This window comes from Hemiscyllium ocellatum (genome assembly GCF_020745735.1).
Source record: "Hemiscyllium ocellatum isolate sHemOce1 chromosome 27 unlocalized genomic scaffold, sHemOce1.pat.X.cur. SUPER_27_unloc_25, whole genome shotgun sequence".
In the NCBI taxonomy this organism is placed as follows: domain Eukaryota; kingdom Metazoa; phylum Chordata; class Chondrichthyes; order Orectolobiformes; family Hemiscylliidae; genus Hemiscyllium; species Hemiscyllium ocellatum.
Genome location: NW_026867493.1, coordinates 381341 through 452658, shown reverse-complemented (window position 1 = coordinate 452658; position 71318 = coordinate 381341). Strand labels below are relative to the sequence as shown.

Sequence of the window (71318 nt, the reverse complement as noted above, 5' to 3'; positions counted from 1 at the left end):
CGCTTGTAGGAAAAACACCTCATCTTCTGCCTTCGGAACCTCCAACCACATGGGATCAATGTAGATTTCATCACTTTCCTCATTTCCTCTCCCGTACCTTGTCTCAGATCCAACCTTCCAATTCGACACCAATCTCTTGACCTGTCAAACCTGTCCACCTTGCTTCTCACCTATTTGCTCCAACCTCATCTCTGACTTATCACCATCAATTGCTGCCTCCATCTATCTATTGCACTCCCAGTTACCTTCCCTCCAGCCCCACTTCCTTCCCATTTATCTCTCAGTCCCCTTGGGCCACCCTTTATTCCTGATCAAGAGCTTATGCTCTAAACCAAGACTGTGATGAAGCAACATCCTCAATAAATAGGAAATAGCTCCCAAGTCAGATTTCATCCCCTCTTCTGTTTCCCAGTTCTTTCAGAAATAAGAAATGTCTTTTTCTTCCACTAGAAAGTAGTCTTCCACTTTGCGCTGTCTGAAGTGTTAAGCCACACCATTACTTCAGCCACCTTTTAAGAATCCTTTCAACCTGTTTTTCTAACAATTGTGGAGGTGACCAAAAGCAAACATTTCACTCCTCCTCAATGTCCCATTTCTCCTCCTATCAGCCATTTTGTCATGCTGTCTATGTTACAAGCAGCCGAGTGCACTTGGTTTCTGAATTGAAATTGGCCATTGAAGTGAACAGGATTAATATTTATCGATGGCTAGCGGTGTTTGCACTAACTGTAATTATCCACCAGTACAATGTCTTTTGTTCCACCAAAACTGGAAACAATGATCTGTGTTTATATTGCAGTCGGGTGTAGAAAATCATTCCAGCGATCTTCCCGTTATTATAGTTTACTGAGGCCATAACAGCATTGCGTGGCAGTTTGATGTGACTAAAACTTGGATGGAAAGAATGTAGATTGATGAGATGTCAAAATGGCCGAGTGTCTGGCCACAATCGATCTGTCTGGCTTGATTATATGAGTGGCGGCTCTTCAAGAGCAACTTCCACTCCATCACTTCAACTAGCAAGAGGAGATAAGTGTGAACACAACATTCCAACTGTGACATAGACGCATTGCTTCGATGTTATTGATCAAAATCCTGGAACTCGATCCAGAACCTTCATTATAGACCACATCATATTTGTGAAGCAATTTAAGAGGCAGCTCATCACCACTTTTTCAAGGACAGTTTGGGAAGACTTGCTGGCAGAGCCAATGATATTCACATGATATTGGAGACAGTCTATTTGTATGGGTAGATGATTGGCTAACCAATGATGCAGCAGGGATAAGAGGCATGTTCAGGATCGCAACTTGTAACTAGCAATGTGGCACAGGGATCAGTGCTGGGGCCAAAATTATTTACAATATGTATATGAATTACTTGGAAAAGTGAAGTGAATGTACTATTGCCAAGACTGCAGTAGAGACAGATGATGGGAATGCAGGTGGTGAGGATGACATGGAGAGGGATATCGACAGGTTAAGCAAAAGGTCTGGGCCTTTTAGCTAAGGGAAGATATACTGGCATTGGAGGCAGACTAGAGAAGGTTGACCAGGACGATATCAGGAATGGAAATAATGTCTTATAAGGAGAAATGAATAGGTTGGGCCTGTGGTTATTAGAAGTTAGAAGATTTCGAGGTAACATTATTGTCACAAACAAGATTCTGAGGAGATGTGACAGGCTAGATGTGGGAACGTTAACCCTTGTGGGTGAGTTTAGAACCTGAGGGAATAACTTGCAAATAAGGGATTGCATGTTTAAGACAGCTGTTGAGCCTGGATTGTTAAGTGCATTCAAAACCAAGATTTTTTTTAATCAGAAAGGGAATTGAGGATTATGGGGAAACAGCAGGAAAGTGAAGTTGATGTTTACCAGAACAATAGTGGGAGACAAAGTGCGACATCCCATGAATAAATAAAGGAAAATATTCAGGAGAACACTTTCATTGAAAGGAAGACTGGGATCCAGTGATAATGATTGAGCAACCCAGAGATCAAGGTCTTCTGAGATCACAAATTGAAATCCTATCATGGCTTCTGGTAGAATTTATGTTCAACTAATTAAAAGATCTGGAAGTGAGAGTTTCTCTCGGTCTTGGCAAACAGGAAACAGTTATTCACTAAAATAATGAATTGCAGATGTTGGAGATCAGCAACAAAAGGCAAAATTGCTGGGGAAACTTAGCAGGTTTGGCAGAATCTTTCGAGAGATGTTTTGAATCCAGTCAAGTTTTGAAGGACCACTGGACTCAAAGCAGTAACACTGTTGTCTCTTCATAGATGCTACCAGAACTGTTGTGTTTCTCGAGAAACTTTCTTTTTTAAGGCAGGAAACCTACCATTCATGAACCCTGCATGCATGTATGCACGTGCGTGCACACACACACACACACACACACACACACACACACACACACACACACACACACACACACACACACACACACACACCTTGTGACTCCAGACCGACTATAATGTGGTTGACTCTCAACTGCCTTCTAGCATGTAGTCACAATTACTCTGTCCAAGGGCCATGAGGGTTAATGAGCAAATGTTGGATGTGGTCACAATTATCACATCCCACAGAATATTTTCTCATAACTGAAGAAAAACATAGATTAATGAAGGACAGCCAAAACAAACTGCTATGTGAAAGTCATGCCCAGCTAACCTGATTTGCTTGTAGGTATATTTTTTTAAATCGTCTTCAGAGAGGACATTGATTACACCACTGTTGGAATACTGCATGCAATTCTGGGCTCTCTGCTACAGGAAGGACGTTGTGAAACTTGAAAGGATTCAGAAAACATTTACAAGGATGCTGACAGGGTTGGAGGGTTTGAGCTACAGGAAGAGGCTGAATCGACTGGGGTCAATTTCCCAGAAGTTTTGAAGGATGAGGGGTGACTTTATAGATGTTTATAAAATCATGAGGGCATGGATAGGGTAAATTGAAAAGGTCTTTTCCCTGGGGAGGGCGAGTCCAGAACTAGATTGCATAAGTTTAAAGATATTGGCAAATGGAGTTTAATATAGCTAAGTATGAGGTCTTACATTTTGTATAGTCAAACCAAGTTCGGATTTACATGGTGAATGGTAGGACCTTGAGTGTCGTTGAACAGAGAGATTTTGAAGTTCAGGTTTTGGCACACTGGACTTCATCAGTGATGGCATTCAGTCTAAGATACCAAATTAGAGGAGAGACATGCACCAAATATTAACGTCTACCAACAAGCAGCAAATCTTTTTCATATGCAACATTTTGAATCAAGAGATCTCGGGTTACGGGTTTTTAGTTCCTAGAAAATGGAGTCGTGGGTAGACAGGGTGGTGTAGAAGGCTTTTGGCATGCTTGTTTTCATTGGTCAGAACATTGAGCACAGGAGTTGGGACGTCTTGTTGCAGCTGTCACACATGCCGCACAACAACGAATCGCATGGCCTTGTCCCCCCTCTGAGTGGTTGTCACTTTGAATATCTGGGGGAAGATTAGACCCACACTCCTGTGTTTGGCTCATATGTACTTATCCAAATAATTTTAAACATTGTAACGTTACCTGCATCCACCACTTCCTCTGACAGTTCATTCCATACACGAACCACCTTCAATGTAAAAAGAGGTTCCCCCGCCCTCGTCCATTTTAAATCTTCTCCCTCTCATCTTAAAAATATACTCCCAAATTTTGAACTCCCTGGTTATTCAATTTATCTTTGTCCCTTATGATTTAACAAACCTCCATAACCTCCACCCATAATCTTCTACACTCCAGTGAAAAAAAAGTCCCAGCCTATGCCGTCAATAAATCATTCTGGCAACATCATAGTTAAAAAAGGTGAGCTTTAAGAATTGACTGAAAGGGCAGTGAAGATTCAACCAGCTGACAGCGGATCTGAAATCACATGTAGATCAGATCAGATCGGGTTTGGACAGCAGGAAACCAGATAAGATTTTTACAATAAACCACAACGGTTTCATCATTAGACTTTTAATTCCAGATTTCTATTGAATTCAGATTCCACCATCTGCCGTGGCAGCTTATGAACCCAGGTCCCCAGAACATTACTTGGGTGAATAGTCTGCTGACAATAAAGTCGGCCATTGCCTCCCCTGAACACATTGGCATATTGTGTTATTGTGTTTAGAGGTAACAGAGGAGCAAGAGATTTCAGCAGCTGCTAAGTTGTTGATATTACACAAGGGAACATCAGCGCTCTCAGTAATGGCACATACTGAAGCCAGGACACTGTATCAGAGTTGAGGGCTCGGGAACCATAAGCAATAGGAATAGGAAAATGCCATTCAACCCCTTGAGCCGACTTCTCCATTCAATAGAATTGTGGCTGATCTGACATTCCCCACATGCACTCTCCTGCCCTTTTCCAGTAACTATTCATCCCCCAACTGATCATGAATCTATCGATCCTAGTTTTAAATGTAACATGAAGGCTGTCAACAGAGTTACTGGGATGGAGGAAGGGTGGCCTCAGGTCGAACTTGGGGACGAACACAATGCCTTCACACTTCACAATATATAACTAAGGGAATTTTTATAGTTTATAGTTAAAAATTCCTGAAGAAGGGCTCATGCCCGAAACGTCGATTCTCCTGCTCCTTGGATGCTGCCTGACCTGCTGCGTTTTTCCAGCAACACATTTTCAGCTCTGATCTCCAGCACCTGCAGTCCTCACTTTCTCCTCGTAAATTACAAAAGAAACCTAGCACAAAATACCAAAATGTGTAGCAAAAGCTTCCATCAACACCCTCTGTCTTCTACCTTCTAGCAAGTTCTGTATCCAAATGGATGGTTGTCCCTGCATTCCATGCGATTAAACCTTGCTCACCAATCTCCCATGAGGACCCTTGATGAACGCCTTCCTGAAGTCCATATAGATCACGTCCATCGCTCTGCCCTCATCAGTCCACATTGTACTTCTTCAAAAACTCAATCATGTTCGTGAGACATGATTTCCCAAGCATAAAGCCATGCTGGCTATCCCTAATCAATTTTTGCCTTTCCAAATACATGTAAATCCTATCTCTCAGGATTCTCTCCAAAACCTTGCCCTTCACGGATGTCTGGTTCACTGGTCTATAGTTCCCTGGCTTTTCCTTACCACCTTTCTTAAATAGTGGCACCATGTTAGCCACCCTCTAGCCTTCCGGCACCTCACCTGTGACTATTGATGATACAAATGTCTCAGTGAGAGGCCCAGCAATCACTTCCCCAGTTTCCCACCGAGTTTTAGTGTACTCCTGATCAGGTCCTTAGGATTTATCCACTTCTATGCTTTTCAAGATATGCAGCAATTTCTCATCTGTAATATGGACATTTTTTCAACATGTCACCATCTACTTTCTCACATTCTATATCTTCCATGCCCTTGTCCATAGCAAACACTGATGCACAATATCCGTTCAGCATCCACCGCACCGCCGCCCCCCCCATCTCCTGCAGCTCCACACAAAGGCCGTGTGTGGAGGGGCCCTATTCTCTCTCTTGTTATCCTTTTGCCCTCAACGTATATATATAAAAAAACCCTTTGGGTTACCCTTAACTCTATTTTCCAAAGCTATCTCATGTCTCCTTTTTGCCCTCATGATTTCCCTCGTATGTACGCTCGTACTGCCTTCATACTCTAAGGATTCACTCGATCGCTCTGTCGATACCTGACGTATGCATCCTTCTTTATCTTAACCAAAATATCATTTTCTCTAGTCATCCAGCATTCCCCACACCTACCAGCCTTTCCTTTCACCCTAACAGGAACATACTGTGTCTGGACTCTTGTTATCTCATATTTGAAGGCTTCCCATTTTCCAGCAGTCCTTTAACCTGCGAACAACTGCCCCCAATCAGCTTTTGAAAGATCTTGTCTAATACCTGAGTCTTCATCCAATTTAGAACTTCAACTTTGAGATCGGATATATTATTTTCAATCACGAATCTAACGTTAATAGAATTATGGTTGCTGACACTTAGGTTTTGCACCCTCGCCAGTCTGTACATCCACATTTAGAATTAGAAAATTTCCTTGTACAGACTCAACAAATTCCTCTATTTGGCGGATAATTAAATGGGCAGGAGTTATACCTGGGGTCAACTCTTCCTTCATTCCCATCAACCCAACCCCATTCCCACCCCAATAGTCCAACAGCACTTTCCCCTGCAACCGCCGAATGTGTGACACCAGCCCATTCACCTGCACCCTCCTCACTCTCCAAAGGCCCAAACTTACCTTCCAGGTGAAGTGGCACTTTACCTGCACTTCCCACAACCCAGTCTACTGCATTTGCTGCTCACCTTGTGGTCTCATCTACAATGGGGAAAACGAAGCATAAACTGGGTGACTGCTGCACAGAACATCTACGTTCTGCCCGCAAAAAAGACCCTGAGATTCCAGTTGCCTGCCAATTCCACACCCCACCCTATTCCCTGTCCGACATCTCTGTCTCAGGTTTTCTGTAGTGTCCCAGCGAAGCTCAGCACCAGCAGAACGAAGAGCACCGAATATTACACTTGGAGACAATCCATCCCTCCGGTCCCAATATCGAATTCAGTAATTCTAGGGCCTGAACTCCATAGTGTCTCGTCCCTTCCATACAAACCAAGCCTTGTTATCACATAGTCTGTCATTACACACTACATATTCTTAGCCACGAACAGTCTCCATTCACCCTCCCACGCGGATCGTTATCAACTCCCTTTCCTGTTCAACAGTTCTTCCCTCGCTTTAGGGTCTGTCCTAATTTATGATTTACTGCATCCGCCTTCCTCCCACAATATCTCCTGCATATAAACTAACGTTTTCCCAATCACCATCAATTCTATGGAAGGGTCACCGGCAACTACTGTTTTTTTTTGTTTCTGATCTACAGCATCCACAGTTCTTTCAGCTTTTTATTGAGGTGGAGTTGGAAATTGTTTCGAGAGACAGAATGAGAGGGAGGAGAGACAGAACAGACATGAACTGTTGATCTCCGTTGTTACTCATAACATAAAATCATTGTAGTGCGATCAATTCCCTTAAGCATGAATAGAGTTCCTGAGCTGTCTGTGAGCTTGTGGCACAATGGTAGCGCGTCTAACTCCAGACCAGAAAATTGCGTGTTCAAATCGCATCAAGCTGATTGAAGCTGAAAATGTGTTGCTGGTTAAAGCACAGCAGGTTAGGCAGCATCCAAGAAACAGGAAATTCGACGTTTCGGGCCAGAGCCCTTCATCAGGAATGAGGAGAGTGTGCCAGGCAGGCTAAGATAAAAGGTAGGGAGGAGGGACTTGGGGGAGGGGCGATGGAGATGTGATAGGTGGAAGGAGGTCAAGGTGAGGGTGATAGGCCGGAGTGGGGTGGGGGCGGAGAGGTCAGGAAGAAGATTGCAGGTTAGGAGGGCGGTGCTGAGTTGAGGGAACCGACTGAGACAATGTTGGGCGAGGGGAAATGAGGAAACTGAAGAAATCTGAGTTCATTTCTTGTGGTTGGAGGGTTCCCAGGCGGAAGATGAGGCGCTCTTCCTCCAACCGTCGTGTTGTTATGTTCTGGCGATGGAGGAGTCCAAGGACCTGCATGTCCTCGGTGGAGTGGGAGGGAGAGTTAAAGTGTTGAGCCACGGGGTGGTTGAGTTGGTTGGTCCGGGCGTCCCAGAGGTGTTCCCTGAAGCCTTCCACAAGTAGGCGGAATATCGAGGAGGCCACATCGGGTGCAGCGGACGCAATAGATGATGTGTGTGGAGGTACAGGTGAACTTGTGGAGGATATGGAAGGATCCCTTGGGGCCTTGGAGAGAGGTAAGGGAGGAGGTGTGGGCGCAAGTTTTGCATTTCCTGCGGTTGCAGGGGAAGGTGCCGGAAGTGGAGGTTGGGTTGGTGGGGGATGTGGACCTGACGAGGGAGTCGCGAAGGGAGTGGTCTTTGTGGAACGCTGATAGGGGAGGTGAGGGAAATATATCCCTGGTGGTGGGGGCCGTTTGGAGGTGGCGGAAATGACAGCGGATGCTATACTGTATACGGAGGTTGGTGAGGTGGTAGGTGAGAAACAGTGGGGTTCTGTCTTGGTGGCGGTTGAAGGGGGGCGCTCAAGGGCGGAGGAGCGGGAAGTGGAGGAGATGCGGTGGAGGGCATCGTCGATCAGGTCTGTGGGGAATCTGCGGTCCTTGAAGAAGGAGGCCATCTGGGCTGTACGGTATTGGAACTTGTCCTCCTGGGAGCAGATGCGGTGGAGATGAAAGAATTGGGAATATGGGATGGCGTTTTTACAGGGGGCAGGGTGGGAGGAGGTGTAGTCCAGGTAGCTGTGGGAGTCAGTCGGTTTATAGTAGATATCTGTGTTGAGTCGGTCGCCCGAGATAGAAATGGAAAGGTCTAGGAAGGGGAGGGAGGAGTCTGAGACAGTCCAGGTGAATTTGAGGTCGGGATGGAAGGTGTTGGTAAAGTTGATGAACTGTTCAGCCTCCTCGTGGGAGCACGAGGCAGCGCCGATACAGTCATCGATATAACGGAGGAAAAGGTGGGGGGTGGTGCCAGTGTAGTTGCAGAAGATGGGTGACTGTCTGTGAGGAGTTTGCACATTCTCCCAGTGTCTGCGTGGGCTTTCTCTGGGTGGTCCTGTCCAAAGATATGCAGGTCTGAGGTTTGATGAAGGCCTTCCTGCACTTAGAGCAACTGAACAACCTCTCCCCCATGTGGACCCACCAGTGGGCCAGCAGGTCAGAAGAAAGAGCAAAGCCCTTCCTGCGCTCGGGGCAGAAGAACGGCCTCTCCTCGGTGTGGATCCACTGGTGTCTCAGCAGGTGGGAAGAACTGCTGAAAGCCATCTCACACTCAGGGCATGAGAACAGCCGTCCCGGGTGTGGACCAACTGGTGTGTCCGCATGGCAGAGGAATCACGAAAGGCCTTCCCGCACTCAGGGCAGCAGAAGGGCCTCTCCTCTCTGTGGACTCATTGGAGCTTCAGAACCCTTTCAAATTTCACAATATCCTTCTGATAGGAGGGAATCCAGAATTGCACACAATATTCCAAAAGTACTCCACAATATTCCAGTGTCCTGTCCAGCCACAACGTAACTTCCCAACTCCAATACTCAAGTCAGAAGATTGCGAAAGTTTTTAAAACTCACAAAATCAAACGTGAAATAATGGAAGGACAAACCGAATTTTTGAAGTCAACTTGGAAGCATCATTGAGAAATCGGCGGACTGGGTTTATTAGGTACCTGTTCTCCTTAAATACACTATATACATCTTTCTCATCGGCTCTTCGTTGTTCACAAAACCAAGCTGAGTATCCTTGATCACATTATTCCTATCCAGATGTTCATAAATCCTATCCCTTACAATTCTCTCTGAGACTTTGCCCACAACAGAAGTGAGCCTCACCGGCCTATTGTTACTAGGGTTATCCCTACTTCTGTTCTTGAACAAGGGAACCACATTTGCTATCCTCCAGTTTTCTGGCACTATTCCTGTAGAAAACGACGTCATAAAAATCAAGGCCAGTGGCTCTGCAATCTCCTCCCTTGCTTCCCAGAGAATCCTAGCACATATGCCATCGGGCCCAGGGGACTTTACTATTTTCACCCTTTCCAGAATTTCCAATACCTCTTCCCTACGTACCTCAAAGCCATCCATTTTAATTAGTTGTGACTCAATATTCACATCGGCAACAATGTCCTGTTCCTGAGTGAATACTGATGAAAAGTATTCATTCAGTGTCTCCCCAATCTCTTCGGCCTCCATGCGCAACTTCCTACTACTATCCTTGACTGGACCTATTCCTACCCGAGTCATTCTTTTATTCCTGACATACCTATAGAAAACCTTTGGGTTTTCCCTAATCCTACGAAGGACTTTTCATGTCCCCTCCTTGCTGCTCTTAGCTCTCCCTTTAGATCCTCTCTGGCTACCTTATAACTCTCAATCGCCCCAATTGAAACTTTCACGCCTCATCTTTACATAGGCCGCCCTCTACGCTTTAACAAGGGATTCCAATTCATTATTAAACCACGGCTCCCTCACACGACCCTTTCCTCCCCGCCTGACAGGTACATACTTATCAAGGACACTCAATAGTTGATCCTTGAACAAGCTCCACATATCGATTGTGCCCTTCCCTTGAAGCCTACTTTTCCAAGCCACGCATCCTAAGTCATGCCTCACCGCATCATAATTTCCCTGCCCCCCGCTATGACTCTTGCCCTACAGTGCACACGTAACCTTCTTCATCACCAGAGTAAAAGTCACCGAATTGTGGTCACTGTCCCCAAATTGCTCACCTACCTCCAATTCAAACACCTGGCCTGATTCGTTACCCAGAACCAAATCCAGTATGGTGTCACCTCTTGTTGGCCTGTCAACATATTGTATCAGGAAACCCTCCTGCACACATTAGACAAACACCGACCCATCTAAAGTACTCGAGCTATAGCTTTCCTAGTCAATATCTGGAAAGTTAAAGTCCACCATAACAACCACCCTATTACTTTCACTCTTCTCCTGAATCACCCTTGCAATCCTTTCTTCTACGTCTCTAGGACTATTAGGCCTGTAGAAAACACCTAACAGGGTGACCTCACCTTTCCTATTTCTAACCTCAGCCCAAACTACCTCAGATGGCGAGTTTTCATCCATCGTCTTTCCACCGCTGCAATACTATCCTTGACAAGCAGTGCCACACCTCCCCCTCTTTTACCCCCACCTCTGACTCTACTAAAACATTTAAACACCGGAACCTGCAACAGGCAATTCTGTCCCTGTTCTATCCATGTCTCCGTAATAGCCACAACATCGAAATCCCAGGTCCCAACCCGCGCTGCAAGTTCACCTATCTTATTTTGTACACTTCTCGCATTGAAGCACTGTCAAATGTATTTCACTCTGAGCAAGACTCAGCTGGTGAAAGAGGTGGAGCGGGGGTGCTTGTGTGCTCTCTGTGTGGCTCGTTGGTCTCGGGTATGATTCTCGCTTTGGGTCTTCTACTATGTAGACTTGCGCGAAATCCCGGACGAGCCCGCGTTTCCTGACTTGTGCAAGAGTGCCCGGTTAACTTTCTCAAAAAGTACCTTCGCTAAAGTGTGGACTTTTGCCCGAAACGTCGATTTTACTGCTCCTCGGATGCTGCCTGAACGGCTGTGCTTTTCCAGCACCACTAATCCAGAATCTGGTTTCCAGCATCTGCAGTCATTGATTTTCCCGCTTGGAGTACAAATTGGGCAGAAGGCAAGGAAGTGAAATGATGGAATATTGCGTTGACGTCAGTGGTGCCGTGTTTAAGGAATGTCAGCACTGAAGCAAGATTGGAAATTTGGGACAGCTCTCCTCGGAGAAGAGAAGTTTGAAATCTGGCCTGGTTGAAGCTTTCCAAGTCATGCAAAGTTTAGACAGAGAAAGTGATGTAGTCAAAATGCTCCCACGCCTGAAAGGATCGGCAACAAGTCATGAGGAAAAGAACTAAAAGTGACGTTGGGAAGAACGCTTTCGTACAGGGAGTGGTTGCGTTCAGTAAATCCCTAACTGACACTGACAAAGAGACAGATTGAATAGACGCAAACGGGAATTCGGTGGTCATGTTTAAAGTAACACTGTGCAGAATTACATGGAGAAGGAAAGAGAATGATACGAATAGAGACCCACGTTTACTTACTGTGTCGAACCACCAGAGCGAAGGTGGGCCGCATGGCCTCCGTCTGTGCTGTGACACATGCTGTGATTCAGAATGGAATCACAATTCGACCAACAGAATGTGGGAAGTTAGGAAAAAGTTTATATTTACAGAGCTTCCATACATCTGCGCAACAGCACATGATACGATAGCAGAGGAGATCTTTGACATCAGTCTCGAAGGGACCTGTGGAAAACTCTCGGCGTGTAGGAGCAGAGTGGCGTAGTGGTTGTGTGCTGGGCTCATAGTCCCGAGGTCGATGGATTGAAGTCATCCTCCGCTGTAGTGCAATGTCTCCTTGAGCGGCTTCCTTTTGAACGGGGGCTGTGCTATATTCTATATCTTGCCTTTGCACCTACTGCCTGAGTGTCTGAATACCCTGTATCATACCGATACTCTCGGGGAACTCACACGATTCAAGTAACATGCTTTATGGAGGTCTGAGTGGTCTTCTCCTGTTCTTCGTCGGTTTCCTATGAACTGATTCGCAAAACCACTTCTTCTCAATGCCAATGAGCTAATTAAGTTGAAACGCATGCCTTGTACTTCCATCCATTCCCTGCATTAATCGCCACGCCGGGTCGGACGTGAATGACAAGACGATAAGTATGTCAGAAACCGTATCACCACTCAGATACAGTTCCTTCCTATGAGGACAGATATCACTGATTGTGAATCACCTCAGAGAGAGGCAAGTGGCAGAGAGTCGCCGTGGACTCGATGGGCTGAACGGCTTCTGTCTGCGCGAGAATGGTGCAACGTGTTTATGCCGTCCCACTGCCTGTCTCTGGGACAGGGAGGCTGAAGGAGCAAAACTGGTTCATTTTTAACCGTCCCTTCCGTGTTGGACTGCCTGCAGTCCCTCAGCTCAGGGCCATGGGGATGACTCTCAGTGAGTGAAGGTTTCACTCGGATTCTCTTCATCTGGGACACTTGGGACTCAGATGTTAACTGCTGCGCAGTCGCAGCAAAGAAAGCGATGTCCACTTTGCAATCGACTTTCTGTAAGATTGCTGCGTGAAGACGATTTCTGAACACCAAGCAGGCTGTACAACAATGTGAATTTACTTGAGGGAAGAGTGCTTGGTGTCCATTTCTCTCTGTCTCGCCAGCACAGCATCTTTCTATCTCTCCGATAATAGACCTTTGGAGGAAATTCATATTCAAAGTTACTCACTTCCCACGCATTAGTGTAACAGATACTTCTCTCACCTCAAGTGATTGAGAGAGACAGCAGAAGAGCGAATGGACTCTTCCCTCACCCCCAGAACAGCTTGCGAGTAGAAACAAAATGGTTTAATTATCTGCCAGTACAGAGAGTCCAATTCCTGGGGATGAGACAAACATCAGCGCCCCGGGGACAGAATGACAAGCAGATGTTCTGGAAACGCTTTGCTGCTTGCAATTCTTGGAGCAATGTATTTCACGCTGAGCAAGTTTCAACTGGCTCAGAGTTGTGGTTCTGTTCGCCGAGCTGGAAGTTTTTGTTGCAAACGTTTCATCCCCTGGCTAGGAGACATCATCAGTGCTCTGGAGCCTCCTGCGAAGCGCTTCTTTGATGTTTCTTCCGGTATTTATAGCGGTTTGTTCTTGCCGCTTCCAGGTGTCAGTTTCAGCTGTCCGTTGTAGTGGTTTGTATATGGGGTCCAGGTCGATGTGTCTGTTGATGGAGTTTGGGGATGAATGCCATGCTTCTAGGAATTCTCTGGCTGTTCTCTGTCTGGCTTGCCCTATGATAGTAGTGCTTTCCCAGTCGAATTCATGTTGCTTGTTGTCTGAGTGTATGGCTACTAAGGATAGCTGGTCGTGTCGTTTTGTAGCTAGCTGATGTTCATGGATGCGGATTGTTAGCTGTCTTCCTGTTTGTCCTATATAGTGTTTTGTGCAGTCCTTGCATGGTATTTTGTAAACTACGTTAGTTTGGCTCATGCTGGGTATTGGGTCCTTTGTTCTAGTAAGTTGTTCTCTGAGCGTGGCTGTTGGTTTGTGTGCCGTTATGAGTCCTAAGGGTCGCAGTAGTCTGGCTGTCAGTTCTGAGACGCTCCTGACATATGGTAGTGTGGCTAGTCCTTTTGGTTGTGGCATATCCTCGTTCCGTGGTCTATCTCTTAGGCATCTGGTGATAAAGTTGCGTGGGTATCCGTTTTTGCGAATACCTTGTATAGGTGTTCCTCTTCCTCTTTTCGCAGTTCTGGTGTACTGCAGTGTGTTGTGGCTCTTTTGAATAGTGTCCTGATGCAGCTTCGTTTGTGTGTGTTGGGGTGGTTACTTTCATAGTTTAGGACTTGGTCTGTGTGTGTTAGTTTCCTGTGTACCCTTGTGGTGAATTCTCCGTTAGGTGTTCTCTCTACTAACACGTCTAGGAATGGGAGTTGGCTATCGTTTTCCTCTTTTCTCGTGAATCGGATTCCTGTGAGTGTGGCGTTGATGATTCTGTGTGTTTTTTCTATTTCTGTGTTTTTGATGATTACAAAGGTGTCATCGACATATCTGATCCAGAGTTTGGGTTGGATTTGTGGTAGGGCTGTTTGTTCTAACCTTTGCATAACTGCCTCTGCTATGAGTCCCGAGATTGGTGATCCCATGGGTGTTCCGTTGATTTGTTCGCATATCTGATTGTTGAATGTAAAGTGTGTAGTGAGGCACAGGTCCAGTAGTTTAAGTATGCCGTCCTTGTTGATAGGTTCGGCCTCCTGTGTTCTGTTATGTATGTCCAGTAGGTTGGCTATTGTTTCTCTGGCTAGGGTTTTGTCAATTGAAGTGAACAGTGCTGTCACGTCGAATGAGATCATGGTTTCTTCTTTGTCTCCAGAGTCTCCAGTGTACATTACCCCCTGAGTTTATATTTGCACATCGGCGATATGTCTGCACAACAGCACATGACACTACAGCAGTGAAGATCTTTTGATTTCATTCTCGAACGTGCAAGACACACGCCAACTGAAAAGCTGAATACTTTTCACTGAGTACTCGGGAAAGCTGCCGTGCAATGCAGGAGAATGGCACAGCGGGTGCATGTTAGGATCACAACCCAGAAGGGAAACCATTTTCACTTATTTACTCAATGTCGTCTTCAGCAGCTCTTCCCTATAACGGCGCTCTGCTCTCTCCTTTACCTTGTCATCTGCTTCCCAAAACTTCGTGTATCTGAGCTCAATGTGTCACATCGATACACAATTCAAATTTACACAGTTATTCTGGCACGCTTGTGGAGCTCTGAGTCGTGTTGTCCAGTTTTCTGTCGGTGTGTTCTGATCTCAAGTGTTAAACCTCTTCTCTCAGATGGCAATGAACCGGTGAAGTTGAAACACATGCTGTTTTTGTCCATTTCCTGCGGTAAAGAAACCGACGCCCGTGTAATAAAAGACTCTCTGTAGGATTGCTGTGTCAAGACAAATTCTGAACACCAAGCAGGCTGCACAAAAATGCACTCATATCAATTTACCTGAGGGAAGGGTCTCCATTTCTCTCGGTCCCGACAACATAGCATCTTTCGGTCTCTCCGTTAACAGGACCTTTGGAACAAGCTCAAAGTTCCCCATTTCCTACGCATTTCTGTAACTGACTTATCCTGCCTCAACAACTAGTGAGAGAGAGCAGAAGAGCGTGTGGGCTCCTTCTTCCACCAGGACAGCTTGCAAGGAGAAATAAAATGGTTCAATTATCCACCAGTGGAGAGAGTCCGGTCCCTGGGGACGGGACAAACAGCAGCGTCCTGGGAGCAGAGACAGATTGAGAAGCAGATGTTCTTGAAACTCTTCCTTGCTTGCAATTCTGGGAGCAATGCACAATGTATTTCGTACTGAGCAAGTCACAGGTGCTTCAGGAGGTGGCTGCACCCATGGCTGGTGGCTCGTTAGTCTGGCATATGATTCTAGCTTTGGGTCTTCTCGCGAATGCAGACGTGTGAGAGTTCCCGGGTTCCAATCCCAGGCGAACCATCTTTTCTTAAATTGACCAGAGCAAAAATACCCGATCAATTTTCTCAAAAAGACGCTTCGTTAAATGAGATCGGACTGCCTGAATTAGGGACGGCGCAAAAGCTGCCATTGCAGTGAACACAGCGAAGGGAAACGCATGTTCAAAGTGAAAACAAGTACTGCAGATTTTTCGCCGGCGCAATCCGAGTCTGAATGAATCTTCCACCTGTATTACGCTCAATTCTGAGTGTGATACTTCAGGAAGCGGGGAAGTGAAGTGTTTGCAGACGGCGCTGAACATGTTAACGTGAATGGTATCGTTCTGAGGAATGTCAGCAATGAAGGGAGATTGGAAAGTTTGGGCCAACTCACTTTGGAGAACAGACGGCTGAAAGCTGGCCTCATTGAAGTTTTCCACGTCATGAGGGTTTTAGACAGAGGCAATAATGCAGTGAAAATGCTCCCAGGCCAGAAAGGATCGAGAACGATTTGGCAGAGATTGAAAGTCATCAGGAAAATAAGTAAAAGTGACATTAGGAAGACCGTTTTCGCACAGGGAGTGGGGTCAGTAAGTTGCTGTCTGACAGTGACAAAGAGGCAGATTCAATGGACTCAAAAGGGAATTCGGTGGGCATGTTCAATGTAACAATGTGCAGATTTACAGGGAGAAGGCGACAGAATGAGACACTTATTTACATATTGTGTTGAACCAGCAGAGCTAAGGTGGGCTGCAGGCCTCAGTCTGCGCTGTCACACATTTTGTGATTCTGAGTGAAACCGGAGTGGGACCAACAGAACGTAGGAAATTTGACAACGGATATATTCTGCCCAACAGGATACTCCATCACAGCAATGAAGGTGTTTTGACATAATTCTCGAAGGTCCATGCCACAATACAGATTCAAAACCGAGTATTCATTTGAATCACTGAGTAAGTTGTTTACAGTTATTCAGTTGAGGTGAGCGGAGTTGCGCATTGGGAGCCACTCCAGTTGATCTGTCGAAGCCGTTTCCTCCTGTGTGATAGTCCCACCAGCACTCCAATTTGCTGTGCTTCCAGTCAGTAGATGCAGATTACTGTCCCATACTGATACACGGGCCACGATGACCCAACTGTGGTGACAAGCTTGTGAAGGTCTGAGTGCTCTTCTCCTGCTCTCTGTCGGCCTCCTATGATCCGAAACATCAAACCTCTCTTCCCCGAGATGGGAATAAACTGGTGAAGGTGAAACACATCAGTTGCGGTGTGTTCCATGTGCAGGAGGCCCTGCAGTAACTCCCCACACTGTTTCACACAGCAGCATCCTCTCGGTGAATTACGCTTGGCAAAAAAAACCTATTAAACCAAATCAGTGTCGTCCATTGGATTTTACTGACACCGTTTATACAATTCAGGCTCACCGTTAATGTGGAGAGGGGCCGTCAGACTGTAGTTTCCGCTCCTTCTGTTGAATAAAGATAATTTTAACAGTGTCCAGTGAGAGGAAAGAATTTGTTGTTGGTGGTAAACATTTCTATCTGAACTCGCTGTCACTCTGCTATGACAGGATGAGCTGGGACCTCCTGATAGATTGAAACACACAACTGGTAATCTCTAGATTATGTTGTAAAAACATCGGTATAATGTTATTCACACCGCGCTGTCACCAACTGAACGAAGTGGCTGTGTTTTCATTCTCACAGTGGGGGGAGCTGAGCATTTACCGAAACACTGGGCACACCACCTCCCTGACACAGTGTTCACAAATCAAACTGACAGCAAAGCCTCACGTGTGATCGAAAGTTTCCGCAACGAACATTTGACTCAACAGATATCGGGAGTGAACGTAATCATTCCTGGATTTGAAATGTAAGAAGCAGACTTTTAGTGAGCCTGACGCGATTTGAACACGCAACCGATTGATCTGGAGTCAGACGCGCTACAGTTGCGCCACAAGCTGATGGGGAACGAGCGCCTTCTTTTCATGCTTAAGGGAAGTGATCGCACTACAAGGATTTTACGTTATGAGTAACAACGGAGATCAACAGTTCATGTCTGTTCTGTTTCTTCCCCCTCTCTTTCTGCAGAGGGTGGCATCAGACTGTCCCCGGTGTCTCCACAATGAATGTCCCAGGCATTATTAAGGAAAAGTAAAAGTGATAGACGACAATTGTAATTCTAGGTGGGGCAGGCTGAATTATGAATTCACTAATAGCCTCCCCTAAGCGATGGCGCAGCTTCCGACATCGCCTGTCTCTGTGGCGCAATTGGTCAGGGCGTTCGGCTGTTAACCGAAAGGTTGGTGGTTCGAGCCCACCCAGGGACGCTTAGTTCGCTGCTCACCCTTCGCTTCGCGGCTGTGTGAACTGTAATGGGATAAGGCGAATGATATCCAAACGGAAACCTCCTCTACAAAGGGGTTTCTGAGTTGTATTATTGTCTAACGTTAGGGACTGCGGATGCTGAGAACCCGAGACAAAAAACGAGAAACTCGGCAGGTTTGACAGCACCTGTCGGAGAAAACGGAATTCTGAAATGCTGCGTCTGATTCTCTTTCCATAGATGTTGCCTGACCTTCTCCGTTCCTCCTGCAATTTCTAGATTTGGTTTTAACTGAAAGTTCATTACATCTTTTGCGATGAAACACCTAGACTCGCAGTGTCCAGATATTTAACCCTTTCGAATCACTGAAGTGAATAGATTCAAACAAACTCTGCGATGATTCACTCTTTCTCAGCTCCGCAGGCAGACAGACCTGGGAAGTGAAGCTGTCAGTGTGGTTCTGTATTCGTGGGCTGAGTGGTTTATGCGATGGACTTGAAACCCATTGCGGTTTCCCCACGCAGGTGTGACCCCTGCCGACTACAAAATGAGAAATGTCGTCGACAAGAAACGGAGCTTGCTCCCCGGCTTCTTCTTTAAGATTCAAGTCAGTGGAGGGGGAAAAATATTTCACTCACATTGGGAGTGGTGGGAATCTGCAACCCACTGCCTGTTCGGGTGGAACAAGCAGATATCCGCAGAGCTTCTTTTGATACAAGTGTCTGCAAATGAGACGAGAACAGTGAGGGACATGAAATCGTGATCGAAATGAAGCAGGCACCTGAGGACAAGGGTGTTTCCTTTGCCAGTGAAAGATACTGCTTCACAAAGTTGGGACTGTGGAAGGGAAGCAGTGACGCTGATTATCTTTGGTTGTTGACCTTGTGAATGTTCCCATTGCTGCGCATGTCCGTGTTAGTCAGTTACCAGAGGACAGGAATTCTGCAGCATGGTGGCGTTAGATACGCACAGGGCCAGGGGCGCAATGTCTCCACCTACCTGTTTGAAATGCAGCTCACAGCTTCTTCACACACCCCAATTAATCTTTCTCATTGTCCTGAAGCCGGCATACGGTTTGAATTCCCGATCTGCGGGAATGAGAATCTTTTCACTGTCTCGCGTCAATAAATGTCCCTCAGAACATCGGAGTCAAGTCACAGCGGAAGCTGAAATAGCCTCACACGCTGCTCACGGGCACATTTTACTTTCCCCAACTCAACGCCTCAACCACTGTGGCTCCTGGGAGTGGAAAGGAAACAGTCCCCAAAACCAGTCTTAGTTTTGCGAATCTTCAGAAAATAAGCAAACCTTCATCCCTTCGGATTTTCTATCCTGGGCTGACAGGGATGGGTTTTGTCACTCTTTTGTCGGATATTGCAAGTGGATGTTTTGCAGAAAAGCACCACAATGCAATCTGATTAATCAGGACCTGGATGTTTTCGGTCTTTGGATGTAAGTGTTGTGCTCCAGAACTTTGTTGTTCACAGTTTATAATACTTTTCTTCCCAGTCCCCTGTACCACTTGTCGAAAATGCTTAATTTGCGTCTTGTAATCCTTTCACTGTCTGCTAATGAGGATAGCGTTTCCGTATTTTACCTAAATTATCTTGACCTTGCATACCTCAAGCCTCAAGCTAATTTCACGAGAAACCTTCTCCAGTTCAAAAGCCAACTGTCAATAATGGCTCTGTTTCTTGTCACGTGTCCAATTTCAGATCGATATTGTTAATGTCCCTTTTATTCCATCAGATCCAGGTTTCACTCACAGGGCTAGAACAGAACTGTCACCAAATACATTTACCAATCTACCTTCATCCTTTCGATTGTATTAGCATCATGAACACTTCTCATCGAAATAACTCGAGAGACTTTCATCACCATTTTCTGTGAACAGTTCTACATTAGCTTTGCTGACTTAACACCAATTTTCTTGAAGTGGCTCCTTAGTTTCGAACCTGATTATTCATCTCTCTGCGCACGGAAATGGATCCTTCCCACCCGCTCTGTCCCTCATCAGTGTGTGTAGTTCAAATCGATCTCCCATCAGCCTCCTCTGTCCTGATCAAATCCAGGGGAACAGGATACGTTGGGTCTATGGCGCGGACAGGACAAGTCCAGTACTCACCTTTCCTGTTAGAGCAATTCCATGAGAAATTTTAGATCATAACTTTGGGCGTGTAGTTGTGGCCGAATATTTAAGGTGCTGGCGTAGAGATCCTTTGGGGCTCCCCCACCCAGGGTGGTAACCTGCTGGCTATGCTTTCTTCGCCGGCGATTTTAAATGACTTCCTGTTGGTTGCATTATCGCTCAAACTTCACAAAACCCGTCTCAATAAAGTCCCGTTTTCTCGTGTCTGGGAATTGATTGCCATGCAGGAAATTCGAGTTCGGAACAAACAGCGTACCAGACTCAAAACGTCAGCTCTGTTTACCTTTCCACAGATGATGCACGACCTGTCGGTTTTCTGCAGTATTCTCTGCGTTTATTAGGCGCAAGTGCTGCTTTTCATTCAAGAACTTCAATTCCTGTCCTCTGGTAACTGACTCTGGTCAGTGGCAATTGGTTCTTCTGATCATTAATCTGCCCATTCCCACCGCGTCTTCTCCCATCATTACCAACAGCCCCAGGAAATCTCCAGTTAACCTTCTTTGCTCCAAAGCGAACATTCCCAACCTTGGGAATGTCTCCCCACAATGGAAATTCTTCATCCCTGTAAATTAGGCATGGCGTACACTTGGGAAGAGATTTTGGCAAAATATTGTCAGTTAGGAAATGGAAAAATGTTCATGAAACAAAACAGAAATCCCAGTCTCCAGCTTTGTGAACCTTTAGAAACTCTTTGGGAAGCGGATTTAGATGAGAATGAAAGATGAACCGTCCGACTGAGCAGAGACAGTCCAGACACCGTCCCCTTGTTGAAGAGGCCGGGAGATTGACTCTGATGTTCTCGGGACATGAACTGATCTGAGACATTGAAATAATTGTCGTTCGTGCACATCGGGAATTCAAACCCCTTCTCGCCTCCGAGCCAATGAGGGAACTCGGGAACAGGCAAAACACTGAAAGGCTCGAAGGGCGACGGTCCCGGAGTCAGAAAACTAATTCCTCGTGACATGGATGTGTCTGCAGAGGGTGGGATCAGACTGTCCCCGGTGTCTCCACAATGAATGTCCCAGGCATTATTCAGGAAAAGTAAAAGTGGTCGACGACAATTGTAATTCTAGGCGGGGTGGCTGAATTATGAATTTACTAATAGCCTCCCCTAAGCGATGGCGCTGCCCCAAACGTTGCTTGTCTCTGTGGCGCAATTGGTCCGCGCGTTCGGCTATTAATTGAAAGGTTGGTGGTTCGAGCCCACCCAGGGCCGTTTAGTTCGCTGCTCCACCTTTTCTTCGCGGCTGTGTGCGGTTTAATGGGGTCAGGGAAATGATATCCAAACGGAACCCTTCTCCACAAAGGAGCTGCTGAATTGTATTATTGTCTAACGTAAAGGACTGCGGATGCTGAAAACCCGAGCCAAAAAAGAGAAGCTCGGCAGGTTTGACAGCACCTGTCGGAGAAAACGGAATTCTGAAATCCTGTGTCTGATTCTCTTTCCATAGATGTTGCCTGACCTTCTCCGTTCCTCCAGAAATTTCTTGATTTGTTTTTAACTGAAAGTTCATTTCATCTTTTGCGATGAAACACCTAGACTCGCCATGTGCAGATATTTTACCCTTTCGAATCACTGAAGTCAATGTACAACTCTTTCATGCAGAGCATGTTGCGGGCATGGAATTAGCTGCTTGAGGAAGTCGTGGAGGCTAGTATAATTACGACACTTAAAAGGCATCTGGACGGGTTCATGAATAGGAAGGGTATAGCGGGATATGGGCCAAGTGCTACCAAATGGGACTAGACTGTTTAGGATAACTGGTCAACATGGATGAGTTGGACTGAAGGGTCTCTTTCCATGCTGTAATTCGTGTGACACTGTGGAATTCTCTGCCCAAGGGAGCAGATGAGGCAGCTTCATTAATTATATTCAAGACACAGTTGGATAGGATATTGCATGGAGGGGAATTAAGGGTAGATGGAATGATACAGGTAGGAGGAGCCCAGATGATGGATAGATCAGCCTTCATCTGAATGAATGGTGGAGCAGGCTCGACACGCCAAATAGCCGACTCCTGCTTCTATTACTATGAACCGATAACTCTGCATTTCCCATGGCTAACCTATCTAACCTGCACATCCCTGGACATTAAGGGCAATCCAAATCAAGGCAGGTGAGCAATGAAGTAATGTGAAAAGTGAATGTCAGAGAACAAAGGGACAAGGGGAATAAATGTACTACCAATCAAAGCTGGATTGAAAAGATCACAAAAATTGAAACTAAAGACTGTGTCTGAATATTTGCTGCACTGTAAGAAAAGTGAACGAATTGACTGAAGAAAATAAGTGTGTACAGAGGGTCAGTACAGAGACGTGGTTTTAGGATGACAAGGATTAGACCCTGAATATTGAGGGTACGTGACATTCAAATCAAATCAAACCTTTGGTAAAGGTAGAGGGTTGGCAATGCAAATCAAAGCACTGATAACATGGTAGTCTGATGTCAGTTTGGATTCCAGGTCCTGATTTATCTGTCCTCTGTTGGTCTCCCGTTCCCACAGAGCTAGCTGTTGTCTGTTCTCAGTTCTGCTGGATTTCTATTGAAGCTTTGACACCCCCCGCCAACTATCCCACCCGCCCAACCGCATCCCCCCCCCCCCCCACCATCACCCCGCCCCGGCCTTTTCCACCTTCCCGAACACGGTGGGTGGTATGGTGGCATAGTGGTTAGCACTGCTGCCTCACAGCGCCAGAGACCCGTGTTCAATTCCCAACTCAGGCGACTGACTGTGTGGAGTTTGCACGTTCTCCCCGTATCTGCGTGGGTTTCCTCCGGTTTCCTCCCACAGTCACAAAGATGTGCAGGCCAGGTGAATTGGCCATGCTAAATTGCCCGTAGTGTTAGGTAAAGGGGGAAATGTAGGGGAATGGGTGGGTTGCGCTTCGGCGGATCGGTGTGGACTTGTTGGGCGGAAGGGCCTGTTTCCACACTGTAAGTAATCTAATCTAATCTAAAAAAACATTCAGTCGATCAAGGCCCAACCCATAATCTCCCAGCCTGTCAACCATCAGACAGAGAGAGTCAACTTGGCTGGAAATAAAACAAGTAAAGTGAAAATGTGAAAATCATTGTCCTCAAGTTTCTCTCTGAGGTTCGCACTGCCTCCATCTGCCCAACACCCAATTCTAGATACTTGAAACTCTTGCACAATTAAATAATGAGAAGTTTAAATCCATTGTGTCCAAATCACGCTGCAAACACCACTCTCCAGCACCACTTCCATCTATCCTCATGCCAAATGTGTGAGGCTGAAGTAGCCGCTTGAAAGCTTGGTAAATGCTTTACCTCTCAGATGAGCTACCAGCTGCATGCCCACACTTTCATTGGGACCACCTCTTCAAATCTCAGGAATAATTTCTGACCCTGCCCCACCTCATTTTATCTGATTCTGAAAATTACACTATGCCTTTGTCACCTCTTGATTTTGATTCTTCTGTCACACACCTGAAGGCCTGAAACATTCTACTCTCCATAAATCTGAGATCATCCAAATTGCTGAATAAGAAACAAATAACTGTGGATGCTGGAAATCTGAAACAGAAACAAAAACAAAAATTGCTGGAGAACCTCAGTAGGTCTGGTAGCATCAATGGGCAGACAGTACAGTCAACATTTCAGGTCCAGTGACCTCCTTTCGTTCCAGGTCACGGCTGCTTCTCTCCTTCCTCACGCTAAGTTCGTTTAATCTATGATTGCTATGCCTGCTGATGCACACAGGTTCCTGGTGATGCAGCAGATCCATTATAAAATGTCAGTCTTTGCCCATAGTCTTGTCCCTCGCTATCTCTATCATCTTCTCCGGCTCTAAACCTCTGAACTCAGGGAGCTCAGTAAATGCCCAACATTCTCATTCAAACTGACATCGAACCCCAGGGTTTCCTGATGAAGGGCTTTTGCCCGAAACATCGATTGCTCATCGGATGCTGCCTGACCTGCTGAGCTTTTCCAGCACCACACTCTAGAATCCAACTCCAGGGGTCTGAAGTCTGGATCTCAGAACAGCACAATTAGTTATAGCAAATAGATGTGAAAGACGTTCAGGTCCCATGTATGAGTAAGATTGAGGAGTGCAGCTTAGTCGCAGCAAACTACAAACCACCAAAATTATCACGTGAATGACACAGAGGTCAGAAAGACTCACCACATAACTCCAGTCAAACATTCAAACATTACTCGAGGAAAAGCCTGGAAATGCCCCCCGCCCGTTAAGGCTGCACGGTGGCTCGGGCGGTGGTTCCCGCCTCAGGTAACTGTCTGTGTGGAGTTTGCACATTCTCCCCGTATCTGCGTGGGTTTCCTCCCACAATCCAAAACTGTGCAGGTTAGGTGAATTGGCCATGCTAAATTGTCCATAGCGTTAGGTGGATTAGGCAGGGGTAAATGTAGGGGAATGGGTCTGCGTGGGTTCTCTTCGGAGGGTTGGTGTTGGGCCTTATAGCCTGTTTCCACACTGTAGGTAATCTAATCTAATCTGTGAGAGGAGTTTCTCGAAACCATCACTGTCAGTGTTGGACCGAAATTGGCATCATTCTCCCTTCAGGCTTACGGACCATCAGTGCGCATGTTCCCAACTCCAGCCCATGTGCCTGTAAGCACGCATTGCGCGTGCTCGTGGGACTCCTGCATTAAGAATGGGGTGCGATAACAATCGCATGCCATGTTGGGTAAATTATATGCCATGGAAGACCGTGATTTTACATCAGACAGAGCGATTATAGATTGGTCGCTGAAAAAAAGTTCAAAATTAATAAACACGGAAATTTTCTGAAAGGTAGCCAAATTCAAGGAAGGGTTTTATAGACTGGAATCTAATCAAGAGATAGGGTTTGTTAACTGACAGAATAACACAATCAGAAGTGAGCTCCAGACGGAAATTTGATCGAGGGAATCAGGATGATTACATCCAGTATAACAGAAAACTGAGTGTGTAATACAGGCTATAATGTAATTGAGGGGTTCGGGATAGTTTGTATATAGAATAACATACTCGGGAATGAATTACAGACTGGAACCTAATCAAGAGGATCGTTGTGATTTATATAGAGAATAACGTACGCAGTAGTAAATTGCATCCTGGAATCTCATCAAAGCACCTTGATGCCACACTGGGTCGAATGTAGCCTTGAGGTCAAGGGTTGCCAATCTCATCTCACCTCAAGGATTAAGCTTTTTTGTCCATGTTTTAACCAAGGCTTGAATGTGGTCAGTACCTGAGTGAGCCTGGTGGTCCCCAAGCTGGTCACTCAGCAGCTCACAGCTGAGAGGATGTTATTCGATATGTTACATAGCATTATCGATAATCGGGAGTATACTGATAGGACGATTAATCCTGAGTTGGATGTGTACTGCTACTTGTGCACAGGCAATCTGGCAAATTTCCAGATTGTTGGGTAGATACCAATGTTGTAACTGCACTGAAGAGCTGAGAAAACTGAATGCAGTTTGTATTACACTCGGAGCAAGTGAATGATCTCTCCCTAGAGTGAACTCATTGATGTGTCGGCAGAAGTGAATTCTTTCACACACTCTCACCAGAATGAATGTGTTGATGTATCAGCGGGTTGTGGGACTATCCGAATCCCTTTGCAAACTCTGAGCAAGTAAATAATTTATCTCCAGTGTGAACTCGCTGATGTCACAACAAGTTTGATGTCCGTGCAAATTCCTTCCCATATACAGGGCACAAAAACAGCTTGTCCCCAGTGTGAACTCGTTGGTGCACAGTGAGGTTGACTGACTGTGTGAAATACTTTCCACAGGAGGTTCAGCTAAACGGTATCTCCTCAGTGTGATAAGCACATTTTTCTGGAAGCTGGAATACACTGTGAATCTCTTTCCACATGTAGAGCAGGCAAAAGCTTATTTCCAGTGTGACTGTATCAATCAATATCCAGCTAGACAGGGGAACTACAATCTCTTCCCATAGTCACCACGTTTACATGGTTTCATCATGGTGTTGGAGTCTTCGTGTTAATCCAGGGCAAATGATCAATGCAATGTTACGAAGTCCAGAGCATGTATTGTCAGTTTTCGATAGAGAGTGTTTTTCTCAAGTTAAAGTACAGCCACAGCTACTAGCAAAAGGTCGGGCTGTTTCAAATGTAGCAATTGGTTTTTAAATGGATACCTGTGTTCTGTTTGATGTTTTGACAACAATTCAAATTTAATTAATTTAATCTATGCCCAGGATACCAGAAGACAATGAGATTCGAATTCTATGGTTTTGATCCCTGGAAATCAATCAAATAAGAATTTAATGTGTCCTATGGGGGATATAAACCCGGCATTTTGAAAGTTAGTGGGAAGCAACTGCCGATCTAATACTTTGCTCTCAGAGAAATTGAAAACACTCTCCATCAAAGGTACCTTTTCACGTGAAACACACAGTAAAAAGAAGAGCACCCAGGAAGATCAGCAGTTAGAAAAGTGAAAACATCAATGAAGAGGAGACTGTGTGGACTTGAGATTAAGTTAAAGTAACGATTAATAAATACGTTATTAGAATAGCATATTAAGTTGTGTCGAGTTGGGGTCAGATAGTAAGTAGTTTAAGAAAGGGGTGTTGGATTTGTGAATAAGTTTTGTTTAGTGTTCACTATTAGTTAGAAAAATATTTTCTTTAAATAGTGCAATTTAGGAATTCTGTCACTCACATTTTAACAGATTAAGAGGCAAGATGAGCTTTTCTGGGCGGTTAGTTTAATTAACAGGGTTTGATCTCCATGACGTAACAATAAATATTATTCTTACTCACACACGGACTTATGGGTTATGATTCTTCTTTTCATATGTAAATCTTCTCCCTAAAATCCTGTGAGGGAGTTTTACAGCAGTTATTCCTGTCAGTTCATGTTGGAAATTCTGAATAGATTTCCCTGAAACATTGTGTCCTCTTGTTGACCAAAGCTGGAAATTCTTGTCTCAGGAGACAGTGGTTTTGTCTCAATGTAACTGGTCTAGTCCTAGCTCACCCTGGTTAATGTTCTGTGGGAGGTGTTCAAATCTCACCAGGCCAAATAGAGGTGTTCTGTTACGTTATTAAAAATCTGGACTGTCAGTTATTGTAAGATACCATTGGGCTCACCTTTCTCCGGTTAGACTTACATGTGACTCCATTGTGGTTGACTCCTCACCGCCCTCCAGACAACGAGGGATGGACAATAAACACAAGCCGACTCAGAGATGAACACATATCTCTTTTATGCTTCAGCTCTTGTGTGACTGACCGCATTTCCTGCCCAATAGAAAGTGGGGCAGCTCAGGACGACATTCTGGAATTTGCGGGACTCCAGGCCAATCAGAGTGAACAAAAGGCAGCGCCAAGTTGTTTATGGAGCATGCGCAGTGCGGGTGTCTGAGCTGGTGGAGTTGAAAAGTGAGAGACAGAGCTGGAGGGAGGGATTGGATGGATTTAGGAACAACCTGCTGCGAAGTGTTTGTATTCGAGTTAGTACTGAACTCTGGGAAATTCTTTTACACGGGGTTAGAGTTGAAGAATTACCCCACAGCAATCTCAAACCAAGAGGAACGTTTTTCTCTCCTGCACTGAGAAGGAGAGGCTTCGGAGCGGCTGGTTCTTGTAGGTCAGTAAGCGGCAATTCTCTCTCTCTCTTCTCTCCCTCTCTCTAAAGAAACAAAACCATGTATCTCCAGGAGGACAGAGTGTGTCTGGTAGCGGAGTTTATAGGTGATGATTCTTCATCCACTCTGGTCTTGATCTTCTTGAAGTGAGGATCTGTCAGTTATTCCTGTGATGGAGATGGAGGAAACTGTCTGTAAGTATCCCATTGTTCTCACTATCTTTACTCTCATTGAGGGCTGAGTCTTGTGGAGGGCCAGAACACGCCCTTCCCCTGAAGGACATTTCTCAGCTAGTTGAGTTTTTCATAACAATCCAGTAATGTTTCACGGTCAGTATTTGAGTGACTTTCACACAAATTGCTGGATTCAAAGAACTCCATGGTGACCCAATGGTTAGCACTGCTGCCTCTCAGCTCTGGGGACCTGGGTTTGATTCCAGATTCGGGTGATTGCGTGGAGTAAGTAATTTCTTCATATATCTGTGTAGTTTCCTCTCGGTGCTCCTGTTTCCTCCCAAAATTCAATGATATCTGGATTAGGTGGGTTGGCCATGCTAAATTGCCCATAATGTGCAGGGATGTGCAGGCTGGATAGGTAAACCGTGGGGAATGCAGGGATATGGGACGGATCTATGTGGGATGCTCTTCAGAGGACGGGTGTGGATTCAAACGGCCTGCTTCCACACTATAAGGTTTTTATGATTCTTAACTCCTTTTAGTATCTTAAACAGTACGATTTCTCAATCTCTAATTTTTCCTGATTTAAGTTTGTTTTACAGAGAATCACAGGGGCACATTTATCAGCGAGAATTCCAAGCAAATACCTTATCAGGATCTTAAAGTGAGTCAATTAATCAGGATTTGAAAACCATTGGATTGTCAATGTTTATCTGTGGTAAAAGTTTGCAAACATCAGTGTACCCAGTGACAAATGGACAAGTCTTGCACCATTTCCACAGATTGAATAGCATCCCGCGATTCACAGCAGGGAGAGATTGTATCACCACCGTGGCTCAATCCCAGCCTCAGGCGACTGTCTCTGTGGAGTTTGCACATTCTCCCGGGGTCTGCGTCAGCTCCATCTGGGTACTCCGGTTTCCTCTCCCAATTCAAAGATGGGCAGGTTAGGTCAATTGGCCATATAAAATTGCCCACAGTGTTCAGGGATGTGTAGGTTAGGTGCATTAGTCAAGGGTAAATGTTCAGTAATGGGGTAGGAGAATAGGTTTGGATGTCTTTATCCCCAGAGGGTTGGTGTGGACTTGTGGACTGTAGGGATTCTATAAGTCTACGAAACCTGTCCTGTGTCTGGGTGAGGAGTCAGCTGATCATCCAATATGGAGAGACATGATCTACACCATAGAAACCATGGAAATGTGCAAACTGTGGGAGGGAAACAAATGTCTCTACATGCTGAAAATTCATTGATGCAGTCACGCTGGAGATAAGTCATTCATCTACTGTTTGTGGGAAGGGATTCAATCAATCACCCGTCCTTGAGAAACAAGAATGCACTCAGTAAGGAGAGGCCATTCATCTGCCTTAAGTGTGGGAAAGATTCAGTGACACATCCTACCTGCTGACTCACCAGTGAGATCACACTGGGGAGAGGCCATTCCCCTGCTTTGAGTGTAACAAGGCATTCTCTGCTGATTAACACTGAGAGACCTTTCAAATGCTCACATTGAGAGAAAAGCTTTAAACACAAACATGAAATGCTGATACATGAGTACGTTCACACTGGGGAGAGGCCATTCCCCTCTCTGTGTGTGGGAAACGGTTTGTCCATTCAAAAAAAAACCTTCTGAAACCCCAACGAAAACACACTGGTAAGAAGCTGTTACCTGCTGCTTTTCTGGAAAGGATTCATTCAGTTATCCCACCTTCTGAGTTCACACCTGACTCAGGCAGCTGTATGCTGTTCCTGCTGTTCTCAATAAAATTCTGATGGAGCTCCAACCCCCTCCAACGCCGCAGAGGACCAGGAAACAGATGCAGTGGAACAGGGAAATGTGGCGCTTGTGATGTCACATGGGTAGGCCAGCAGAAGGCGGCATTGTGTTACTGTACTTCTCAGAGAGAGAGAGAAACTCTGACTTTGAAAGAATGCATTATAAACGTGCTGAATCAAAGTTTGTCCCATTGCAGGCAGAACTGGGCATACACCAACACGCACAGGCACAAAATCAGATTCACAGACAGATATAAAGAAACTTTCCGACACACACGTCCGGGACAATGTGTGCCACTGCAGACAGAATTTGTCATTCATACACAGACAGATACACTCACACTTCTCTCCGATGTAATCTGTGTCCTATTGCTTGCAGAGATAGTCACATCAACACAGAAAAACAGACATTAACACAGAGATGGGAGCGCAATACGGTTAGAGTGAGATACAGAATCACTGACTTTTACAAATATGTCCAGAGATATACTCAGACAATGTTGTATTCAGCTGTGTGAAAATCTTTGGCTCATAGTCCCAATGTGAGTGAAATAGTTTTCCCACTCCACTGACGTGAATCTTAAAGAAGAAGCCGGGGAGCAAGCTCCCTTTCTTTTCGACGACATTTCTCATTTTGTAGTCGTCAGGGGTCACACCTGCGTGGGGAAACCGCAATGGGTTTCAAGTCCATCGCATTAACCACTCAGCCCACGAATACAGAACCATACTGACAGCTTCACTTCCCAGGTCCGTCTGCCTGTGGAGCAGAGAAAGAGTGAATCATCGCAGAGTTTTTTGAATCCATTCACTTCACGGTGATTCGAAAGGGTTAAATATCTGCACACGGCGAGTCTAGGTGTTTCATCCCTAAATACTTTTAACTTTTAGTTAAAAACAAATATGGAAAATTGCAGGAGGAACGGAGAAGGTCAGGCAACATCTATGGAAAGAGAATCAGACGCAGCATTTCAGAATTCCGTTTTCTCTGACAGGTGCTGTCAAACCTGCCGAGTTTCTCTTTTTGTCTCGGCTTCGCCGCATTCGCAGTCCCTGACGTCAGGCATTAATTAATTAATCAGAAACCCCTTTGTGGAGAAGGTTTTCGTTGGGGGAACATTTTCCTGACCCCATTTAAAAGCACGCTGATTCAAAGTCAAGGAAGAACAGCGAGCAAAGCGTCCCTGGGTGGGTTCGAACCACCAACCTTTCGGTTAACAGCCGAACGCGCTGACCAATTGCGCCACAGAGACAGGCGCTGCAAGCCGTTTCGCTGCACCATGATTTAGGGGTGGCTGTTAGTAAATACATAATTCAGCCTGCCCCGCCTAGAATTACAATTGTCGTCTATCACTTTTACTTTTCCTTAATAATGCCTGGGACATTCATTGTGGAGACACCGGGGACAGTCTGATCCCACCTTCTGCAGACACATCCATGTCACGAGGAATTAGTTTTTTTCCTCCGGGACCGTCGCCCTTCGAGCCTTTCAGTGTTTTGTCTGTTCGCAAGTTCCCTCATTGGCTCGGAGGCGAGAAGGGGTTTGAAGTCCTGATGTGCACGAACGACAATTCTTTCAATGTCTCAGATCAGTTCATGTCCCGAGAACATCAGAGTCAATCTCCCAGCCTCTTCAACAAGGGGACGGTGTCTGGACTGTCTCTGCTCAGTCGGACGGTTCATCTTTCATTCTCATCTAAATCCGCTTCCCAAAGACTTTCTAAACGTTCAAAAAGCTGGAGACTGGGATTTCTGTTTTGCTTCATGAACATTTTTCCATTTCCTAACTGACAATATTTTGCCAAAATCTCTTCCCAAGTGTATGCCATGCTTCATTTCCAGGGATAAGGAATTTCCATTGTGGGGAGACATTCCCAAGGTTGGGAATGTTCGCTTTGGAGCAAAGAAGGTTAACTGGAGATTTCCTGGGGCTGTTGGTAATGATGGGAGAAGACGCGGTGGGAATGGGCAGATTAATGATCATTGGCTCGGAGGAGAGAAGGGGTTTGAATTCCTGGTGTGCACGAACGACAATTCTTTCCATGTCTCAGATCAGTTCATACCCCGAGATCATCAGAGTCAACCTCCCGGCCTGTACAACAAGAGGACGTTGTCTGGATTGTCTCTGGACAATCAATAGGATGAGTGTAGATTGGTAAATGTATTTAGAGACAGTTCTGTTCATGCCCTGTGAGCGAAACCTGGATCTGAAGGAATAAAAGGGACATTAACAACATCGATCTGAAATTGGATACGTGACAAGAAACAGAGCCATCACTAACAGTTTGCTTTTGAACTGGAGAAGGTTTCTCGTGAAATTAGCTTGAGGCTCGAGGTATGCATGATCAACATAACTTAGGTAAAACACGCAAACACTTTCCTCATTAGCAGACAGTGAAAGGATTACAAAACGCAAATTAAACATTTTCGACAAGTGATACAGGGGACTGGGAAGATAAGTATTATAAACTGTGAACACCAATGTTCTGGAGCACAACACTTACATTCAAAGACCGAAAACATCCAGGTCCTGATTAATCAGATTGCATTGTGGTGCTCTTCTGCAAAACCTCCACTTGTAATGTCCTACAAAAGAGTGACAAAGCTCAGGATGGAAAATCTGAAGGGATGAACGTTGGCTTATTTTCTGAAGATTCACAAAGCTAAGACTGGGTTTTGGTGATTGTTTCCTTTCCACTCCCAGGAGCCGCAGTGGGGGAGAAAAACACCATCTGATTCACTCCTGGCCCTTTTTAGTGAAGGAAACTGCCGTTGCAGGAAAGGGTCCACTCAGTCATCCCAGCTGCATGCTTTACCTGGCTGTACCAGGGATCCAGTAACAAACGGACAACTCAGCTGACCAACAAAGAAAGTGGGGTGGGGGGACTGGGTGCACTTTGGGCTGGAGGTGTTTTCTTTTAAAAGCACTTATTGTATGCCTCTTTTGCTGGTGAAATCTGAAGCTGTAACAAAATAAGGTCGTAGTAAAGGTTACCTGAACATACCGCCACGTTCAGAGTCTGCGAGGTCCAACAGGTTTTTGTTTTAAAGTTGCTCATTTCTTTCAGCTTCCAGCACTAATGTCATGTCTCAGAAGGATCAGTGAATGAGTAGCTAATCTTGTTAGAAATTGTATATTTTTCAGGACTACAGGTTCATTGTTTCATTGGCATTGCAAAGTTTACTGGCAACAGTTTGAGGTGTGGGCTGTATTCACTGGAAATAAAGTTTTAAAATCTCACAAACACCAGAGTATAGTCCAACAGGTTTATTTGGAGGCACTGGGTTTCGAAGTGCTGCTCCTTCATCAGGTAGCTGTGGAGTAGGATCACAAGGCACAGAATATAGTGCAAAAAGATTATAGTGTCATGCAACATAAGTGATGAATTGAAGAAACCTAGATTTCTGTTAAATCATTCATCTTTTAAAATGGATTGCAGATTTCGGCTAATTAATCTGTACATTCCAGAACTTCTTTTAAGTCACGTTTTCCAGGAAACTTTATGTTTTATAAAAGGAGGTAGCACCTCACGTCAAACAATGCATGAAAGCTGTGAGGTTAGAGTCTGTCTGTAACCCAATCTTGAGTCAGAATGGTTCTACTTCCAAATATATAATCCTGCAAATGCAAATTCACTCCAAATGCGTGAGTGCGTGCATGAGAGAGAGAGAGTGTGTGTAAGTGCGTGTGCATGCTGGGTAAAGTGTGTGTGTGATGGGGTATAATCATGTGCGAAGATGTATGCATTGGTGTGAGTGTAGGGACGTATTATTGTGTGTCTGAGAGAGAGCATGTCTACCGGAAAGGCTCTGCACGAGCGTGTGAGTGTGTAAGTGTGAGAGAGAGCATAACAGTGAAGTGGGGTTACCTGTCATGTGACATGAACCCAAGGTCGCGGTTGAGGCCATCCTCCTGGTTTGCCAAATTGGCTATTAGCCTTTGCTGGGCCACTAAAAGTGATTAAGCAGTTACACAACACACATGGGAGAGGGCAGGTTGGGACTTGTCTTTCGATTTGCAGAACGTGGGACGTTCTGGGTGCTGGAAACTAGGGAAAACACACACTGGAGGAATTTCGGCACAGAGAGATGGAGCTGGAAGCCAGGCTGGAGACACGTTGGGGGAATCACTGTGGATACAGGCCGTTTGGCCCACCAAGTCCATACTGGCCCTCGGAAGAACATACACCCCCACAGCTTATCCCTGAATTTCGAACGCCCAATCCATTCTAGCCAGTACATGTTTGGAACATGGGAGGAAAACCAAGCGCCCAGAGGAAACCCACGTAGACAGGGAGTGGGGGAGGGGTAGGAAAGGGCAAAATCCACACTGTCACCATGAGGGTGGGTTCAAACCCAGGTCCCTGGTGCTGCAAGGAATCCCCTCTCCAGCACTCGGCAACCGATTGGCTTCTGCCCAATCCTGGTGACACTCCAGTCAGTTTGAGGAAATCAATTTGCTTCCATAGAGTTTCCACGGGGCAGGGGTCGTTGTTACCCGCCAGATTCAACAATCCAATGAAAGGCTCGTCTACAGCGAGAACACTAGTCCACATTTCGCGAAAGAATTAAATTTCTCTCTGCAATTAGAGCCCTTGAGCCCTCCCACGCAGGCTGCGTGTATTCATGGGGATTCTCAATGCATGTTGATATTCGAAATTCCCCAATCCTGGGAAAAAAGATTGAGTGCATTCACCCTCTCCATGCCTCTCAGGATCTCTTCACCTCTATGAGCCCGCCCCAACCCCCCGAGGCTCTTATGCTCGAAATAAAAACGTCTTAGCTTGTCCAACCTCTCCCTGTTACTCAGACCTTGAGTCCTGGTTTCTTGTAAATGTCTTCTGCACTCTTTTCAAGTTTAATAACATCTTTGTTTCGCAAGGTGATCAAAACGAATCACGATACTCCAAGTGTGGCCTCACCAATATCCTGATTAACTGCAACATAACTTGTCAACTTCTATACTCAATTCCCTGACTGATGAAGGGCAGTGAGGCTTAAGCCTTCTTCACTGCCCTGTCTACCTATTTTGTTGGACATATCGGACCTGCTCCAAACTGGATAATCTAACTGATGTGACAGGAAACCGCTTCCTTTCTTGAGACAAGTCTCCCAGAGAGAAGTTGCTGGTTGACTGTCTGAACTACTGAACCTCAGTGCCCTCCTGCCCTCAGGAGGGGGGTCCACATATTTGCATAAAGTGGTGCTCGAAATTTTTATCATCTTTGGGATGGATCTCCATTCATTCAGTGCTATGGAGTCATGTAGGCCAGAAACATACCCTTCAGACCAACCAGTCCATGATCCCCAACTAAACTAATGCCACCTGTCTGCTCTTGGCCTATAACCAGTTTGTTAATAGTTGTGTTTATTTTTTAACTGTAACGATTGGATAAAAAAATTGCTGATAATTGATTTTAAAGTGTTGGGGATTTATTTTTATCACTAGAACAGATTACACCACTTTTCAGGCTAATTTTACCTAATGTAGGGCAACATGTTCCTCTGGGTGTTTCTGTTTGAGATCTTGAATGCTGCTGTGATGTCGTGCTGAATGCAATGGAGTCAATATTAATCCTAGCCTCACTGTGGCTGTGGGTGAATTGCCTTAATTTGGCTCCTGACTCAGAAACTGCGCAGAGAATCAACTGCTGAAACAATGATTTGCACTTTATTGTCTGTAGCAACCAAAAATAACACCCCCCCCCCCCACCACAAGTCACCAAGTTCAACCTCACTCCCAACTTGGGGATCATCCAATTGATGGCAGAATTTAATTGACTTTCCACCGACAATATCTGTCTCTGGAAGTGTTCAGGGATTCACTGCAGTGTTGTTCTTCCAAGTACTGCTGCTGCATCTTTCTGGGTTTAAATTCTGGTGGAGATTCATCACTTTTAAATCTGTGGTGTGATGTTTCTTTAGATTCTAACACCACCTCCCCACATTGCTAGAGACCTCCAGTGTGTAGCATACCTTCTTAGCCTTGAGGTTTAGCTGTCTGTTTGAAACAGCCTGTCCTGCAATTAACCTCTTGGTGTCAAGGCCATCCTTCCACAGACAGACTAACTTGTCCTTTTGTCACGAGTTTATTAAAAACTTATCTCATCTGTCCCAGGAAACAGCTTGTTGTTATACATCCTTCTTCCCAGGGATAGTTAGCTAGCAGAAATTAGGCCATTCAGCCCATTGAGTCTGCTCCACCATTCAATCCTGGCTGAAAACTTTCTCATCCCCATTCTCCCCGTAACCCTTGATACTTAAGAATGATTATATGGTGGAGCAGACTCAATGGGCTGAATTGCCTAATTTCTTTTTCTGAGGGCTTATGATTTTGCAGTTTCTCAGTGGCCCTTTTGTTTCTTGATCCAGAAAGAGTTATTGCTGACTCAGGTTTACAGGACCACACCATAGTCCTCTCTGCATTGTCCAGGAATAACTATTCCTTCTGAGATATTGGAAATTCCAGACCTACCTTGGTATCCCTGAATAAAATCGGTTTGTCAGAAAATCTCTGCTCCTACTCTGGAACAGAAGGATTATGGGGAGAAAATTCAGAAATCGGATGTGCAAAGAGACGATGGAGTTCTATTCCAGGATTCTCTCAAGGTAAACTTGAAGGTTGAATCAATAGTTGGGGAGGCAAATGCAATGATGGCATTTATTTTGATCAGACTTGAATATAAAGGCAGGGATGTACTTCTGAGGCTCTGTAAGGCTCCGGTCAAGCCGCATTTGGAGTATTGAACGCAATTTTGGGCCCCATATCTCAGGAAGGATGTACTGGCCCCTTTATTATTAACTATTCAATTCAGCTCATTGAATCAATTCTGCCATTTATTCCGATCACGTTAACTCTGGTAAACATCAACTCCACTTTCTTGCTATTTCGCCATAATCCTCGATTCCCTCACTAGTTAAACAAAAACTGACAGCCTTGAATGTACTTAACGACCCAAGCTCAACAACCCCCTGTAGTAACATGTTCCACAGATTTACTGCCCTCAGTAAAAATTCCTATCTGTCTTCAACATGCAATCTCTCATTTGCAGGTTATTCCCTCTGGTGCTAGACTCACCCACAAACGTAAACTTTTCCACATCAAGCCTGTCAAGTCTCCCCAGAATCGTTTATGTGAAAATAAGGTTACCTCCAAATCTTCTCACTTGTAATAAGTATAGGCCCAACCTATTCACTTCTCTTCATATGATATTCTTTTCATCCTAGTCAACCTTCTCTGGACTGCCTCCAAAGCCAGTATATCTTTCCTTGGGTAAAGGACCCACCCAGTGTTCAGTTGTGGCCTGACTGGTGCCTGACATAGGTTCACTATAACCTCCCGACCTTTACACTGTATTTAAAGGTAAACCTCCCATTTGCCTTCCCTATTTTTCACTGAACTTGGAGGAAGAGATGCATGGGTATGGGCTTCCAAATCCCTCTATTCAACAGCTTTCTCCATTTAACATTCAGCACTGTTCCTCCTGGCAAAGTGCACAACCTCATTTCCCCAAATTCTATTCCATCTGCAAAAGGTTTGCTCATTTACTTAATCTGTCTATATCCCTGTGCAGATATTTCATGTCTTCTCACCACCTGCCTTCCCATCAACCATCTTTTCTGCAATCTTGGCAATAGTGCATTCACTTTACTTATCCAAGTAAATACTTGTAAATAATACATATTGTAAATACGTTTGGCCCCAGCACTGATCCCTGTGGCACACTACTAGTTACAAGTTGCTCTCCTGAACGTGCCCCTTATCCCAATTGTATCATTGGTTAGCCATTCCTCTATCCATGCCTCTTTGCTTATTATTTCATGTGATGTGAATATCATTGGGTCTGCCAACAACCCTTCCCAAATTGTCCTTGAAAATGTGGCGCTGAGCTGCCTCTTAAATTGCTTCACATTATGATTTGGTCTGCAATAATGTTCAGGAGCGAGTTCCAGGTTTTTGATCAATAACAAAGAAGCAATGCGATATATTTCACAGTTGGAATGCGTTGTTCACACTTACCTGCTCTTGGTAGTTGAGGTGATGGCTTGGAAGGTGCCATTGAAGAGCCACCAATTAATCAAGCCAGAATGATAGATTGTGGCCAGAGATTCTGCTTTCTGACTTTCATCATCAATCTACATTCTTTCCAGCCAATATTTTAGTCTCAAACTGCCACACAATTACTCCTGTTATAGCTTCAATCAGCTATAATAATATGACCACCCTTGGGATGACTTTTCACACTTGAGTGCAAAATAAATACAGATAATTTTTTCCAGCTTTGATGGAACAAAAAAACAGCAAATTGATGGATAATTGCAGTTAGTGCAAACAAAGCTAGCGATCGATAAAGACTAACCCTGTTCACTTCAATGGCCAAATTACATTTTGAAAACCAAATACACACAGACAACATGTCAAAGTGGTTCCTAGGAGGAGAAATGGGACATTGAAGAGGAGTGAAATGATTGCTTTTGGTCACCGCCAGCATTGTCCGAAAAACATATTGAAAGGATTCTTTATAGGTAGGCAAAAAGATGGAGTGGTATAACACTTCAGACACCGCAAAGTGTAAGACCACTTTCTAGTGGAAGAAAAAGACATTTCTTATTTCTAGAAGAACGGGGGAACAAATGGGAAATAAATCTGAATTGGTAACTCTTTCTTATTAAGGATGTTCCTTCACCACAGTCTTGACTTAGAGCATAAGTTCTTCATCAGGAATGAAGGTTGGTCCAACGGGGCTGAGAGATAATTGGGAAGAGGATGGGGATGGAGGCGGGGGGGGGTAACTGTGAATGAAATAGGTCGATGGTGGTGCTGATTTATCATGAGAGGTAAGACAGGAGGGTGGAGCGAATAGGTGGGAAGCAAGATGAAAATGTAGGACTGCTCAAGAGGCTAATGCCGAGTTGGAAGGTTGGATCTGGGACAAGGCGCGTGGTGTGAGAGTGAGGGTGAGGGGAAATACGGAAACTGTAGTTGGTGGGTCCCAAGGCAGAAGATGAAGTATTCTTCCTACAAGCGTCAGGTAGCTAGAGCTTGGAGGGGGATGCGGCACAGGACTTGCATGCCCTTGACCGAGTGGGAGGGGAAGTTAAAGTATTCAGCCACAGGGCGATGGGGTCGTTTAGGTTTGGAGTCCTAGAGCTGTTCCCTGAAATGTTCTGCAAGTTGGCATCCAGTCTCCCCAATGTGTCAGAGCAATGGACATATAAATAAATCTTATAAACAAATTGGATAAATTTTAGCATGCCGGAGTATTTATCTTTAATGAAGATAACGAAAATATTAATAAAATTCGGTGACTGTTTGATACGGTTTGTCGGTCAGGCTCAACTCATCCCCTTCAAATGAGACAATGCTATTGATAGCGGTGAACTACTCTTTTTGCTGTAAAATCACAAGTTATTGATTTATTTTCACAACTTACTGGTATTCACACCTGCACATTCAATGTCAAACTCTGACATCAGAAATGAAATTACAGCATTAATTTTGACTTACAATATTTGAACAAACAAATTAATAGCACACAGTGAATACCAAGTCTGATAAATATGAAATCAAATTTGACCCAAAAAATATACAATCAAGATGGGAGATAATAAATGGGGGAAGTGCATAAGGTAAGAAATGCAGCATCAAAGAAGGTGCTCCTCCAGGGAGTGTATTTTACCAACTACAACTGCTAAATATAAACAAACACTCTGACATGATCCTCCGGTTTTAATGTGAACCAAAGCCCCATACAGTAGGTACCATTTAAATAAGTTAATAGATACAAGCCTTGAGCCAATCCAGCCTCCAGTTGGGCCCCCCTTTTGGAGCTCGGAGCTTCCTCCAGCTCCGGTGGGTTGTTGAGCTCCTGGGCTCCAGCTGCCACTGCCACTCCTCCACTGAAGAAGCTTTGGGAAGCAGATGCAAAGGTAAGATACAGAACAGTGCACCTTTGCCAAGGAAAGCAGCTTATGGAGACATTGAGCAATAGCATCACATGGTTTTGACCCATCGACCTCTGGGTTATGTGCCCAGCACACTCATGCTGCACTACTCTGCTTCGGTGCTCCGAGTCACCGGATTGTGGATCAGTTTAAATTCGATCCTCTATCTCTGATAACATCGCTGCACAAGGCAGTGAAGAAAGGTTTAGGCACACTAACCTTCATCAGTTAGGGAATTGAGTATAGATGTTGGCAAGATATAGTGTAGTTATACAGAACGTTGATAAGGCTGCACCTGGAGTATTGTGATCAGTTTTGGTCCCCTTGGTATCGTGTGATTTCTGACATCTTCAACTCTGGGTTAGTGTTGAACTTGATAGGATATTTTGTCCAACTCAGCATGTTTAAACAGTATCGCTCGGATGGAGTCATTTGAAACATTTGAGGAGGTGAGTTCAACAAGATTGAACTATTCAAAGTTACTTGGACTCTCTTTTAAACTTACATCAGGACCGGTAGTCAGAGACACATACAACATGGAAACAGACCCTTCGGTCCAACTTTTCCATGCTGACCTGATATCCTAAATTAACCTAGTCCCATTTGACAGCACCTGACCCATATACTCTGGAAGCTCATTTCATGTATGTGCCTCCCTCTGCATGAAGAAGTTGTCCCTTTAATATATTTCGCCTGTCACCCTGAACCTGTACCCTCTATTTCTGGACTCCTCCAGCCCAGGGAAAATACCTTGTCTTTTACCCTGTCCATCCCTCTCATGAATTTAAACGTCTATTAGGTCACTCCTCTACCTCCGATGCTCCAGTGAAAACAGCCCCAGCCTATTCAGACTCTCCCTGTAGCTCAAACCCTCCAACCCCCAGCAACGTTCCGTAAATCTTTTCTCATAGAGAAGTCAACGTTTCAGTCCTGAAGAAGGGTTAATATCCAAAATGCTGACTACTCCACATCCTGATGCTGCCTGGCTTGCTGTGTTCTCTAGACCTCCTGCTTGCCTACTTCGGGTTGCAATAGGTAGTGGCTCAGTGGTTACCACTGCAGCCTAACTGTGCCACAGATCCAGGTTTGATTCCAGCCTTGAGTGTCTGTCTGTGAGGAGTTTGCATATTCTCCCAGTGTCTGCGTGTGTTTTCTCTGGGTGGTCGTGTCCAAAGACGTGCAGGTCTGAGGTTTGATGAAGGCCTTCCTGCACTTAGAGCAACTGAACACCCTCTCCCCCATGTGGACCCACCAGTGGGCCAGCAGGTCAGAAGGAAGAGCAAAGCCCTTCATGCACTCGGGGCAGAAGAACCGCCTCTCCTCGGTGTGGACCCACTGGTGTCTCAGCAGGTGGGAAGAACTGCTGAAAGCCATCTTGCACTCAGGGCTTGAGAACAGACGTCCGGGGTGCTGCACTCAGGGCAGCAGAAGGGCCTCTCCTCTCTGTGGACCCATTGGTGCTTCAGAACCCTTTCAAATTTCCCAATATCCTTCTGATAGGAGGGAGACCAGAATTGCACACAATATTCCAAATGTATTCCACAATATTCCAGTGTCCTGTCCAGCCACAACGAAACTTCCTAACTCCCATACTCAAGTTAGAGGATTGCGATAGTTTTTAAAACTCACAAAATAAAATAGGAAAAAAATGGAAGGACAAACCGAATTTTGAAGTCAACTTGGAAGCATCATTGAGAAATCGGCGGACTAGGTTTATTAGGTACCTGTTCTCCTTAAATACACGATATACATCTTTATCTTCTGCTCTTCGTAGTTCACAAAACCATGCTGAGTATCCTTGATCACATTATTCCTATCCAGATGTTCATAAATCCTATCCCTTACAATTTTCTCTAAGACTTTGCCCACAACAAAAGTGAGACTCACCGGCCTATAGTTACTAGGGTTATCTCTACTCCCCTTCTTGAACAAGGGAACCACCTTTGCTATCCTCCAGTCTTCTGGCACTATTCCTGTAGACAATGAGGTCATAAAAAATCAAGGCCAATGGCTCTGCAATCTCCTCCCTTGCTTCCCAGAGAATCCTAGGATTAATGCCATCAGGCCCAGGGGACTTATCTATTTTCACCCTTTCCAGAATTTCCAATACCTCTTCCCTACATACCTCAAAGCCATGAATTTTAATTGATTGTGACTCAATATTCACATCGGCAAGAATGTCCTGTTCCTGAGTGAATACTGATGAAAAATATTCATTCAGTGTTTCCCCAATCTCTTCTGCCTCCATGCGCAACTTCCCACTACTATCCTTGACTGGACCTATTCCTACCCGAGTCATTCTTTTATTCCTGACATACCTATAGAAAGCCTTTGGGTTTTCCCTAAACCTACCAACCAAGGACTTTTCATGTCCCCTCCTTTCTGCTCGTAGCTCTCTCTTTAGATCCTCCCTGGCTAACATAACTCTCAATCGCCCCAATTGAATTTCATGCCTCATCTTTACATAGGCCACCCTTTTCACTTTAACAAGGGATTCCAATTCATTATTAAACCACGGCTCCCTCACACGACCCTTTCCTCCCTGCCTGACTGGTACATACTTATCAAGAACATTCAATAGTTGCTCCTTGAACAAGCTCCACATATCGATTTTGCCCTTCCCTTAAAGACTACTTTTCCAAGCCACGCATCCTAAGTCATGCCTCATCGCATCATAATTTCCTTGCCCCCAGCTTTAACTGTTGCCCTGCAGGGCACATTTATCCTTCTTCATCACCAGAGTAAAAGTCACCGAATTGTGGTCACTGTCCCCAAAGTGCTCACCTACCTCCAATTCTAACACCTGGCCTGGTTCATTACCCAGAACCAAATCCAGTACGGCCTCACCTCTTGTTGGCATGTCAACATATTGTGTCAGGAAACCCTCCCGCACACATTGGACAAACACCGCCCCATTTAATGTACTCGAGCTATAGCTTTCCCAGTAAACATCTGGAAAGTCAAAGACTCCCATAACAACCACCCTATTACGTTCACTCTTCTCCTGAATCACCCTCGCAATCCTTTCTTCTACATCTCTAGGACTATTAGGCCTGTAGAAAACTCCTAACAGGGTGACCTCACCTTTCCTATTTCTAACCACAGCCCAAACTACCTCAGATGGCGAGTCTTCATCCATCGTCCTTTCCACCGCTGGAATACGATCCTTGACAAGCAATGCCACACCTCCCCCTCTTTTCCCCTCACCTCTGACCCTACTAAAACATTTAAACACTGGAACCTGCAACAACCAATTCTGTCCCTATTCTACCCATGTCTCCGTAATAGCCACAACATCGAACTCCCAGGTACCAACTCACGCTGCAAGTTCACCTACCTTATTTCGTATACTTCTCAAATTGAAGTATATACACTTCATGTCACATTCCTGTTTAGAGGCAACCTCCTGTGAAATTGATGCCATGTTCCTAACCTCCCTCCACTCAAGGTCCTGCACCCTAAAGCTACAGTCTCGGTTCCCATGTCCCGGCAGAGTTAGTTTAAACCCCACCTAAAACAGCACTAGCAAACGTCCCCCCAAAAGATACTGGTGCCCCTCAGGTTCAGGTGTAGACCCTCCTGTTTATAGAGGTCCCACCTTCCCCAGGAAGAATCCAAGTTATCCAGATACCGGAATCCCCCCCTCCTGCACCATCCCTGTTGCCACGCTTTTAACTGTTCTCTCTCACTATTCCTTGACTCGCTATCAAGTGGCACGGGTAACAAACCAGAGACAACAACTCTGACTGTTCTAACTCTGCACTTCCAACCTGGCTCCCTGAAAGCCTGCCTAACATCCTCATCCTTCTTCCTACCTATGTCGTTGGTGCCAATGTGGACCACTTCGGACTGCTCCCCCACCCCCTGAAGGACCCGGAAAACACGATCAGAGACGTCGCTTACCCTTGCACCTGGGAGGCAACATACCAATCGTGAGACTCTCTCACCCCCACAACACCGGCTATCTGTGCCCCAAACTATCGAGTACCCAATAACTATTGCTCTGCTCTTCTCCACCCTTCCCTTCTGAGCAACAGGAACAGGCTCCGTGCCAGAGGCCTGAACCCCACTGCTTACCCCTGGTAAGTCCTCCCCCCAACAAGTATTCAAAGGGGTTACTTGTTCTTGAGGGGAACGACCGCAGGGGTTCTCTGCATTGCTGCTTTCTCCAAATCCTCCTCAGTGTCACCCGTCTGCCTGCAATCTTTGGAGTTGCAACTTTCCTGAAGCACCGATCTATGACCCCCTCTGCCTCCCAAATGATTCTAAGTTCATCCAACTCCAGCTCCAGTTCCTGAACACGGTCTTGGAGGAGCTGGAGATGGGTACACTTCCTGCAAGTGTAATCAGCAGGGACGACCATGGCATTCCTCACCTCAAACCTGTCGCAAGAGGAACATTACAATGTCTTCACTGCAATCCCTCCAAAAGTAACCTTCAAATAAAAAACAAGGTCTGAAGAACAGAACAAGCAAAATGCAGCACTTACCTGCTTACCACAATGGGTCTTATTATTAGGTTAGAGGAGGAGGGCGGGAGGGAGGCACTACCCGTGTAGTGCCTCGGGTGACTCTCCTGCTCGCCTTTATTGGGAAAAAAAACCTACTCAGGTTAGCTTGCGCTACACCAGCTTCCGGGTCCGCTCCGCGCTTTTTTCCAATAAAGGCGCGCAGGTGAGTCCCGGAGATGTGACATGACTCTCCAGTCTCCCCAATGTTATAGACATCACATCTGGAGCAAGGGATACAAGAAAATTACATTGATGGATGTACCGGTGAAAGTCTTCTTTCTGCCGCAGCCCAGGTTCGATTCACGGGCAGCGAGGAAATTTTCAGCAGAGCTACCAAGCGGCGTCGATGTCTCCCTGGTGGTCTAGTGGTTAGGATTTGGCGCTTTCACCGCCGCGGCCCGGGTTCGATTCCCGGTCAGGGAAGCAGTTTTCAGCGGGTCAGAGGGCCCTCTATTCGTCTTAAACGCACTGCACAGTTGTTTATTGATCTTCGTCGTTCCTGTGTGCTGCAGTGTAAAATAGCATCCTGATGCAGATTTGCTTGCGTGCGTTGGGATGATTGCTTCTGCAGCTGCAAACGAGTGAACAATCTTCACTCTCTCGGCGGAGCAGATCAGGGCTGTTTGGCAGTGTCTGTTTGTAGACGCGGTTACCTTTGTTTAACAATTTAAATTTAATTTTTTTTATGTATCCATTGCTCCCAATGCGATCTCTGTAACATTGGGGAGACTGGAGAGTCAAGTCACATCTCTGGGACTCTCCTGCTCGCCTTTATTGGGAAAAAAAAACCTACCCAGGTTAGCTTGCGCTACACCAGCTTCCGGGTCCGCTCCGCGCTTTTTTCCAATAAAGGCGCGCAGGTGAGTCCCGGAGATGTGACATGACTCTCCAGTCTCCCCAATGTTATAGACATCACATCTGGAGCAAGGGATACAAGAAAATTACATTGATGGATGTACCGGTGAAAGTCTTCTTTCTGCCGCAGCCCAGGTTCGATTCACGGGCAGCGAGGAAATTTTCAGCAGAGCTAACAAGCGGCGTCGATGTCTCCCTGGTGGTCTAGTGGTTAGGATTTGGCGCTTTCACCGCCGCGGCCCGGGTTCGATTCCCGTTCAGGGAAGCAGTTTTCAGCGGGTCAGAGGGCCCTCTATTCGTCTTAAACGCACTGCACAGTTGTTTATTGATCTTCGTCGTTCCTGTGTGCTGCAGTGTGAAATAGCATCCTGATGCAGATTTGCTTGCGTGCGTTGGGATGATCGCTTCTGCAGCTGCAAACGAGTGAACAATCTTCACTCTCTCGGCGGAGCAGATCAGGGCTGTTTGGCAGTGTCTGTTTGTAGACGCGGTTACCTTTGTTTAACAATTTAAATTTAATTTTTTTTATGTATCCATTGCTCCCGATGCGATCTCTGTAACATTGGGGAGACTGGAGAGTCAAGTCACATCTCTGGGACTCTCCTGCTCGCCTTTATTGGGAAAAAAAAAACCTACCCAGGTTAGCTTGCGCTACACCAGCTTCCGGGTCCGCTCCGCGCTTTTTTCCAATAAAGGCGCGCAGGTGAGTCCCGGAGATGTGACATGACTCTCCAGTCTCCCCAATGTTATAGACATCACATCTGGAGCAAGGGATACAAGAAAATTACATTGATGGATGTACCGGTGAAAGTCTTCTTTCTGCCGCAGCCCAGGTTCGATTCACGGGCAGCGAGGAAATTTTCAGCAGAGCTACCAAGCGGCGTCGATGTATCCCTGGTGGTCTAGTGGTTAGGATTTGGCGCTTTCACCGCCGCGGCCCGGGTTCGATTCCCGGTCAGGGAAGCAGTTTTCAGCGGGTCAGAGGGCCCTCTATTCGTCTTAAACGCACTGCACAGTTGTTTATTGATCTTCGTCGTTCCTGTGTGCTGCAGTGTGAAATAGCATCCTGATGCAGATTTGCTTGCGTGCGTTGGGATGATTGCTTCTGCAGCTGCAAACGAGTGAACAATCTTCACTCTCTCGGCGGAGCAGATCAGGGCTGTTTGGCAGTGTCTGTTTGTAGACGCGGTTACCTTTGTTTAACAATTTAAATTTAATTTTTTTTATGTATCCATTGCTCCCGATGCGATCTCTGTAACATTGGGGAGACTGGAGAGTCAAGTCACATCTCTGGGACTCTCCTGCTCGCCTTTATTGGGAAAAAAAAACCTACTCAGGTTAGCTTGCGCTACACCAGCTTCCGGGTCCGCTCCGCGCTTTTTTCCAATAAAGGCGCGCAGGTGAGTCCCGGAGATGTGACATGACTCTCCAGTCTCCCCAATGTTATAGACATCACATCTGGAGCAAGGGATACAAGAAAATTACATTGATGGATGTACCGGTGAAAGTCTTCTTTCTGCCGCAGCCCAGGTTCGATTCACGGGCAGCGAGGAAATTTTCAGCAGAGCTACCAAGCGGCGTCGATGTCTCCCTGGTGGTCTAGTGGTTAGGATTTGGCGCTTTCACCGCCGCGACCCGGGTTCGATTCCCGTCAGGGAAGCAGTTTTCAGCGGGTCAGAGGGCCCTCTATTCGTCTTAAACGCACTGCACAGTTGTTTATTGATCTTCGTCGTTCCTGTGTGCTGCAGTGTGAAATAGCATCCTGATGCAGATTTGCTTGCGTGCGTTGGGATGATTGCTTCTGCAGCTGCAAACGAGTGAACAATCTTCACTCTCTCGGCGGAGCAGATCAGGGCTGTTTGGCAGTGTCTGTTTGTAGACGCGGTTACCTTTGTTTAACAATTTAAATTTAATTTTTTTTATGTATCCATTGCTCCCGATGCGATCTCTGTAACATTGGGGAGACTGGAGAGTCAAGTCACATCTCTGGGACTCTCCTGCTCGCCTTTATTGGGAAAAAAAAACCTACCCAGGTTAGCTTGCGCTACACCAGCTTCCGGGTCCGCTCCGCGCTTTTTTCCAATAAAGGCGCGCAGGTGAGTCCCGGAGATGTGACATGACTCTCCAGTCTCCCCAATGTTATAGACATCACATCTGGAGCAAGGGATACAAGAAAATTACATTGATGGATGTACCGGTGAAAGTCTTCTTTCTGCCGCAGCCCAGGTTCGATTCACGGGCAGCGAGGAAATTTTCAGCAGAGCTGCCAAGCGGCGTCGATGTCTCCCTGGTGGTCTAGTGGTTAGGATTTGGCGCTTTCACCGCCGCGGCCCGGGTTCGATTCCCGGTCAGGGAAGCAGTTTTCAGCGGGTCAGAGGGCCCTCTTTTCGTCTTAAACGCACTGCACAGTTGTTTATTGATCTTCGTCGTTCCTGTGTGCTGCAGTGTGAAATAGCATCCTGATGCAGATTTGCTTGCGTGCGTTGGGATGATTGCTTCTGCAGCTGCAAACGAGTGAACAATCTTCACTCTCTCGGCGGAGCAGATCAGGGCTGTTTGGCAGTGTCTGTTTGTAGACGCGGTTACCTTTGTTTAATAATTTAAATTTAATTTTTTTTATGTATCCATTGCTCCCGATGCGATCTCTGTAACATTGGGGAGACTGGAGAGTCAAGTCACATCTCTGGGACTCTCCTGCTCGCCTTTATTGGGAAAAAAAAACCTACCCAGGTTAGCTTGCGCTACACCAGCTTCCGGGTCCGCTCCGCGCTTTTTTCCAATAAAGGCGCGCAGGTGAGTCCCGGAGATGTGACATGACTCTCCAGTCTCCCCAATGTTATAGACATCACATCTGGAGCAAGGGATACAAGAAAATTACATTGATGGATGTACCGGTGAAAGTCTTCTTTCTGCCGCAGCCCAGGTTCGATTCACGGGCAGCGAGGAAATTTTCAGCAGAGCTACCAAGCGGCGTCGATGTCTCCCTGGTGGTCTAGTGGTTAGGATTTGGCGCTTTCACCGCCGCGGCCCGGGTTCGATTCCCGGTCAGGGAAGCAGTTTTCAGCGGGTCAGAGGGCCCTCTATTCGTCTTAAACGCACTGCACAGTTGTTTATTGATCTTCGTCGTTCCTGTGTGCTGCAGTGTGAAATAGCATCCTGATGCAGATTTGCTTGCGTGCGTTGGGATGATTGCTTCTGCAGCTGCAAACGAGTGAACAATCTTCACTCTCTCGGCGGAGCAGATCAGGGCTGTTTGGCAGTGTCTGTTTGTAGACGCGGTTACCTTTGTTTAACAATTTAAATTTATTTTTTTTTATGTATCCATTGCTCCCGATGCGATCTCTGTAACATTGGGGAGACTGGAGAGTCAAGTCACATCTCTGGGACTCTCCTGCTCGCCTTTATTGGGAAAAAAAAAACCTACCCAGGTTAGCTTGCGCTACACCAGCTTCCGGGTCCGCTCCGCGCTTTTTCCAATAAAGGCGCGCAGGTGAGTCCCGGAGATGTGACATGACTCTCCAGTCTCTCCAATGTTATAGACATCACATCTGGAGCAAGGGATACAAGAAAATTACATTGATGGATGTACCGGTGAAAGTCTTCTTTCTGCCGCAGCCCAGGTTCGATTCACGGGCAGCGAGGAAATTTTCAGCAGAGCTACCAAGCGGCGTCGATGTCTCCCTGGTGGTCTAGTGGTTAGGATTTGGCGCTTTCACCGCCGCGGCCGGGTTCGATTCCCGGTCAGGGAAGCAGTTTTCAGCGGGTCAGAGGGCCCTCTATTCGTCTTAAACGCACTGCACAGTTGTTTATTGATCTTCGTCGTTCCTGTGTGCTGCAGTGTGAAATAGCATCCTGATGCAGATTTGCTTGCGTGCGTTGGGATGATTGCTTCTGCAGCTGCAAACGAGTGAACAATCTTCACTCTCTCGGCGGAGCAGATCAGGGCTGTTTGGCAGTGTCTGTTTGTAGACGCGGTTACCTTTGTTTAACAATTTAAATTTAATTTTTTTTATGTATCCATTGCTCCCGATGCGATCTCTGTAACATTGGGGAGACTGGAGAGTCAAGTCACATCTCTGGGACTCTCCTGCTCGCCTTTATTGGGAAAAAAAAACCTACCCAGGTTAGCTTGCGCTACACCAGCTTCCGGGTCCGCTCCGCGCTTTTTTCCAATAAAGGCGCGCAGGTGAGTCCCGGAGATGTGACATGACTCTCCAGTCTCCCCAATGTTATAGACATCACATCTGGAGCAAGGGATACAAGAAAATTACATTGATGGATGTACCGGTGAAAGTCTTCTTTCTGCCGCAGCCCAGGTTCGATTCACGGGCAGCGAGGAAATTTTCAGCAGAGCTACCAAGCGGCGTCGATGTCTCCCTGGTGGTCTAGTGGTTAGGATTTGGCGCTTTCACCGCCGCGGCCCGGGTTCGATTCCCGGTCAGGGAAGCAGTTTTCAGCGGGTCAGAGGGCCCTCTATTCGTCTTAAACGCACTGCACAGTTGTTTATTGATCTTCGTCGTTCCTGTGTGCTGCAGTGTGAAATAGCATCCTGATGCAGATTTGCTTGCGTGCGTTGGGATGATTGCTTCTGCAGCTGCAAACGAGTGAACAATCTTCACTCTCTCGGCGGAGCAGATCAGGGCTGTTTGGCAGTGTCTGTTTGTAGACGCGGTTACCTTTGTTTAACAATTTAACTTTAATTTTTTTTATGTATCCATTGCTCCCGATGCGATCTCTGTAACATTGGGAGACTGGAGAGTCAAGTCACATCTCTGGGACTCTCCTGCTCGCCTTTATTGGGAAAAAAAAACCTACCCAGGTTAGCTTGCGCTACACCAGCTTCCGGGTCCGCTCCGCGCTTTTTTCCAATAAAGGCGCGCAGGTGAGTCCCGGAGATGTGACATGACTCTCCAGTCTCCCCAATGTTATAGACATCACATCTGGAGCAAGGGATACAAGAAAATTACATTGATGGATGTACCGGTGAAAGTCTTCTTTCTGCCGCAGCCCAGGTTCGATTCACGGGCAGCGAGGAAATTTTCAGCAGAGCTACCAAGCGGCGTCGATGTCTCCCTGGTGGTCTAGTGGTTAGGATTTGGCGCTTTCACCGCCGCGGCCCGGGTTCGATTCCCGGTCAGGGAAGCAGTTTTCAGCGGGTCAGAGGGCCCTCTATTCGTCTTAAACGCACTGCACAGTTGTTTATTGATCTTCGTCGTTCCTGTGTGCTGCAGTGTGAAATAGCATCCTGATGCAGATTTGCTTGCGTGCGTTGGGATGATTGCTTCTGCAGCTGCAAACGAGTGAACAATCTTCACTCTCTCGGCGGAGCAGATCAGGGCTGTTTGGCAGTGTCTGTTTGTAGACGCGGTTACCTTTGTTTAACAATTTAAATTTAATTTTTTTTATGTATCCATTGCTCCCGATGCGATCTCTGTAACATTGGGGACACTGGAGAGTCAAGTCACATCTCTGGGACTCTCCTGCTCGCCTTTATTGGGAAAAAAAACCTACCCAGGTTAGCTTGCGCTACACCAGCTTCCGGGTCCGCTCCGTGCTTTTTTCCAATAAAGGCGCGCAGGAGAGTCCCGGAGATGTGACTTGACTCTCTAGTCTCCCCAATGTTCTCGAGATTACATCAGGAGCAATGGATACTAAAAAAATTAAATTGTAACTGTTAAACAAACGTAACCGCGTCTACAAACAGACACTGCCAAATAGCCCTGACCTGCTCCGCCGAGAGAGTGAGCATTGCTCACTCATTTGTAGCTGCAGAAGCAATCATCACAACATATGCGAACAAATCTGCATCAGGACGCTATTTCAACGAACTACTTCACACTGCAGCACCCAGGAACGACGAAGATCAATCAATAATCTACTGTACAGCGTATTTTAGATGAATGGGTAGCACGCAGACAACTGCTTCTTTGACCGGGAATCGAACCCGGGTCGCGGCGGTGGAAGTGCCAAATCCTAACCACTAGACCACCAGGGAGACATCGACCCCTTCTTGTAGCTCTGCTGAAAATTGCCTCGCTGCCCGGGGATTGAACCCGGGCTGCGGCAGGAAGAGGACTTTCACCGGTACATCCATCAATGTAATTTTTTTAGTATCCTTTGCTCCCGATGCGATCTCTATGACATTGAGGAGACTGGAGAGTCAAGTCACATCTCCGGGACTCGCTTGCGCGCCTTTCTTGGAAAAAAGCGCGGAGCGGACCCGGAAGCTGGTGTAGCGCAAGCTAACCTGGGTAGGTTTTCTTTCCTATAAAGGCGCGCAGGAGAGGAACCCCAGGCACTACATGGGTAGTGCCTCCCACCCGCCCTCCTCCTCTAACCTGATAGTAAGACCCGTTGTGGTAAGCAGGTAAGAGCTGCGTTTTGCTGGTTCTATTCTTTAGACCTAGCATTTTTCAAAAGTTACTTTTAGTGGGATGGTAGTGAAGGTAGTGTAATGTTCCTTTTGCGACATGTTTGAGGTGAGGGATGCCATGGTCTTCCCTGTTGATTACACTTGCAGGAAGAGCTCCTCCAAGACTGTGTTCGTGAACTGGAGCTGTAGTTGGAAGAACTTCGAATCATTCGGTAGGCAGAGGGGGTCATAGATCAGAACTTTAGGGAAGTAGTAATTTCAAAGATTGCAGACAGGTGGGTGACAGTGAGGGGAACTTGGAGAAAGCAGCCAGTGCTGCGACCCCCTGCGGTCGTTCCCCTCAAGAACAAGTACACCATTTTGGATACTTGTGTGTTGGAAGACTTACCAGGGGTAAGCAAAGGGGTTCAGGCCCCGGCACGGAGCCTGTTCCCTTTGCTCAGAAGGGAAGGTTGGAGAAGAGCAGAGCAATAATTATTGGGGACTCGATATTTTGTGGCACATATAGGCGGTTTTGTGGGGGCGAGAGAGACTCACGATTGGTATGTTGCCTCCCAGGTGCAAGGGTAAGTGACGTCTCTGATCGTGTTTTCCGAGTCCTTAAGGGGGTGGCGGAGCAGCCCGAAGTCATGGTCCACATTGGCACCAACGACATAGGTAGGAAGAAGGATGAGGATGTTAGGCAGGCTTTCAGGGAGCTAGGTTGGAAGCTCAGAGTTAGAACAAACAGAGTTGTTGTCTCTGGTTTGTTACCTGTGCCACGTGATGGTGAGTCGAGGAATAGTGAGAGAGAACAGTTAAATGCATGGCTACAGGGATGGTGCAGGAGGGGGGGATTCCGGTATCTGGATAACTGGGGTTCTTTCTGGGGAAGGTGGGACCTCTATAAACAGGATAGTCTACACCTGAACCTGAGGGGCACCAGTATCCTTGGGGGGACGTTTGCTAGGTATCTTTGGGGGAGGGGGTTTAAACTAACTCTGCAGGCGCATGGGAACCTAGACTGTAGATTTAGGGTGCAGGACCTTGAGTGTAGGGAGATTAGGAGCTTGGCATCAATCTTGAAGGAGGGTGCCTCTAAACAGCAATGTGACATTGAAGTATACTTCAATGCGAGAAGTATACGAAATAAGATAGGTGAACTTGCAGCGTGGGTTGGTACCTGGGATTTTGATGTTGTGGCTATTACTGCGACATGGGTAGAACAGGGACACGATTGGCTGTTGCAGGTTCCAGGGTTTAAATGCTTTAGTAGGGTCAGAGGTGGGGGTAAGAGAAGGGGAGGTGTGGCATTGCTTGTCAAGGATGGTATTACAGCGGTGGAAAGGACGATGGATGAACACTCGCCATCTGAGGTACGTTGGGCTGAAGTTAGAAATAGGAAAGGGGAGGACACCCTGTTTGGATTTTCTATAGGCCTCCTAATAGTCCTAGAGACGTAGAAGAAAGGATTGAGAGGGTGATTCAGGAGAAGAGGGAAAGTAATAGGGTGGTTGTTATGGGGGACTTTAACTTTCCAGATATTGACTGGGAAAGCCATAGCTCGAGTACGTTAGATGGGTCGGTGTTTATCTGTTGTGTGCAGGAGGGTTACCTGACACAATATGTTGACAGGCCAACAAGAGGTGAGGCCGTACTGGATTTGGTTCTGGGTAATGAATCAGGCCAGGTATTAGAATTGGAGGTAGGTGGGCACTTTGGGGACAGTAACCACAATTCGGTGATTTTTACTCTGGTGATGGAGAGGGATACGTGTGCACTGTAGGGCAAGAGTTATAGCTGGGGGCAGGGAAATTATGATGCGGTGAGGCATGACTTAGGACGTGTGGCTTGGAAAAGTAGGCTTCAATGGAAGGGTGCAATCGATATGTGGAGCTTGTTCAAGGAGCAACTATTGAGTGTCCTTGATAAGTATGTACCTGTCAGGCAGGGAGGAAAACGTCGTGTGAGGGAGCCGTGGTTTAATAATGAATTGGAATCCCTTGTTAAAGCGAAGAGGGCGGCCTATGTAAAGATGAGGCGTGAAGGTTCAATTGGGGCAATTGAGAGTTATAAAGTAGCCAGGGAGGATCTAAAGAGAGAGTTAAGAGCAGCAAGGAGGGGACATGAAAAGTCCTTGGTTGGTAGGATAAGGGACAACCCAAAGGCTTTCTATAGGTATGTCAGGAATAAAAGAATGACTCAGGTTGGAATAGGTCCAGTCAAGGATAGTAGTGGGAAGTTGCACATGGAGGCCGAAGAGATTGGGGAGACACTGAATGAATACTTTTCATCAGTATTCACTCAGGAACAGGCATTGTTGCCGATATGAATATTGAGTCACAATTAATTTTAATGGATGGCTTTGAGGTATGTAGGGAAGAGGTATTGGAAATTCTGGAAAGGGTGAAAATAGATAAGTCCCCTGGGCCTGATGGCATATATCCTAGCATTCTCTGGGAAGCAAGGGAGGAGATTGCAGACCCATTGGCCTTGATTTTTATAACCTCGTTGTCTACCGGAATAGTGCCAGAAGACTGGAGGATAGCAAAGGTGGTTCCCTTGTTCAAGAAGGGGAGTAGGGATAACACTAGTTCCTATAGCCGGTGAGTCTCACTTCTGTTGTGGGCAAAGTCTTAGAGAAAATTGTAAGGGATAGGATTTATGAACATCTGGATAGGAATAATGTGATCAAGGATAGTCAGCATGGTTTTGTGAAGGGCAGGTCTTGTCTCACAAACCTTATTGAATTCTTTGAGAAGGTGACTAAGGAGGTGGACGAGGGTAAAGCTGTAGATGTGGTGTATATGGAATTTAGTAAGGCGTTTGATAAGGTTCCCCATGGTTGGCTACTGCAAAAAATACGGAGGTATGGCATTGAGAGTGCGTTGGAGGTTTGTATTAGGAATTGGCTGGCTGGAAGAAGACAGAGTGTAATAGCTGATGGTAAAGGTTCATCTTGGAGTGCAGTTACTAGTGGTGTTCCGGAAGGATCTGTTTTGGGACCATTGCTGTTTGCCATTTTTATAAATGACCTGGAGGAGGGGCTAGAAGGTTGGGTGAGCAAGTTTGCGGATGATACGAATGTCAGTGGAGTTGTTGACAGTGAGGAAGGATGTGGCAGGTTACAATGAGATATAGTTAAGCTGCAGAGCTGGGCAGAAAGGTGGCAAATGGAGTTCAATTTTGGTTAAGAGTAACAAGAAGATGGATTACTGGGCTAATGGTTGGATACTTGGTAGTGTGGATGAGCAGAGGGATCTTGGTGGCCATGTACACAGATCTCTGAAAGTGCTGTGAAGAAGGCATATGGCGTACTAGCTTTTATTGGTAGAGAAATTGAGTTCCGGAGTCCTGAGGTCATGTTGCAGTTGTATAAGACACTGGTGCGGCCGCGTCTGGAGTATTGTGTGCAGTTTTGGTCGCCATACTATAGGAAGGGTGTGGAGGCACTGGAACGGGTGCAGAGGAGGTTTACCAGGATGTTACCTGGTATGGTAGGAAGATCGTATGAGGAAACGCTGAGGCACTTGGGGCTTTTTTCATTGGAGACAAGAAGGTTTAGGGGTGACTTGATAGAGGTGTACAAGATGATTAGGGGTTTAGATCGGGTTGGCAATGAGAACCTTTTTCCACCTAAGGAGTCAGCTATTACGAGGGGGCATAGCTTTAAATTAAGGGGTGGTAGGTATAGGACAGATGTTAGGGGTAGCTTCTTGACTCAGCGAGTCATGAGTTCATGGAATGCCCTGCCAGTAGCAGTGGTGGACTCTCCCTCTTTATGGGCATTTAAACGGTCATTGGATAGGCATATGGAGGATAGTAGGCTAGTGTAGGTTAGGTGGGCTTGGATCGGCGCAACATCGAGGGCCAAAGGGCCTGTACTGCGCTATAATTTTCTATGTTCTATGTTCTATTAAGCTGCATCAGGACATTATTTCAACGAGCCACGACACACTGCAGCACAGAGAAACTGTGAAGAGCAGAAGAAAAAGATGTATATAGTGTATTTAAGGAGAACAGGTACCTAATAAACCCAGTCCGCCGATTTCTCAAATATGCTTCCAAGTTGACTTCAAAAATTCGGTTTGTCCTTCCATTTTTTGCTATTTTATTTTGTGAGTTTTAAAAATTCCGCAATCCTCTGACTTGAGTATTGGAGTTGGTAAGTTACGTTGTGGCTGGACAGGGCACTGGAATATTGTGGAATACTTTTGGAATATTGTGTGCAATTCTGGTCTCCCTCCTATCAGAAGGATATTGTGAAATTTGAAAGGGTTCTGAAGCACCAATGAGTCCGCAGAGAGGAGAGGCCCTTCTGCTGCCGTGAGTGCGGGAAGGCCTTTAGTGATTCCTCTGCCATGCGGACGCAGCAATTGGTCCACACCCGGGACGGCTGTTCTCATGCCCTGAGTGCGAGATGGCTTTCAGCAGTTCTTCCCACCTGCCGAGACACCAGTGGGTCCACACCGAGGAGAGGCATTCTTCTGCCCCGAATGCAGGATGGGCTTTGCTCTTTCTTCTGACCTGCTGGCCCACTGGTGGGTCCACAGTGGGGAGAGGTTGCTCAGTTCCTCTAAGTGCAGGAAGGCCTTCATCAAACCTCAGACCTGCATTTGTTTGGACAGGACCACCGTGCGAAAACACATGCAGACACTGGGAGAATGTGCAAACTCCTCACTGGCTGGAATCAAACCTGGGTCCCTGGTGCTGTGAGGCTGCAGTGGTAACCACTGAGGCACTACATATTGCAACCTGAAGTAGGCAAGCAGGAGGTCGGGAGAATACAGCCAGCCAGGCAGCACCAAGATGTGGAGTAGTCAGCATTTTGGGTATTAACCCTTCTTCAGGACTGAAAAGTTGACTTCTCTATGAGAAACGATTTACGGAATGTTGCTGGGGGTTGAAGGGATTGAGCTACAGGGAGAGTCTGAATAGGCTGGGGCTATTTTCACTGGAGCATCGGAGGTAGAGGAGTGACCTAATAGAGGTTACAAATTCATGAGAGGGATGGACAGGGTAAAAGACAAGGTATTTTCCCTGGGATGGAGGACCCCAAAACTAGAGGGCATAGGTTTAGGGTGAGAGGCGAAATATATTAAAGGGACAACTTCTTCATGCAGAGGGTGGTACATACATGAAATGAGCTGCCAGGGTATATGGGTCAGGTGGGACTAGATTAATTTAGGATATCAGGTCAGCAAGGAAAAGTTGGACTGAAGGGTCTGTTTCCATGTTGTATGTGTCTCTGACTACTGGTCCTCATGTAAGTTTAAAAGAGAGTCCAAGTAACTTTGAATACTTCAATCTTGTTGAAATCACCTCCTCAAATGTTTCAAATGACTCCCTCCGAGCGATACTGTTTAAACATGCTGAGTTGAACAAAATATCCTATCAAGTTCAACACAAACCCAGAGTTGAAGATGTCAGAAGTCACACGATACCGAGGGGACCAAAACTGATCACAATATTCCAGGTGCAGCCTCATCAACATTCTGTATAACTACACTATATCTTGCCAACATCTATACTCAATTCCCTAACTGATGAAGGTTAGTGTGCCTAAACCTTTCTTCACTGCCTTGTGTAGCGATGTTATCAGAGATATAGGATCGACTTTAAACTGATCCACAATCCAGCGACTGGGAGCACTGAAGCAGAGTACTGCAGCATGAGTGTGCTGGGCACATAACCCAGAGGTCGATTGGTCAAAACCATATGATGCTATTGCTCAATGTCTCCAAAAGTTGCTTTCCTTTGCAAGGGTACTCTGTTCTGTATCTTGCCTTTGCATCTGCTTCCCAAAGCTTCTTCAGTAGAGGAGTGACAGTGGCAGCTGGAGCCCAGGAACTCACCAACCCCCTGGACCTGGAGGAATTCCGAGCTCCAAAGTGGGGGGTGCCCAACTGGAGGCTGGATTTGCTCAAGGCTTGTATCGATTAACTTATTTAAATGTAACCTACTGTATGGGGATTTGGTTCACCTTAAAACTGGAGGATCATGTCAGAATGTTTGTTTATATTTAGCAGTTGTAGTTGGTAAAATACACTCCCTGGAGGAACACATTCTATGATGCTGCATTTCTTGCCTTCTGCCCTTTCCCCATTTCTTATCTCCCATCTTGATTGTATTTTTTTTGGGTCAAATTTGATTTCATATTTATCCGACTTGGTATTCACTGTGTGCTATTAATTTGTTTGTTTGAATATTCTAAGTCAAAATTAATGGTGTAATTTCATTTCTGATGTCAGAGTTTGACATTGAATGTGCAGTTGTGAATACCAGTAAGTTGTGAAAATAAATCAATAACTTGTGATTTTACAGCAAAAAGAGCAGTTCACCGCTATCAATGGCATTGTCTCATTTGAAGGGGATGAGTTGAGCCTGACCAACAATTTCAAACAGTCACCCAATTTTATTAATATTTTCGTTATCTTCATTGAAGATAACAACTCTGGCATGCTAAAATTTACACAATTTGTTTATAAGATTTATTTATATATCCATTGCTCTGCCACATTGGGGAGACTGGATGCCAACTTGCAGAACATTTCAGGGAACAGCTCTAGGACTCCAAACCTAAACGATCCCACCGCCCTGTGGCTGAATATTTTAACTTTCCCTCCCATTCCGTCAAGGGCATGCAAGTCCTGTGCCGCATCCCCTCAAAGCTCTAGCTACCTGACGTTTGTAGGAAGAACACTTCATCTTCCGCCTTGGGACCCACCAACTACATGGGATCAATGTCAATTTCACCAGTTTCCATATTTCCCCCCACCCTCACTCCCACACCACGCGCCTTGTCCCAGATCCAACTTTCCAACTCGGCATTGGCCTCTTGAGCTGTCTTACATTTTCATCTTGCTTCCTACCTATTCGGTCCACTCTCCTGTCTTACCTCTCATGATAAATCAGCACCTCCAAGGACCTATTTCATTCACAGTTACCTCCCCTCCATCCCCATCCCCTTCCCAATTATCTCTCAGCCCCGTTGGACCAACCTTCATTCCTGATGAAGAACTTATGCTGCAAACCAAGACTGTGGTGAAGGAGCATCCTTAATAAGAAAGAGTTCCCAATTCAGATTTATTCCCCATTTGTTCCCCCGTTCTTCTAGAAATAAGAAATGTCTTTTTCTTCCACTAGAAAGTGGTCTTACACTTTGCGGTGTCTGAAGTGTTATACAACTCCACTTTTTTGCCTACCTTTTAAGAATCCTTTCAACCTGTTTTTCGGACAATGGTGTCGGTTACCAAAAGTAATCATTTCACTCCTCTTCAATGCCCCATTTCTCCTCCTAGGAACCACTTTGACATGTTGTCTGAGTGTACTTGGTTTTCAAAATGTAATTTGGCCATTGAAGTGAACAGGCTTAGTCTTTATTGATCGCTAGCTTTGTTTGCACTAACTGTAATTATCCACTAATTTGCTGTTTTTTTGTTCCACCAAAGCTGGAAAAAATTATCTGTATTTATTTTGCACTCAGGTGTGAAAAATCATCCCAAGAATCGTCATATTATTATAGTTGATTGAAGCTATAACAGGAGGCATTCTGTGGCAGTTTGAGACTAAAATCTTGGCTGGAAAGAATGTAAATTGATGATGAAAGTCAAAAAACAGAATCTCTGGCCACAATCTATCAGTCTTGCTTGATTAATTAGTGGCTCTTCAAAAGCACTTCCAAGCCATCACCTCAACCACCAAGAGCAGGTAAGTGTGAACACAGCATTCCAACTGTGAAATATATCGCATTGCTTCTTTGTTATTGATCAAAAACCTGGAACTCGCTCCTGAACATTATTGCAGACCACATCATAATGTGAAGCAATTTAAGAGGCAGCTCAGCGCCACTTTTTCAAGGACAGTTTGGGAAGGGTTGTTGGCAGAGCCAATGATATTCACATCTCATGAAATAATAAGCAAAGAGGCATGGATAGAGGATTGGCTAACCAATGATACAATTGGGATAAGGGGCATGTTCAGGATAGCAAATTGTAACCAGTAGTGTGCCACAGAGATTAGTGCTGGGGCCAAAATTATTTACAATATGTATTATTTACAATTATTTACTTGGATAAGTAAAGTGAATGCACTATTGTCAAGATTGCAAAAAAGATGGTTGATGGGAAGGCAGGTGGTGAGAAGACATGAAACATCTGCAGAGGTTTATAGACAGGTTAAGCAAATGGCAAATGGAATAGAATTTGGGGAAATGAGGTTGTGCACTTTGCCAGGAGGAACAGTGCTGAATGTGAAATGGAGAAATCTGTTGAATAGAGGGATTTGGAAGCCCATACCCATGCATCTCTTCCTCCAAGTTCAGTGAAAAATAGGGAAGGCAAATGGGAGGTTTACCTTTAAATACAGTGTAAAGGTCGGGAGGTTATAGTGAATCTATGTCAGGCACCAGTCAGGCCACAACTGAACACTGGGTGGGTCCTTTACCCAAGGAAAGATATACTGGCTTTGGAGGCAGTCCAGAGAAGGTTGACTAGGATGAAAAGAATATCATATGAAGAGAAGTGAATAGGTTGGGCCTATACTTATTAGAAGTGAGAAGATTTAGAGGTAACCTTATTTTCACATAAACGATTCTGAGGAGACTTGACAGGCTTGATGTGGAAAAGTTTACCTTTGTGGGTGAATATAGCACCAGAGGGAATAACCTGCAAATGAGAGATTGCATGTTGAAGACAGATAGGAATTTTTACTGAGGGCAGTAAATCTGTGGAACATGTTACTCCAGAGGGTTGTTGAGCTTGGGTCGTTAAGTACATTCAAGGCTGTCAGTATTTGTTTAACTAGTGAGGAAATTGAGGATTATGTGGAAATAGCAGGAAGTGGAGTTGATGTTTACCAGAGCAAACGTGATCTGAATAAATGGCAGAATTGATTCAATGAGCTGAATTAAATAGTTAAGAATAAAGGAGAAAAGGATACAACTGGCAACTACAGGCCAGTCAGTGTTGGAAATTAGAGATTGGACGGAGTTGGTGGCATTTTGGCATTGTTACTGGATTTAACATCTGGAGATTCAAATTGATGCTGCTATGTCCCCGATACACTTTGGAATCAATTAATATATCTGGAATATAACGCTTATCGCTGCTTTGGTGATCTTAGCAATTGATATAAGGACCTATCTTGTTAAGGAAGGAAATCTTTAGTCCTTACCCAGTTTGGCGATTGTGTCAATCTTGATCCACGGTAATGTGATTAACTCGTAACTGCCTCTGAAATGGCCCTTGGTATTTCTGGGAGATAACGTGCCACATCCCATGAATGAATAAAGGAAAATATTCAGCAGAAAATTGTCACTGAAGTGAAGATTGTGATCTAGTGGTAATGGTTGAGTAACCCAGAGATCTAGGTCTTCTGACAACAAAAATTCAAATCCCATCATGGCAGCTCGTGGAATTTATGTTCAACTAATAAAAAGATCTGGAAGTGAGAGTTTGTCTCAGTACTGGCCACCAGGAAACCATTATTGATGAAAACAATGAACGGCAGATGTTGGACATCGGAAACAACAGGCACATTGCTGGGGCATTGCAGCAGGTCTGTCAGCATCTGTGGAGAGAAAACAGTTATTGTTTTGAATCCAGCCAGTTTTGAAGGGCCATTGGACACAAAACATTAACACTAATCTCTTTGTAGATGTTGCCAGAACTGTGCTGTTTCACCAACCATTATTGATCGATGTGAAATTATTCCTTTATGGAGGAAAATCTACTATTCTTTAACACTGTGCGTGCACCAGGGACCATGTGATTCCAGACCTACTACAGTGTGGGGTTGACCCTCAGCTGCCTTCTCGCATGTAATCAATTACTCGGTCCAAGTGACATCAGGGACGGTGAGAAAATGTTGCACATGTTTGCAACAATCACATGCCGCAATTTCTTTGTACAAGAAAAGCACCAGTTAACGAAGGACAGCCAAGACAAATTGCTATGGGAAGGTCATACCCAACTGGTTTCATTTCCTTGTAGTAATACCAGAATTGTAAGTATTTTTAAAAGTCGTGTTCAGAGGTTACAAAGCTGTAGGAATACTGAAAGGGTTCAGAAAAGATTTACAAGGACGCTGCCGGGGTTGGAGAGTTTGAGGGCAAGGAAAAGGCTGGACAGACACGAGCTATTTTCCCTGGAGCTTTGGAGGCTGAGGGATGACTTTATAGAACTTCATAAAATCATGAGGAGCATGGATAGGGTAAATATGAAAGGTCCTTTACCTGGGGTGGGGGGAGTCAAAAACTAGAGTGCATAGGTCTAACTGAACATGTGGCTGCAAGGATGGTGTAGGAGGGAGGGTTTCAGGTTCTTGGATAATTGGGGCTCATTTTCGAGTTTTTTTTATAGGCTTCCGCAGAGTTCCAGGGAGGTGGAAGGGAGGATAAGCAAAATTATTCTGGGTAGAAGTGAATGGAACAGGGTGGCCATTATGGGGGATTTTAACTTTCCCAACTTTGACTGGAAATGCTATAACTCTAGTACGTTGAACGGGTCTGTTTTTGTCCAATGTGTACAGGAGGGTTTCCTGACACAGTATGTCGAAGGACCGACAAGAGGCCACATTGGGTCTGGTGCTTGGTAATGAACCAGGCCAGGTGTTTGATATAGTGGTAGGTGAGCAATTTGTAGAGAGTGACCATAATTCAGTTACGTTTACTTTAGCGATGAAAAGGTTTATGTACATGCCACAGGTCAAGAGTTGTCGGTGGGGCAAGGGCAATTATAATGCGATTAGGCAGGAATTAGGATGCATAGAATGGAGTAGCAAAATGCAGGGCGTGCAGACAATGGGAATGTGGAGCTGGTTTAAGGAACAGATATTGCATGTCCTTGATAGGTATGTCCCTGTCAGGCAGGGAGTCAGTGATATGGTAAGGGAACCGTGGTTTACAACAGAAATTGCATCTCTTCTTACAAAGAAGAAGGAGGCTTTTGTGTTGATGAGGCAAGATGGTTCAGATGAGGCGATGGAGAGTTACAGATCAGCTCGGAAGGATTTAAAGAGACAAATTCTGGATTAGTGGTGCTGGAAAAGCACAACAGTTCAGGCAGCATCTGAGGAGCAGTAAAATCGACGTTTTGGCACCTGGATACACCGTGCTGGCCTATTACCTACCCTCGATCTCTTCATTTCCAACTGCCACCAGGACATTAACCACCTCAACCTGTCTACTCCCTCCCCACTCCAACCTTTCATCCTCACAACGCACAGCCCTCCACTCCCCCTGCTCCAATCCCAACCTCACCATCAAACCAGCAGATAAAGGGGGTGCAGTGGTAGTCTGGTGCACTGACCTCTACACCGCTGAAGACAGAGGCCAACTCGAGGACACCTCCTCCTACTGCCCCCTAGACTATGACCCCACCCCCCATCACCAAACCATCATCGGCCAGACCATACAGAACCTCATCACCTCAGGAGATCTCCCACCCACAGCTTCCAACCTCATAGCCCAGGAACCCTGCACTGCCCAGTTCTACCTCCTTTCCAAGATCCACAAGCCTGACCAGCCTGGCTGCCCCATTGTCTCAGCATGCTCCTGCCCCACTGAACTCATCTATACCTACTTCGACACTGTCCTATCCCCCCAGCCCAGGAACACTCCACATATGTTCGAGTCACCACCCATACCCTCCACTTCCTCCAAGACTTCAGTTTCCCCGGCCCCCAACGCCTCATGTTCACCATGGGTATCCAGTCCATCGATACCTCCATCCCCCATGACCAGGGCCTCCAAGCCCTCCGTTTCTTCCTATCCCGACGTCCCCAACAGTACCCTTCCACCGACACTCTCATTCATTTGGCTGAACTGGTCCTCACACTTACCAATTTCTCCTTCGAATCCTCCCACTTCCTCCAGACCAAAGGGGTAGCCATGGGTACCCGTATGGGCCCCAGCTATGCCTGTCTCTTTGTTGGCTAGGTAGAACAGTCCATCTTCCGGAATTATACCGGCACCACTCCCCATGTCTTCCTCCGCTTCATTGATGACTGCATTGGCGCCACCTCGTGCTCTTGCGAGGAGATTGAGCAATTCATCAACTTTACCAACACGTTCCACTCTCTTAAATTTACCTGGACCACCTCTGACACCTCCCTCCCCTTCCTGGACCTCTCCATCTCCATTAATGTCGACTGACTTGACACCGACATTTTTTACAAACCCACCGACTCCCATAGCTACCTGGATTACACCACTTCCCACCTTACCTCCTGCAAAAATGCCATCTCGTATTCCCAATTCCTCCACCTCCACCGTATCTGCTTCCAGGAGGACCAGCTCCAACACAGAACACACCAGATGGCCTCCTTCTTTCAAGACCGCAATTTCCCTCCCAACGTGGTTAAAGATGCCCTCCAACGTGTCTGGTCCACATCCCGCACCTCCGCTCTCAGACCCCACCCCTCCAACGGAACAAGGATAGAACCCCCCCATGTGCACATCTTCCACCCTACCAAGCTTCACATAAACCAAGTTACTCGACGACATTTCCGCCACCTCCAAACGGACCCCACCACCAGAGATATATTTCCCTCCCCACCCCTTTCCGCCTTCCGCAAAGACCATTCCCTTCGTGACTACCTGGTCATGGTTACGCCGCTCAATAATCCACTCTCCTGTACTGGCATCTTCCCCTGCCACGGCAGGAATTGCAAACCCGGGGCCCACACCTCCTCCCTCTCCTCCATCCAAGGCCCTAGAGGAGCCTTCCACATTCATCAAAGTTTTACCTGCACATCCACCAATATCATTTATTGTATCTGTTGCTCCCGATGCGGGCCCCTGTACATTGGGGAGACTGGACGCCTCCTGGCAAAGCGCTTGAAGGAGCATCACTGGGACACCCGCACCAGTCAACCACACCGCCCTGTGACCCAGCATTTCAACTCTCCCTCACACTCTGCCGAGGACATGGAGGTCCTGGGCCTCCTTCACCGTCGCTCCCTCACCCACCCAACGCCTGGAGGAAGAACGCCTCAACTTCCGCCTTGGAACACTTCAACCCTAGGGCATCAATTTGGACTTCAACAGTTTCCTCATTTCCCCTTCCCCCATCTCACCCCAGGTCCAAACTTCCATGACGTGTCCTACCTGCCTATCTTCCGTTTCACCTCTCTACTCCTTCGTCCTCCCTGACATATCATCTTCATCCCACCCTCATCCACCCTCTGTACTCCTTCATCCCCACCCCCACTCACCTATGGGGGTGCTCTATGCTCCTTTTTCCTCACCCCCACCCTCCTCTCATTTAGCTCGTATTCCTTCAGGCACTCTGCCTGTATTCCTGATGAAAGGCTTTTGCCCGAAACGTCCCGAGCCCTTACCTCTGATACAGGACACTGACTTCAGTATGTGTCATTACTGAGAGTGCTGATGTTCCCTTGTGTAATATCAACAACTTATCAGCTTCTGACACCGCTTGCTCCTTTGTTGCCTCTAAACACAATATGCCAATGTGTTCAGGGGAGGCGATGGCCGACTTTATTGTCAGCAGACTATTCACATAGGTAATGTTCTGGGGACCTGGGTTCAAAACCTGCCACGGCAGATGCTGGAATCTGAATTCAATATAAATCTGGTATTAAGAGTCTAATGATGAAACCGTTGTGGTTTGTTGTAAAAGCTTATCTGGTTTCCTGCTGTCCGAACCTGGTCTGATCTACTTATGATTTCAGATCCACTGTCAGCTGGTTGAATCTTCACTGCCCTTTCAGTCGATTCTTAAAGCTCATCTTTTTTAACTATGATATTGCCAGAATGATGTATAGACGGCATAGGCTGGGACTTTCTTTCACTGGAGTGTAGAAGGTTGAGGGTGGAGATTATGGAGGTTTATGAAGTCATGAGGGACAAAGATAAGGTGAATAACCAGTGTCTTTTCCTTAAGGGAAGGGAAGTTCAAAACTTGGGAGTATATTTCTAAGATGAGAGGGAGAAGATTTAAAAAGGACTACCCATGTAGTGCCTGGGGTCCCTCTCCTGCGCGCCTTTACAGGGAAAAAAATCCTACCCAGGTAAGCTTGCGCTACACCAGCTTCTGGGTCCGCTCCGCGCTTTTTTCCCTATAAAGGCGCGCAGGAGAGTCGCGGAGATGTGACTTGACTCTCTAGTCTCCCCAATGTTCTCGAGATCGGTGGAAGTCTTCTTACTGCCGTAGCCCGGGTACGATTCCCGGGCAGAGAGGAAATTTTCAGCAGAGCTACAGGAATGAATCTACGTCTCCCTGGTGGTCTAGTGGTTAGGATTTGGCGCTCTCACCCCCGCGACCCGGGTTCGATTCCCGATCAGGGAAGCAATTTTCAGCGGGTCGACGGGCTATCCAATCGTCTTAAATGCGCTGTACGGTTGTTTATTGATCTTCGTCGTTCTTGGGTGCTGCAGAGTGAAGCAGCTCGTTGAAATAGCATCCTGATGCGGATTTGTTGGGATGATTGTTTCTGCAGCTATAAACGAGTGAACAATCCTCACTCTCTCGGCGGAGCAGGACAGGGCTGTTTGGCAGTGCCTGTTTGTAGACGCGGTTACGTTTGTTTAACAGTTTAAATTTAATTTTTTGTATCTATTGCTCCCGATGCGATCTCTATAACATTCTCAAGATAGCTTTTAACAATAGGTGTCATCTCAATCAGATAATGCATTGAAGGTGTTAAGCTAAAGTCTGTCTGTGTCGCAATGTTAGGTCAGACGGATTCTATTTCTATCGTGGTATTACAGAATCTTACATGTATGTGTTTTTGTGCAAAATAAAATGCGATTCTGCAAGTACAAATTCAACCCACAAACTTGTGTGTGTGTGTGCGCACAGGAGAAACCGAGTGATTATATGTGTGTGAGAGAGTATAATGCAGTTTAAGTCTGTGAGAGGGTGTATGTGAGAGAGAGAGAGAGCATTTGAGAGAGTGCATGTGTATGAGAGAGTCTGTGTGATTGTGTTGGCTTGAAGGTGTGTGTGTGTGAGAGTGAGTGAGTGAGAGACAGAATGTATAGTGTAGTGGGGTCACCTGTAGTGTGACATGAACCCAACGTCCTGGTTGAGGCCATCTCCATGGGTATTGAACTTGGCTATCACACTTTCCTTTTTTGCCTATCCTGAAGTCTACCTTGAAGGATGGTCACCCGAAGATCCAAGGCTGAATGTCCTGGACTCCTGTAATGTTCCCCGACTGGGAGGGAACACGCCTGGCTGGTGATTGTTGTGCAGTGTCCATTCATCTGTTGCTGTAGCCTCTGCTTGGTCTCATCAATATACCAAGACTCAGGGCATCGTTGCCTGCAGCATATGAGATAAACAATGCTGGCTAAGTCACATGAGTACCTGCTACACTCATGGTGGGTGGTGTCCCCATGTGTAATGGTGGTAATCGTGTCAACACTCTGATACGTCTTTCATCATCTGCCGTGACAGTGTTGTATCGTGTTGTCCTGAAGGCCAGGTGGTTTTCTGCGAAGAACTATTTGTTTAAAGTTTGGTGGTTGTTTGAATGCGAGAAATGGAGGCGTGGGGAAGGTCTGGGCGAGCTGCTCATCCTCATCAATAATATGTTGCAGGCTGCGAAGAACGTGGCGTAGTGTTTCGGCTCCTGAGAAGTACTGGACAACAAAGGGTACCATTTTGGTTGCAGCTCGTGTCTGTCTCCTAAAATAAGTCATTACAGTTTCTTGCTGTGACACATTGGAACTGGCAGTTGATGAGTTGAACATTGCACCCCGTTCTTATGAGAGCATGCTTGTGTACTTCCAAGTGTCTGTCACGTTCCTCCTCACCTGAACAGGGCTTGTCCAGAGGGGATGGCTGTTTTAATATGTTTCACTAGAGAAGTGTAGCACTGTCAGGTTATCCATGGTTTTGCGGTATAGAGAAGTGCTGAGACATCCATTCTTGATAGAGCTGCATGTGTTCAAAAATGAGACAGATACTAAATAGTGTGGCGAGTGTGATGGTGGGATGAAACTTGTTAATATCACAGTATCGTTGTTTCAGTGACTCCTCACCATGGGTCCAGAGGAAGAAATGTCATCAATATATCTGCTGTATAGTGTTGATTGGAGGTCCTGTGCAGAAAAGAAGCCTTGTTCGAACCTGTGCATGAAAGCGTTGGCATACTGGAGTGCAAATTTGGTCCCCATGGCTGTTCCATGTGTCTGGATAAAGAATTGGTTGTTAAAGGTGAAAATGTTGTGGTTGAGAATGAAGCGGATGAGTTGTAGGACAGTGCTCAGAGATTGGCAGTTGTTGGTATTGAGTACTGAGGCTGTTACCAAGATGCCATCATCGTGAGGAATGCTGGTGTAGAATACTGACACGTCCACGGATTCAAATAGTCTGTGGATGCTGAGCTTCTGGAAGGATTGGATCAGAAGTCTTGATGAATGTTGTCAGTTCATGGTTGTATTTTTTGGTCTGATCAGCTGGTAGTTGCCTGTCGTGTTCCTGTTCAGTTGTTTGTATACTTCCTTGCAAAACTGAAAATGTGTTGCTGGAAAAGCGCAGCAGGTCAGGCAGCATCCAAAGAGCAGGAAAATCGACGTTTCTGGCATGAGCCCTTCTTCAGGAATGAGGAAAGCGTGTCCAGAAGGCTAAGATAAAAGGTAGGTAGGAGGGACTTGGAGGAGGGGCCATGGAAATGCGATAGGTGGAAGGAGGTCAAGGTGAGGGTGATAGGCCAGAGAGGGGATGGGGGTGGAGATGTCAGGAAGAAGATTGCAGGTTAGGAAGGCGGTGCTGAGTTCGAGGATTTGACTGGGACAAGGTGGGGGGAGGGAAAATGAGGAAACTGGAGAAATCTAGGTTCATCCCTTGTGGTTGGAGAGTTCCTAGGAAGAAGATGAGGTGCTCTTCCTCCAGCCGTTGTGTTGCTATGGTCTGGCGATGGAGGAGTCCAAGGACCTGCAGGTCCTTGGCGGAGTGGGAGGACAAGTTGAAGTGTTGAGCCACGGGGTGGTTGGGTTGGTTTGTCCGGGTGTAGGTTGGTGGGGTGGTAGGTGAGGACCAGTGGGGTTCTGTCGTGGTGGCGATCGGAGGGGCGGGGCTCAAGGGCGGAGGAGTGGGAGGTGGAGGAGATGGTGTGGAGGGTATCATCAATCACATCTGGGGGGAAATTGCGGTCTTTGAAGAAGGAGGCTATTTGGGTTTTACTGTATTGGAACTGGTCCTCCTGGGAGCAGATGCGGCGGAGACGAAGAAATTGGGAGTATGGGCAGGCATTTTAAAAAGACATGAGGGGCACCTTTTTATTTTAAGACAGAGAATGGTTCTCATGTGGTATCAATGTCCAGAGGAGGTGGTGGATGCAGGTACAGTTACAGTGTTTAAAAGACATTTGGATAAGTACATAGAGTCATAGAGATGTACAGCATGGAAACAGACCCTTCCGTCCAACCCGTCCATGCCGACAAGATATCCCAACCCAATCTAGTCCCACCTGCCAGCACCCGGCCAATATCCCTCCAAACCCTTCCTATTCATATACCCATCCAAATGCCTCTTAAATGTTGCAATTGTAATAGGAAAGGTTCAGAGAGTCTGGGCCAAACACTGGCAGGTGGGACTAGTTTAGTTTCAGAACACAGTCAGCATGGACTAGTTGGACTTAATGTGCTTTATGACTGTAACTATCCGCAGTCCTCACTTTTTACTCGAAGATTTTAACCTACTGCGAATCATCTTGCAAGGATGCCTTCCTTGAAGAAGCTCTCTTCCTCCCTCTACAAGGATTTCAGTGAATCTTTCTCTCACTGCACCCCCAGGTCATCTCCTCTGCACAGAAACTCTTACCTATCACATTTCCATCGCCCCTCCTCCAAGTCCCTCCTCCCTACCTTTTATCTTAGCCTGCTGGACACACTTTCCTCATTCCTGATGAAGAGCTTTTGCCCGAAACGTTGAATCTCCTGTTCCTTGGATGCTGCCTGACCTGCTGTGCTTTAACCAGCAACACATTTTCAATACTGGTCTTAAAACCAGTTTCTTACCTTCCCCAATACCCACCCACTTCTTTGTTCTTCAAAGTCAAGTGAACTCAGCGTTGAATACATTCAATGGCCGACCTAACTGCAGGAAGACATCGCCACTTGTGAACTCAACTTCTCTTGCTAATATATCATTGGCCTTGCTGATTGCTTGCTGCTCCTGACTGACAACAGGCAGTGACTGGTGTAGAAGGATGCTGAGGCCCCTTTGTCCATCCACACATCATTCCTGATGAAGGGTTCGTGCCCAAAACATTGACTCTCCTCCTCAGTTGTTGACTGACCTCCTGTGCTTTTCCAGCGCCACACTTTTCAACTCTGATCTCCATCATCTCACTTTCGCCACATCTCAACATATCACCATTTAAACAATGCGCCTCTTCTCTGCGTTTTTTAACATCAAAGGCTATAGATTGTGTCACTTCATTTGCCATGTGTTTGCAAATTGCGACACAGACCTGGATCAACTTTTCCAGAGTCTGTCGCACACACACACCTCGCCACCTCAATTCACTCTTTCTTTCAGTTGCTGCGTATTAACAATTGAACCCCAGAATGAAACAAAAAATGGATAACGTGGTGATAAACAGACTGTTGTACTCACAAAAGTTAGACAGAGGAAGGAAGTTACAGTCTGGGGTAAAGTTCACAGAGGAAGGAGCAGCAGCAGCTTCAGAAACTCACAGTCCAACCTGCACATTTCGACAATGGGCGGCCCTGATTGGCAGGAGGACCAGTCTCTTTCCGGTCCTCCAAGGTTCTTCATTGGTCCATGGAAAGGAGCTGACGCGCAGTTTCTGCGGGCACCAAGGAATACGCGCAGTGTTTTGCTGACACCGGCGGTCATGCGCAGTGCTTGCTGACACCGCGGAGCATGCTCAGTATGCAGGAATTTGTTACAGATTTTAAAGTTAAAAATCACAAAACACCTGGTTATAGTCCAACAGACTGATTTGGAAGCACTAGCTTTCAGAGCGCTGCTCCTTCACCGGGTGGTTGTGGAGTTAACATCGTAAGACACAGAATTTATGATCTTATACTCCACACCCGCCTGATGAAGGAGCGACGCTCCGAAAGCTAGTGCTTCCAAACAAGCCGATTGGACTGTAACCTGCTGTTGTGTGATTTTTAACCTCGTACACCCCAGTCCATCACGGGCACCTCCACATCATGACAAATTTTAAGTGTCCAACTGCGAATACGAGAGAAAAATACCAAAGCAATTTTTTGTCGAAATGTTTTTCCCTGTGCCTTGACATGTTATTCCTTTTGCATTTTGTCTGGCTGCTCAATGTTTCTGTCTTTTCCCCAGCATAGAGGTATCCCAAAACTACAGGGTATAGGTTTAGGGTGAGGGGAAAAGATTTTAAAAGATTTAAAAGACTAGGAATATAACATTCACCCCTTACAAGGCGAAAGTGAGGACGGCAGATGCTGGAGATTAGGGTCGAGACTGTGTGCTGGAAAAGGAGCAGGAGAATCGATGTTTTCGGCAAAACCCTTCATCAGAAAATAGCCATGGGGGAACTGCAGAGCTGCAGCGTAAATGAGTGGGTCTGGGTGGGATGCTGTTGGGAAGGTCGGTGTGAATGGCCTGTAGGGATGATATGCCTTAGCCATGCTTACATTGAGAAATGATTCCCCAAATCTGCTGTGGGACGAGTGGGTTCCAGTTCGTGGGACACTGACACCAGTCCTGGGAAAGGTGGGATTTGTGCTGTCTCTCGCTTCACATTCTGCCCCTTGTCCATTTTCTCCCCACCCACTGCCCCTGCCCTTTCTCCCTTTTCACACTGCACCCCGATTCTCTCCCAACCCTCTGAACCCCAGTCATTCCCTACTCCCCAACCTCTGTCCCTCTCCATTTCTCTCCCTTCTCCACTACACCAGTGCCCCCGCCGGTCCTTTCTCGTGCCTCAGCCCTCTTTGATCTAGTGGCCGAGCAGAGGCTGATAGCCAAGTTTAGAACACATGAGGATGGCCTCAGCCGAGACCCTGGGTTCATGTCACACTACAGGAGACCCACCTACACAATACACTCACACACACACAAGCACACTCTCTTACATACTCACACGCTCGTGCAGACCCTCACTGATAGACATGCTCTCTC

General features: G+C 46.1%; 12 non-coding genes across 12 annotated transcripts; 11 read left to right on the top strand and 1 right to left on the bottom strand.

Annotated features, from left to right (window-relative positions):
* Positions 1 to 17803: 17803 nt before the first annotated feature.
* trnan-guu (transfer RNA asparagine (anticodon GUU)) lies at positions 17804 to 17877 on the top strand. The gene has a single exon. It is a non-coding gene; the product is annotated as a tRNA-Asn (tRNA).
* Positions 17878 to 21167: 3290 nt separating this feature from the next.
* Positions 21168 to 21241, top strand: trnan-auu (transfer RNA asparagine (anticodon AUU)). Its single transcript has one exon. It is a non-coding gene; the product is annotated as a tRNA-Asn (tRNA).
* A 9495-nt stretch (positions 21242 to 30736) lies between these two features.
* On the bottom strand, positions 30737 to 30810 carry trnan-guu (transfer RNA asparagine (anticodon GUU)). Its single transcript has one exon. It is a non-coding gene; the product is annotated as a tRNA-Asn (tRNA).
* A 13553-nt stretch (positions 30811 to 44363) lies between these two features.
* Positions 44364 to 44435, top strand: trnae-uuc (transfer RNA glutamic acid (anticodon UUC)). The gene has a single exon. It is a non-coding gene; the product is annotated as a tRNA-Glu (tRNA).
* A 625-nt stretch (positions 44436 to 45060) lies between these two features.
* On the top strand, positions 45061 to 45132 carry trnae-uuc (transfer RNA glutamic acid (anticodon UUC)). Its single transcript has one exon. It is a non-coding gene; the product is annotated as a tRNA-Glu (tRNA).
* A 626-nt stretch (positions 45133 to 45758) lies between these two features.
* Positions 45759 to 45830, top strand: trnae-uuc (transfer RNA glutamic acid (anticodon UUC)). The gene has a single exon. It is a non-coding gene; the product is annotated as a tRNA-Glu (tRNA).
* Positions 45831 to 47151: 1321 nt separating this feature from the next.
* trnae-uuc (transfer RNA glutamic acid (anticodon UUC)) lies at positions 47152 to 47223 on the top strand. The gene has a single exon. It is a non-coding gene; the product is annotated as a tRNA-Glu (tRNA).
* A 625-nt stretch (positions 47224 to 47848) lies between these two features.
* trnae-uuc (transfer RNA glutamic acid (anticodon UUC)) lies at positions 47849 to 47920 on the top strand. The gene has a single exon. It is a non-coding gene; the product is annotated as a tRNA-Glu (tRNA).
* A 625-nt stretch (positions 47921 to 48545) lies between these two features.
* trnae-uuc (transfer RNA glutamic acid (anticodon UUC)) lies at positions 48546 to 48616 on the top strand. Its single transcript has one exon. It is a non-coding gene; the product is annotated as a tRNA-Glu (tRNA).
* Positions 48617 to 49241: 625 nt separating this feature from the next.
* Positions 49242 to 49313, top strand: trnae-uuc (transfer RNA glutamic acid (anticodon UUC)). The gene has a single exon. It is a non-coding gene; the product is annotated as a tRNA-Glu (tRNA).
* Positions 49314 to 49937: 624 nt separating this feature from the next.
* On the top strand, positions 49938 to 50009 carry trnae-uuc (transfer RNA glutamic acid (anticodon UUC)). Its single transcript has one exon. It is a non-coding gene; the product is annotated as a tRNA-Glu (tRNA).
* A 15447-nt stretch (positions 50010 to 65456) lies between these two features.
* On the top strand, positions 65457 to 65528 carry trnae-cuc (transfer RNA glutamic acid (anticodon CUC)). The gene has a single exon. It is a non-coding gene; the product is annotated as a tRNA-Glu (tRNA).
* Positions 65529 to 71318: the final 5790 nt, after the last annotated feature.